The sequence below is a fragment of the Pseudorasbora parva genome, chromosome 4 (assembly GCF_024679245.1).
Source record: "Pseudorasbora parva isolate DD20220531a chromosome 4, ASM2467924v1, whole genome shotgun sequence".
In the NCBI taxonomy this organism is placed as follows: Eukaryota; Metazoa; Chordata; class Actinopteri; order Cypriniformes; family Gobionidae; genus Pseudorasbora; species Pseudorasbora parva.
In genome coordinates this window covers 33,280,843-33,352,931 of record NC_090175.1, presented here as the reverse complement: position 1 = coordinate 33,352,931, position 72,089 = coordinate 33,280,843, and the positions used below count along the sequence as shown (strand labels likewise).

The window sequence follows — 72,089 nt, the reverse complement described above, 5'->3', positions numbered from 1 at the left end:
CTCCATCTTGTTATTTGTTAAAAATCTACTTTTTCAAACTCATCCTAGACCGTTTGTCCGATTTTCACCAAAATTGATCCGTATCGTCTTCAGACCATGCTGACAAATACTTATGGATTTCGGATTGATAGACAAAACAGTTTTCATATACCACTGCAACAGAGTTGAGCCATGATGCAAAAATTACTCTTGAGGCTGTATCTCTGCAATGCTTTGACATATTGACACCAAACTTTGCATGTGTCATTGTCATCTCAATCTGACTAAACCACATCAGTTTCGTAACAGTGACACCTATTGGTCGAAAGTGATAAACCATTAAACCATTATTATTGACTGTATTTAAAATTTGACTGCTATTTTGCCTAAAATCAACTTAATAGGTCCTTAATGGCTCATTGTTGCAGTTGGCTTGAGACTTCCAGCCATGCTGGCATGTCTTGTCTTCTTCTTTGCGCTTGGCCCCGATAATGGCTGCTTGCAGCTATATTTATTATTCTGCTTCTTCTTCTTCTTCTTCTTTTTCCGCCATAGGAGTCTCTGGCAGCCCATAGAACCGTATGGTAAAAAGTTGTGAAATTTGGCACACTCATAGAGGCCAGTCTGAGCTGTCACTATAGCAAATTTGGTGCCTCTAACTCAATCTCTCTAGCGCCACCACCTGTCCAAAGTTTCACTCATATTTATGCTTATAACTTTTGACCCCTAAGGGCTAGAAACAAAATTCTTTTTTCATCGGATTCCTTGGCTCAAGCCGATTCGATTTCACCCTATGATGTCATTTTCCGGTATGCAAATTTTCCCGCCATTTTGAATTTTCTGAAAAACCTACTTTTTCGAACTCCTCCTAGGCCGTTGCTCCGATTTTCATGAAAATTGAAACAGATCATCTTCATAGCATGCTGACAAAAAGTTATGGAATTTAAGTTGATTCGTCCAATCGTTTTCAATAAACGCACAAACAAATTTTACGTAGAGGTTGCAAAAACACACTAAAGGCTATATCTCCGCAACGCTTTATCGTATTCAAACCAAACTTGGTACATGTCATCACAAGCATGACCTGAAGCAACATGCAGCGTTTCGGCGCAGCGCCACCTACTGGTCCGGAGATACGAAAAATGCATATTTTGGCTTATAACTTCTGAACCGTTTATCCAAAAATCATAAAATTGGTCTCATTAGATTCAGGGCGTCATGCCGAGTCGACTGATATCCAATTTTACCATGTCGGCCATTTTGGATGTCGGCCATTTTGAATTATGTGCAAAAATGCTGTATTTTATGAACGCATGAACGGATTGTTACGAAACTTGGTATGGGTCATCACCACGATGCCCTGAAGTAGCCTGAGAAGTTTCGAAACAGCGCCACCTAGTGGATAATTCTTTTTTTTCAAACGCTTATAACTTTGGGTGTGAGTGAAAAATTTTGATGGGAGTAGCTTTTTTGGGCTCCTGAATCCTTGCCGAGTCCAACGATACAAGACATGCCCAGTTTCGGCATATGGTTTGCGCAGCGTTGTAATTTAGCGCTTAAAAAACATTTGCTGATATCTTCAAAACCGCTAGTCCGATCGAGACGAAACCAGCCTCAGAAGTTCGGAAACATAGGTCGATAGCTATACGCTAATGCCCAAATGTCAAAATATTGATAGTAAGGGGTAGTAAAATCCAATCAAAGTCAGGTGTCAGTCATTTTTTACGTGTTTTTTCATATAAATGTCTATAACTCCAAAACAAAATGAAATATTTTCACCAAACTTGACACACATATGTATGGGCTCACTACGAGGACACATAAAAAAATTGGTGGGATTGTGCCTCTTGGTGGCGCTATAATAAAACAAAACATGAAATTCCCATTGACTTCAATGCAGTATTACGGTTTAAAATGCTAATGCTATAATTTAAGAATGCACTAGTGTATCATTACAAAACTCGGTATGTGTCTTCCGCTCTATGTCCCGAAGATATTCAAAAAGTTTCGGGGCAGCGCCACCTTGTGGTCAAAAGTTGTAATAAAATGTACAAAAATGCTAATAACTTTTGATTAAATTAGCCTATTGTAATGAGACTGGTCATAATACATTCATTGGCTCATGCCGAGAAGATAGATACCAATTTTGCCATATTTTGCAAACATATCTGTGCTCCATCTTGTTATTTGTTAAAAATCTACTTTTTCAAACTCATCCTAGACCGTTTGTCCGATTTTCACCAAAATTGATCCGTATCGTCTTCAGACCATGCTGACAAATAGTTATGGATTTCGGATTGATAGACAAAACAGTTTTCATATACCACTGCAACAGAGTTGAGCCATGATGCAAAAATTACTCTTGAGGCTGTATCTCTGCAATGCTTTGACATATTGACACCAAACTTTGCATGTGTCATTGTCATCTCAATCTGACTAAACCACATCAGTTTCGTAACAGTGACACCTATTGGTCGAAAGTGATAAACCATTAAACCATTATTATTGACTGTATTTAAAATTTGACTGCTATTTTGCCTAAAATCAACTTAATAGGTCCTTAATGGCTCATTGTTGCAGTTGGCTTGAGACTTCCAGCCATGCTGGCATGTCTTGTCTTCTTCTTTGCGCTTGGCCCCGATAATGGCTGCTTGCAGCTATATTTCTGCTTCTTCTTCTTCTTCTTCTTCTTCTTCTTCTTCTTCTTCTTCCGCCATAGGAGTCTCTGGCAGCCCATAGAACCGTATGGTAAAAAGTTGTGAAATTTGGCACACTCATAGAGGCCAGTCTGAGCTGTCACTATAGCAAATTTGGTGCCTCTAACTCAATCCCTCTAGCGCCACCACCTGTCCAAAGTTTCACTCATATTTATGCTTATAACTTTTGACCCCTAAGGGCTAGAAACAAAATTCTTTTTTCATCGGATTCCTTGGCTCAAGCCGATTCGATTTCACCCTATGATGTCATTTTCCGGTATGCAAATTTTCCCGCCATTTTGAATTTTCTGAAAAACCTACTTTTTCGAACTCCTCCTAGGCCGTTGCTCCGATTTTCACGAAAATTGAAACAGATCATCTTCAGAGCATGTTGACAAAAAGTTATGGAATTCAAGTTGATTCGTCCAATCGTTTTCAATAAACGCACAAACAAATTTTACGTGGAGGTTGCAAAAACACACTAAAGGCTATATCTCCGCAACGCTTTATCGTATTCAAACCAACCTTGGTACATGTCATCACAAGCATGACTTAAAGCAACATGCAGCGTTTCGGCGCAGCGCCACCTACCTGTCCGGAGATACGAAAAATGCCTATTTTGGCTTATAACTTCTGAACCGTTTATCCAAAAATCATAAAATTGGTCTCATTAGATTCAGGGCGTCATGCCGAGTCGACTGATATCCAATTTTACCATGTCGGCCATTTTGGATGTCGGCCATTTTGAATTATGTGCAAAAATGCTGTATTTTATGAACGCATGAACGGATTGTTATGAAACTTGGTATGGGTCATCACCACGATGCCCTGAAGTAGCCTGAGAAGTTTCGAAACAGCGCCACCTAGTGGAGAATTTTTTTTTTCAAACGCTTATAACTTTGGGTGTGGTTGACATATTTTGATGGGATTGTGTTTTTTGGTCTCCTGAATCCTTGCCGACTCCAACGATACCAGACTTGCCAGGTTTCGGCATATGGTTTGCGCAGAGTTGTAATTTAGTGCTTAAAAAACATTTGCTGATATCTTCGAAACCGCTAGTCCGATCGAGACGAAACCAGCCTCAGAAGTTCGGAAACATAGGTCGATAGCTACACGCTAATGCCCAAATCTCAAAATATTGATAGTAAGGGGTAGTAAAATCCAATCAAAGTCAGGTGTCAGTCATTTTTTACGTGTTTTTTCATATAAATGTCTATAACTCCAAAACAAAATGAAATATTTTCACCAAACTTGACACACATATGTATGGGCTCACTACGAGGACACATAAAAAAATTGGTGGGATTGTGCCTCTTGGTGGCGCTATAATAAAACAAAACATGAAATTCCCATTGACTTCAATGCAGTATTACGGTTTAAAATGCTAATGCTATAATTTAAGAATGCACTAGTGTATCGTTACAAAACTCGGTATGTGTCTTCCGCTCTATGTCCCGAAGATATTCAAAAAGTTTCGGGGCAGCGCCACCTTGTGGTCAAAAGTTGTAATAAAATGTACAAAAATGCTAATAACTTTTGATTAAATTAGCCTATTGTAATGAGACTGGTCATAATACATTCATTGGCTCATGCCGAGAAGATAGATACCAATTTTGCCATATTTTGCAAACATATCTGTGCTCCATCTTGTTATTTGTTAAAAATCTACTTTTTCAAACTCATCCTAGACCGTTTGTCCGATTTTCACCAAAATTGATCCGTATCGTCTTCAGACCATGCTGACAAATAGTTATGGATTTCGGATTGATAGACAAAACAGTTTTCATATACCACTGCAACAGAGTTGAGCCATGATGCAAAAATTACTCTTGAGGCTGTATCTCTGCAATGCTTTGACATATTGACACCAAACTTTGCATGTGTCATTGTCATCTCAATCTGACTAAACCACATCAGTTTCGTAACAGTGACACCTATTGGTCGAAAGTGATAAACCATTAAACCATTATTATTGACTGTATTTAAAATTTGACTGCTATTTTGCCTAAAATCAACTTAATAGGTCCTTAATGGCTCATTGTTGCAGTTGGCTTGAGACTTCCAGCCATGCTGGCATGTCTTGTCTTCTTCTTTGCGCTTGGCCCCGATAATGGCTGCTTGCAGCTATATTTATTATTATTATTCTTTTATTTTGATGGGTGACTGGTTGATGGTTAATTATTTATTTCCAGTTAACGTGTTTATAAGTTCACTGCTATCATTAAAAGCTTCGTAATGTGTCTTTATGGTTTCTTATGATCACTATTGCTAAGAAGGTTTAGATCTTTGAACAGTATTTTATATTTTTAGCATATGCAGAATTATTATTAATGATACAATTGTATTTATGTGTGTGTGTGTGTGTGTGTGTGTGTGTGTGTGTGTCATTATAGCCTACATGTGTGTCATTTTATTTGTCTAGTTTATATATATATATATATATATATATATATATATATATATATATATATATATATATATATATATATATATATATATATATATATGAATGAATGAATTTGCATTCATTCATTTCATACATACACGAAAATCTACGGTTGCAGAGGCACATGTAACATTTGAATGTTTACAAAGCGCGTCACAACTTTGACGGCTTTGACCGTTCGAAAATAGCGGAAGGCTAACGCATAGAAACAGTCTCTAATGAGGCTTCTACGTATACATTTCTATGGTCAGAACACCGCATCAGAGCGCTCTCTGGCGCACTGTAATTACGTCAGCTTCCAGAATTCGCTCATCTGTTGTCATTCCCTTATTCTCCTTAAAGGACAATATGTACCATTGATATACAAAGCAAAGCACAGTTAACGAGTGACTGATTACGGATGCAGCTAATGTTCAGCGGAATACAGCAAACAAATTACTCAGCGAACCCCGACAGCAGGAGATGACAGAAGACACAGAAGATGTGCATTGAAAAGGTTTGGATTAACGTTAGGTAATTTACAATGTGTAACGTTAAATTAGACTAGGCAATGACTCTGCGTGAGGTGAAATCGTTTCTCGTTTAGTTTATATTAACTGTATGATTGTTACATTAACTCGTTGCTGCTGGGTGAGGCGAGGTTTTTAAGTTATAACGTTAACGTTAGCTGTGTTATTAGCCCCGGTTCTCGTAATGAAAGCACTATCTATATGGAACATAGAATAGGCCTATATTTAAATAAATAAAATAAAAAATAAAATAGTGAATTCAGCGCTTCTGAACGGTCTAGTGTACCAATCATCCCTGGCAAATATTATGTTTAGACTACTCTCTATTAAGTTTGGCTATTAAGTTTACTGGCTATTTATACTGGCTATATAAACTCTGGTTATTAAGTTTACTGTTACTGAAGTATAGCTGTTGTTGTTACAGACATGAGCTATATGCTGCCTTCATGTGCTTTCGGAAATTTCCTACTTCCCACTTCTGAAGTCGTGATTCGCTTTCAAAATTTGATTTGAGAGGGCGTTCATGTCCAATTTTTAACTTGGAAACTCTCACTTAAGTTACGATAGTTCGTTGAATTTTTTTTAGTGTCTTTCAAAGAAATCACATTTGTTATGGGTTTAAATACTTTGCAAAAACTCTAAATAATTGCATTTAGGTGAAAACTATGGTGCACGAATCAGTCCGCAGAAGAGAGAGAAACGATTCTAAATTACACATTTTTATATTTTGCTAGAAGTAAGAGTGTTACACATGTCAGCATGCCAGCAATTTAGCATCTCAAAGGCCTTAAGACTAGACACACTAGACTTTGAGTGCACAAAATTCAGTGGCATCTTTTTTTATAAACATGAATTCAATAACAATTAGTAATGCATTCAAAGTGTAAAAATATACTGTTTACTTTCACTCCGTGATGTATGGATATTCTGCTGGTCATAAATCATCACGTAATGCAAGTTTCCAGATCAACCAACTTGAACTAGCAAAACTTTATGCATGAGGTTGCATTTGTGGTTTGACATTTGCATGCGTGTTAATGGATGTCAATGGAATTCAATTTGTAGTGTGAATGCCCCTTTTACACTCACCAAATTTGAAGATGATCCGAAATTAACTTGAGGAGGAGTTAAAGTATGATGCCTGGAAATGGCAAAAACTGCACAAAAGTCATAGAGTATCTAATAATGTAATGTCCTAATAATACCTAAAAAACTTTTGAAGTGAAGCCTCAAATGTAAAAGCCTCAAATGCAAAATTTAAAATGGCTGACTCCCTTTTGTATTTGAGGCTTCACTCCAAAAGTTTTTTTTTAGCTATTGGGACATTACATATGTGTATTGAATTCCATGCATAATGTAGTGGGAGGAGCACTTGTTGAATCGTGTAGGTGGCGTTATTAAGCCATTTTTGCCACACCTAATTCTGAAACTCATATCAGATGTAAATTAATGACAGTTCTGATGTGTGCAAAGTTTCATGATTTTTCAAGCATGTTTAGGCCCTTAAAAATGCGATTAATCTCGGAGAAGAACAATAAATATAGCTGCAAGACTGGGGGAAGTGCAACAGAAGCAAAAAAGGAAGCAGACCAACTGAAAAAATGAGTGAAGACATTTGCAGCTATCGATTCTTTTTGTAATTGATTAATCTAGCACTTAATCGATCGATTAATCGGATAATAATTACCGGTACTTTTTTCTTTATTAAAGGACAACTCCGGCAAATTTTTAAGTTTATCTTGATCGTTATATCTTTGTGAGTACAGTCTATAGAGAAAAAAAAACGAACCGGATTGATGCTTGCAACACAGATTTATTACAGTTAATGCCCAGAGCCCCCCCTCAGCTAAAACGGCAGCTTTTGGGGCATTCACGTAAAGGGTGTCTTTGGACCTCTTAACAGACACAAAATGCAATTAAAATGTCTGTCCAACATGAACAGGTCCCTTACATGACAACGAGATGCGTTTAGCCACTCAGCCATTGTTTAAATTCACCTGTTTTAGGCGGCTAGCTGTGTCTCGTGCTAAAGTCCTGTGAGAACGCAGCGGTAGCCGGAAAACCAGTCCAGTGGGGAGTAGAGGCTCTGCTCATCGGCTCGACGGTCCTCAGTATTGAACGTGTCTGAGAGAAATAGTTTTTGATTCTGTACTGCTGATCCTGAGGAGAGGACCACTGCTCGTTCAGTTACTCGCTCATGCTCAGTATCAGCGACTCGTGAGTTCATCAGATCTCTCAGCAAAACATGACTCAGTTCAGTGAACGGTTGGAGTTACAACATATAATTCAAGACATTAGTTTATTTATATTCGGAGGGACTGTCACTCATGTCAGAAAGTGAGTAAATAAAGTAACATGTGCGATCAGCGCTGATTTGAGACGCGAAATGTAGTAGGCTACGTAACCTAAATTCTATTAAAGAGTAAACAAAGAGAATTGGAATTCTGACGAGGCATGTTCAGTAAAAACTTTTGGATTTTAAATAAAAAATAATGATTAATGCTGTGTTTGTGGTATGCAACAGTGGATCAGTTGCGGACTGCAAACGCAGCATATGTGAAAGCACTAAAGGGTGTGGGGCTCCTGCAACGCACACGCAACGCAACACGCACCGCACACGCACTGCAGACGGAGTATGTGTGAAACGGGCGTCACACTCCGCCGCGGCCGAACCACAGACAGTATAACGTGTTATTGTGATCCCTTATTCACTCATTCTGTGTTATGGGTTTATTTTGTGCCGATTCACCGTCGATAGTGTGAGACTATGCATTTGTGTTTATGTAGCCTACATACTTTAACTACATGAGTATTGCAATGTTAAACTTCATCATATCGCTGATTAACCGCGGTGTAAAGTGAACACACACACACACACACACACACACACACACACACACACACACACACACACACACACACACACACACACACACACACACCACCACCGCGTGTGTCAAAGCAGATGCAGAAGTGAAGTACCGTCTCTTCACCTGCACAAAACGCCACAATGCAGCTTTTCTAACTTTTTTTTTTTTAGGAAACCTGTGGACTCAATGTCCTGACAGGCTGGACACAATACTTTTCCATGACAATGATAAATTTAAATAGAAAGACTACCGAAAATACACTGATTACTACAGAATACCAACCTATTCTGCACTGAGCCAATGCAGAGCTTGGCAGACAACTGTGACGTAATATGACGCGATGTTGAAAAAAACAGCGTTTTTTACACAGCCAACGAAACGGCCACTTTATCTGCTAAATTTGTGCTCTTATGTCTTTTAAAAAACATTTACAATCCTGCATTACCTTTTCATATGGCATTTTCATACAAGGATATATGTTTATCTCAATTTTTTTTTTAACCTGCAATATGCTTTTTAAGGGAATAACATAGTTTAAAATGAAAAAGCGGTGAAGTAACGCTTTAAGAACATGCATGTAAACGCACCCAATGATGGAAAACAAACCTGACAGAAGTGATTGTCTCATGCATAATCACTAAATTATATTTTAGGCATACAACAGCGCAGTGATTGGATTGAATGAGCTTTATGTCATGAATATATGTCGACTATCGCTCGAAATGGTTGATGTCAGCATGTTCGACCAGCCCCATACTTGGGCCGAAAGTACATGGTGACGTCAGCTTTTGTGACGTTGCTCCAACTCAGCTTTTCAAACCAGAGGACAAAAATTGCAAAAATACCTATTTTTCATATGAATAACATTAATAAGTACCTTTAGTATTTTCAATGATGTTTAGCCTATACATATCTGTTAACATCTCAAAAAAAGTTTTTTGGGGTTTCATGACGAGAAGATTTCCTGATCACTCAATGAACTTCTTCTTTCGGCTTTTCCCTTCAGGGGTCGCCACAGCGAATCATCTAGGCCTATCCTCTGTATCCTCTTCTCTCAGACCCACTACCTTCATGTCCTCCTTTACATCCATAAACCTCCTCTTTGGTCTTCCTCTCGACCTCCTGCCTTGCAGCTCTAACCTCAGCATCCTTTTACCAATATATTCACTCTTCCTCCTCTGAACATGTCCAAACCATCTCAACATGGCCTCCCTTACTTTGTCTCCAAAACATCTCACATGTGCTGACCCTCTGATGTACTCATTCCTGATCCTATCCATCCTCGTCACTCCCAAAGAGAACCTCAACATCTTCAGCTCTGCTACCTCCAGCTCTTCCTCCTGTCTTTTCCTCAGTGCAACTGTCTCCAAACCATACAGCATCGCTGGTCTCACTACTGTCCTGTACACATTTCCTTTCATTCTTGCTGGTACTCTTTTATCACACAACAGACCTGACACTTTTCTCCACCCATTCCAACCTGCCTGCACACGCTTCTTCACCTCTTTTCCACCCTCCCCTTTGCTCTGGACTGTTGACCCTATAAGTACTTAAAATCCTGCACCTTCTTTACCTCTTCTACCTGTAACCTCACTGTCACACTTGGTTCTCTCTTATTCACACACATGTATTCTGTCTTGCTGCGACTAACCTTCATTCCTCTTCTCTCCAGAGCAAACCTCCACCTCTCTAGACTTTCACTCAGTGAACTGACTGCTCATATTCAGTGTTCAATTACATAGTAAAATAGTATCCTCGTCTCGCTTATTACTGAAACAGGCAATCTCTGGCGTCTCTGCTTTATGCTTCAGAAGGGCTTATCGGAATCCTATGGTTGATGTCACGGACACTATGTCCATATTTTTTTACAGTCTATGATTGACACAATTTTCATTTTTGGGTGAACTATCCATTTAAGTGTTTATTTCAAGGAGTTCAGTAAAGTTCGCATACAGAGATTTTAACTTCCCGGATCAATAATTCATGAGCTAAACACGCATAACACATCTTTAACATAGACAATGAGCTTCAACCTAATTTTCCTCAAAGCGAGCCTTATAATATATTTTGGAACAGGTGGCTGAGAGAAAAGTCAGATGAGATTTTCGACTCAACCCGAAAAGCGTTTCTACAAAAAAAGTCATCTTCAAAATTACACTTTGTAGTATCACCTAATCCAGTTTACACATTAATAGACTCCTACTGGTCATACTATAACACATAGTTTGATAAAATGTGCTTTTGCATACTTTTTATGATTTGTTTTTTTTTTAATGAAAAATATTCAATAACTTCACTGTAATGCACTGGACTGTCACCAAATTCAGTTCACATAACATTGCTCTGCTGATAGTTATACTACAAAACTTAGTTGGGTAAGTAAAAGCACATAAAGATAATAGCTATAAAAATAAAAAACAAATAGCAAATATAGGCTTATTCTTTACACAAATGATGCTGGTATCAGCTAGCATACTACAATACTTGCAACCATAGCTTTTGGATGATAATTGCTTACTGATTTTGGTGACATTAAGCTGTATAACATTTAGTTTATTTATAGAAGTTATTAAATATTTTTTCTATTAACAGTGAATGTATTGATTTTATTTCATAATAAATAATCATACATATTATGCAAAAATAAATGCTATCAAACTAATTGTTGTAATATAACCAGCAGAAGAGCAGTGATATTTGAACTGACTGAATTTGGTGATAGTCACGTGCCTTTCAGTGAAGTTATTGAATACTTTACATATATAAAATCATAAAAATTATGCAAAAACATTGATTGTGTAATCTGGATTAGGTGACACTACAGTGTGTAATATTGAATAATGTTTTGACTATTAATGGTCATCAACTAAGCCAAAACCGACAGTTTTCGTAAGTAAAAACTTTACACCTGCTTGTCTTAATCACAGAGACAAGAACGTAACTGACAGGATCAAAAGCCAGACTTGCAAACTAAGTGTGCCAAAGGGGAGGATGAGGAGGTGAGCACGGTTGGATACATGCAGACCATCCTGGTTGACCTCTGTTGCTTCACAGAGCTGGTGAGAAGCACACAGATAGTGTGATAATATACTGTAATGTTAAATCAAAGGATGTGGGGAAAATACATGAGCTTAAAATACATTAGAATGTTTCAGGAATTGAAAAGGATAAATACTGTTAACGTTAATTATTTTAAATGCGTTCAACAGAAAATAGTAATCATAAAAAGTAACTCATTATTTTCTCAGCCCAAATATGTTTTTATTGTAGGACTTCTTTTTTTTGCCTGTCCATGTGCCAATAATGCGTCGTCATTGGTTGCTGGTTGGTGCTTGTGGCTGGGTGCTACTCATCCTTATGTTCGTCAGCAAGTTCATCAACTTCAGCTTCAGAATACCAGGTGGTATGTATTTATCACATTATGTCAGGATTTTTGTGTGGATGGATATGTCTAAAGTGCCTATCTATGTTGTATTTGTAATTTAAAAAGTCCAACAACATGTATTTTATATTCACTGGTCAGTTTTCCTGGAATACATTTTCAGACTTTGTGGGGAGGACAGACATTTTTGTTTGGACCATGCCATCTGTTACGACGAAATTACCTTCTGTCCACTGGCCAGACAAGGCAGCATCACAGCCGTATATATTGGTAAGAGTTTGTCCATGTACAGTGGGTTCACTTATTTGCTTTATTCAAAAACAAATTGTTAAGAGTTATATGATCTATTTTTGGATGTCATGTATATGCGTATTTATGTTTATTGGGTTATTGTGTTTATTGTGGCTATTAGTCCTCAGTTAGTCCCTCTGTAGTGGAGCCCATAGACTGGCAGTCAGTGAATGAGAGGCGTTTGGAGCTGTTATCAACTGTATGCAGAAATTCATCTCTTTGGAACCTCACCCACACAAATGTGCGCAAGTTTGTCTTGGACCGTATTTTTGTGTGTGACAAGCACAAGATTCTCTTCTGTCAGACACCCAAAGTTGGAAACACACAGTGGAAGAAGGTTCTAATTGTCCTCAATGGTAAGAAATGTCTTCATGTTAAATAAAATGTAGTGTTGATAAATCTAAAATGATCCAAAATAAACCAAATTAGACCTGAAAAATTCCCTAAAATGAGCATTCTATTTTAGGCATATTGGAGACGCTGTATATCTTTCTTGAACTATTTTTTTTTCTTGTGTTTCAGGAAAGTTCTCAACGGTTGAAGCTATACCAGAGAACTTGGTTCATGATCATGAAAGAAATGGCTTACCTCGCTTGTCCTCTATGACTGACACAGAAATCCATCAAAGGTTTATATACGTTTATGAAAAACTCTTGTGTTACTAAAATGTTGCTAAACAGGGCTCAAAAATCATTATTATTATTGATTGATTAGCTGTCCAGTCAGGTTAGTAGTTTAGATTATTTTATTGATAACATTAGTTATCAATAAAATATACATTATCAATAGTGCTGGGTGACCCGAATCGCCCCGAATTACATATAACCTGAAGCCTACGTGCATAATTAAAAAAAAAAGAAAAACCCGACCCAAGCACATCTGCGGTCAGAGAGCAGAAATTAGAAAATGTTAGATAATAACGCTGTCATAGAATATTTTCAAATAATATAATTTTGTTAAATGCCAGACATAATTCAAAAGAATTCGGGTCTTCTCGGGTCCACTAATACCAAACCGATCCGAAGCACTCATCAAAGATCAGAAGATCAGTCCAGAAATCAACTCAATACTTCATTTATTAGCTAATATAAACCTCATGTTTAATTCTTGCATACTGAATATCATTAGTGGTTGTATATCAAGAGCAGGGACAGTTTTTTTTACATGCTTTTTATTTAAAGATTCCACCGGAACAAATAGAATGTCTCTGCAACGGCGTTAAGCGATTAATGCACTCGTCTGTGTGTAGACTGCACATACAGCAGCACACTGATAACAGCGGCAACGAGCGCCAGCTCGCCTCTTATATAACAAATGAATAAAATTATGGTCTTCTAGTTAACCAGAGATGTTTTGTTTGTATTAATTAGGTTAATCCGTGCAAGATGTTTCAAAAAGTGGTGAGGACCTGTCCCACCCGCAAATTACGCCTATGTATATCAATAACCCGCAACAAACTGTTGTAGCTTACACTGTATATGGATACAACTTTTATCGATATTATTGGTTACTTCAGTAAAAAACGTATTGCTGCCTTGAAGAACAACCGTGCGAAGATGATGATTAAGCCGCCGCCACCGCTGCTCCATGTCTCCTGAGAGCACTGTGAGATCATTCCAATATGCGCATCAAATGTCCATCAAAAGCTCTTGATCCAATCAGAGTAGATCACTGTTAAGCCTGCCCCCACAAGAGGTTTGTGTCAAACCAGCAAACGAAAAACTGAGAAACGTAAGCAAAATCTTTGGCAATGCATTCACAATCCACGATTTCTTTTGCGAAAACCAGTCTTTCAAAAACTTTAACAAAGAATAAAGCATACTGAATATCCTGTTACATTTGTGTGACTGAGTTAATTTTTCTTCTTCTTTTGTAATAACATTTTTTGATAGTTTCTGAAAAAGTTTTGTTCAGTTTTATTGAGACAAAGGTAATTCCATACAAAAATAGATTTAACATCTGAGAAGCTAAAGCATGACAGAAAAACAGTCAAAACACTCTGGCAGAGAAGGCAGATAAGGGAGGAAGCTAAATAGTGTGAGAAATTAAATGAAAGGAGAAACAGGTGAGAAGTGTGCAAGAGCCCTAATTTATAATGCAGCACAGCTGCCTCCGGGAAACTTAAATGAGAGACAGGTGAGAGAGTGGTGTGCAGTAGTACTGATTAAGAATACAGCACAGCTGTGGTGCAGTGGAAAAATACAGGCAAACAAATGAGAGAGCAGGAAGAGCAATGATCAAACCCGAGTCCTGACACTGGGTTTGTCCATTTTCAACCCAACTTAGGTTGTTTTTAACCCAGAATTTTTTAGAGTGTATAAATTGAGAATCGTCACTTGTGCATGCTTTTTCAGCTATGTATTTCCTCAAACAAAGCGTGCGTCTTGTGACAACATGCTAAGAAGTAAGAACAAGATCTGCTGTATGTTGTGCCATTACTGTATCGCTCTCTTCTTCGCACTAGAATATCGATCACTACACCATGCCTATCATAAGCGTACGATTGGCGGTGGAAATGCAAGTACTGAATTGAGTAGCAATTTTTGCTAACTGGTAGGACCCACTTAAAATGATGGCAACTAGTGGATAATCACCTAAATTTGTAATGGTTTCAGTAAGGCAGTTTGCATATTATAGTTGTTAAATAGAGTACATAAAGTGCAACTACTTAAAATGACAAACATCTGTAAGCCTCACCTCTGTAACCTTGTTAAACACAGCAGTTGAAATATTGACTCTGATATTGCCTGAGTTTTAGAAATATTTTATAAATTACATTGACACTGCTCAGAAAAATTACATTAAATTTTAGAATTAATTTTAATGATTTAATGTCTCTCAGGACATATTTGGAATATTTATTATATAGATACATTTTTATTTCTGTTTTCATAATTTTAATACATAGTTTATTATTATTATTATTATTATTAAAAGGATACATTTTTTCTGATTAATTTAATATTTTTTATATATTGCTGTTTTCACAACTTGGCAAGTAAAATTGTTGCATGTTTTGTTAAGATACTGTTAACCTGAAGTTGTTATTTTTTGTTTCACAGATTGAATTCCTATTTCAAGTTTTTTATTGTCAGAGACCCATTTGAGCGCCTCATATCTGCTTTCAAGGACAAGTTTGTGAAGAACCCAAGATTTGAACCCTGGTACAAACATGATATTGCCCCAGCTATCATTCGCAAATATCGCAAAAGTCACCATGGTGATAGTGAAAGTGTTGGTCTTCAGTTTGAAGACTTTGTTCGTTACCTAGGTGACAAGTCAGGACGACAGCACTTGGACAGGCAGTTTGGTGACCACATTATTCACTGGCTAACATATGCTGAGCTGTGTGCTCCTTGTGATATTTCCTACAATGTTGTGGGACACCATGAGACTTTGGAGCTGGATGCTCCTTATATTCTAAAAGCTGCTGGTATTGCTGACCTGGTTTCATACCCCAATATCCCACCAGGGATAACCCACTACAATCGCACCAAGGTGGAACACTATTTTTCTGGAATCACCCAACGAGATGTTCGTCGGCTCTATGCTTATTACCAGGGAGACTTCAGCCTGTTTGATTACCAGAGACCTGCCTTCTTATTGGACTGATGTAAAGATGCCCTGATATTTTTATCCTATTTTTATGGAACTCTGGGACCTTTTTAGCTTACTGATAAAAATGTGGTTGCCTCAAAATATTTTTCAATTGCCTGCCCTACATGATGGATTATATATTGTTCTTTTTCACTGATCTGAGACATAATTAGTACTTAAGTACATAATAATATGTACATGGTGTTTGAATTTGACTTGGTCAGGGATCTGCACTAAAAGGTAACTTCAACCAGAAATTACTAGGATTCAGCAGTGCAACAGTAAAGTGTATCTTTCTGTTTTGATTTTAGTTTTTAATACTTTTCACTGGTTTTAGAGTCTAAGCTTGATGTTAATTTCTGTATTTGCCATATAATTGAGTGCCATATTATTTAGATAAACTTATGGATTTCATTAACTGATTTTCAGATAAGTATATACAATTATATTATAAAATACTATTTAAAATTAAGTTAAAGTGTTGACAATAATAAAGTGTCCTCTCTATCACCTCTCCATTATTGAGAATATTCATTAATATTAATATTCAGAATCTTCAAACCGTTTTATTCTTGAAGCATGGTAGTACTGATAGATCCTATTTTAATTAATCTTATAATTTTGGTTTAATTTGAGCCTTTAATACATTAGCCTTACATACACTATCAAATGCTCTCATCAAAGTTACAGTTGATTTACTCTTATCATCCGATCGTAGTTGTATCTCTCTATTAGTGTTACTCGATCTTAGCGCTGCATTTGATATATCGAATAAGAATTTTTGTTTGAATTTTTTCACAAAAAAAAAAAAAAAAAAAAAATCACAATTGGTACTTTGTTGTTCCTCCTCTTGCTTTTATGATAGCCTGAATCCTTTGATGCATGGACTTAACTAATGAAAAACAATATTCCTCATCAATCTGGTTACAACTTTCTCAAATAGCAGTTGACAGATCAAGCTTTGCAGGATGGAGCCTTGTCATGGACTTTAAAAAAAAAAAAAATTCCACTACAAATTTTCAACTGGATTGAGATCCGGACTGTTTGCTGGCCATGCCATTGAGTTGATATGCCTTTCCTGAAGAAATGTTTTAGCACTCTTTGCTTTGTGACAAGATGCATTGTCATCCTGAAAAATGCCTTCACCATCACCAAAGCCATTTTTTTATGGATGGAATAAGAAAAGTGTCCAAAATTTCAATGTACACATGTGCATTGACTGTTGAGGTAATGATTGCCATCTCCCCAGGTCTTTTACCTGTCATGCAACCACATCATAAATGAGTTGTGAAATTTTTGTATATTTTTTATTTGGCAGTCATCTATACAGGGAGTGCAGAATTATTAGGCAAGTTGTATTTTTGAGGATTCATTTTATTATTGAACAACAACCATGTTCTCAATGAACACAAAAAAACTCATTAATATCAAAGCTGAATATTTTTGGAAGTTTTAGTTTTTAGTTTTAGCTATTTTAGGGGGATATCTGTGTGTGCAGGTGACTATTTATGTGCATAATTATTAGGCAACTTAACAAAAAACAAATTTATACCCATTTCAATTATTTATTTTTACCAGTGAAACCAATATAACATCTCAACATTCACAAATATACATTTCTGACATTCAAAAACCAAACAAAAACAAATCAGTGACCAATATAGCCACCTTTCTTTGCAAGGACACTCAAAAGCCTGCCATCCATGGATTCTGTCAGTGTTTTGATCTGTTCACCATCAACATTGCGTGCAGCAGCAACCACAGCCTCCCAGACACTGTTCAGAGAGGTGTACTGTTTTCCCTCCTTGTAAATCGCACATTTGATGATGGACCACAGGTTCTCAATGGGGTTCAGATCAGGTGAAAACGGAGGCCATATCATTAGATTTTCTTCTTTTATACCCTTTCTTGCCAGCCACGCTGTGGAATACTTGGACGCGTGTGATGGAGCATTGTCCTGCATGAAAATCATGTTTTTCTTGAAGGATGCAGACTTCTTCCTGTACCACTGCTTAAAGAAGGTGTCTTCCAGAAACTGGCAGTAGGACTGGAGTTGAGCTTGACTCCATCCTCAACCCGAAAAGGCCCCACAAGCTCATCTTTGATGATACCAGCCCAAACCAGTACTCCACCTCCACCTTGCTGGCGTCTGAGTCGGACTGGAGCTCTCTGCTCTTTACCAATCCAGCCACGGGCCCATCCATCTGGCCCATCAAGACTCACTCTCATTTCATCAGTCCATAAAACCTTAGAAAAATCAGTCTTGAGATATTTCTTGGCCCAGTCTTGACGTTTCAGCTTGTGTGTCTTGTTCAGTGGTGGTCGACTTTCTGCCTTTCTTACCTTGGCCATGTCTCTGAGTATTGCACACCTTGTGCTTTTGGGCACTCCAGTGATGTTGCAGCTCTGAAATATGGCCAAACTGGTGGCAAGTGGCATCTTGGCAGCTGCACGCTTGACTTTTCTCAGTTCACAGGCAGTTATTTTGCTCCTTGGTTTTTCCACACGCTTCTTGCGACCCTGTTGACTATTTTGAATGAAACGCTTGATTGTTCGATGATCACGCTTCAGAAGCTTGGCTATTTTAAGACTGCTGCATCCCTCTGCAATATATCTCATTATTTTTGACTTTTCTGAGCCTGTCAAGTCCTTCTTTTGACCCATTTTGCCAAAGGAAAGGAAGTTGCCTAATAATTATGCACACCTGATATAGGGTGTTGATGTCATTAGACCACACCCCTTCTCATTACAGAGATGCACATCACCTAATATGCTTAATTGGTAGTAGGCTTTCCAGCCTATACAGCTTGGAGTAAGACAACATGCATAACGAGGATGATGTGGTCAAAATACTCATTTGCCTAATAATTCTGCACTCCCTGTATATGTTTCATTAGAATAGGGTGACCATATTTTAATTACTGAAAACCAGGACACTCTGCCTGGCAACGAGATACTCAAATGATACTTGGAAGTTTACTCAGATTCCTTATTAATTTCAATGCATTTAAAGTATGCCCCCTCTGTATTGATAGAACATTTTTATATTAGGGCTAGGATGGGACCTGAAAACAGGACGTTTGGTCACCCTAGATTAGAACAACAAATGTTTTGATGAATGCTTGTCACGTTAACTGTGAAACCATTGCAGATAATAGTTAAATGCTCAACTTTTTCCTTCTCAGCTAATTTTAATGAAAAATTACATTGTAAATGAAGTGTAACCCAACTACCCTTCTGAAAATGAACCATGGTTTATTATAGCAAAACCATGATATTTTTTTTTTTTTTTTTTTTTTTTGTATATTGATAACGATTTGTATAACCACAGAAATACCATAGTTAAACTATTGGATAATTGGTGGAATAACTTTTTTGTTAGGTTTATTTTTATATGTATTAAAACATACAATTTATACATGTATTGTGCAAACGTATTTTAGGACTAGGAATATGTTGCTTGTTAATAACTGAATTTTTTTTTATCTCATTAAAGATGGGAAAAAATCTTTCAGGTAGCCTAATATTGATGCTGAAGAGGCATATGTGGACTCTACAGTGATCACACAGAAAGACTTAAGAGCTTGGATAGAACTGTGAGGTTGAAGGAAATGTAAGAAACACAAGCATAAACATGATTCTTTAAATTTTCATTTAAAGTGTCCACTCCCCTCATCAGATGTTGAATTCCTGCTTTTGTGTTCTGCAGCAGATTGCACTCACAGGTTTAACCAAGTCTTAAGGGCAGAAATAAGTAATAATAATAATAATAGTAATAAACATTTTGATCAAATACTGAAATTAACATTTTTCATTTTGTTTTCAGAATGTGAACATCTATCCAGTGGACAGCCATGTCATCGTGACATGGTTGCCTTCTTTTTGTGCAACATGGACGGCTTACCTGTATGTATGGCTTAAATTTAAGCAAGTCTGGAATTTCATGTGGCATACATTAAATCAGTTATTCTGTTATTCTGTTAGCTATTCTTATATATATCTTTATTATACATGTAGCCTTACATTAGGGACACTGATGCTGTTGTCTTTCCATCTTTTGTGCCAGGACACTGGATGCTCTGTGTGAGTCTGCTTAGATGTAACATAACTCTAACATACCGGTTGTCGAACAAATTTAAATCAACTACTTTTTGCATGTTATTTCTTGATATTTGCATTTTCTAACAATTTAAAATATGGCGGCATTTTTCAGATCATGAAGCCAAAATTGAGAGAATTGTATTTTCGCAATTCTCAGAGAAGCCCAGGTTTTGGTGATGGCACTTACAATGCCATATACAGGTTTTGCTTACATCTGTCTGCCCATATTTGGTGTTTACCATCCACAGAAGAAGGGCCAGATACGTGTTGTTTTTGATTCCAGTGCTAAACATGAAGGTATCTCCCTCAACAATGTGTTACTGAGTGGACCAGACTTAAACAACACACTGTTAGGTGTCCTCATTCGCTTTCGCAGGGAACCTGTGGCAGTCACAGCGGATATACAGCACTTGTTCTATTGCTTCATTGTCCGTGAAGACCATAGAGACTTCCTCAGATTTCTTTGGTTTAAAGATAATAATCCAGACAAACATATAGTGGAGTACTGCATGAAAGTGCATGTTTTTGGTAATAGTCCATCACCTACTTTGGCCATATATGGGTTGCGAAGCAATTTGTGATGCGGAATTTCTATGTGGATGATGAACTTGCCTCATTTCCATCCAGTGAAGAAGCTATCACAGTGCAGAAACAGACAAAAGAAATACTAGCAGAATCAAACATCAGACTGCACAAGATTGCCTCGAACAGTAGAAAGGTTATGGAAGCATTCTGTCACAAGGACTTGGCCAAAGATTTGCAATACATTGCAATCACCATCAGATCCCTTACCTATGCAACAAAGCTTGGGACTCATGTGGACTCATGTGGAATCTCCAAACTGACACTGACATTATGTGTCAAAGGCAGAGAAGCCATTTACCAGAAGAGGCATCCTCTCTGTGGTTAACAGTCTTTATGACCCTCTGGGTTTCTTGGCCCCTGTAACAGTACAGGGTAAAGCTTTGGTCAGAGAACTAGCCAATGATCAATGTGACTGGGATTCTCTCATACCAGCTGAAAGAGAAGATCAGTGGAGAGCATGGCTTGATTCACTTTTGAAGCTTGAGCAGATACAGATTAAAAGACCATACCTTCCTGTTTCTCTAGGCTTTACACAACACAGGGAACTATGATAGTTATAATCTGAATGTAACATCTGAATTATGATGCAAAGACACATTATTTGACATTTTCTTTATTTGTAAGTTCAGTTTTACAGTGCTTCCTTCAAGTAAATAACACGCAATCAAAGTCTGGCATCTGAGTCTTTCTTGGAGGAACCTGTTAGCTATCTGCCAAGCTAGTCAGGCTCAAGCACTTCAGCATTCACCCTAGTAGGGGCAGAAGATATATATATATATATATATATATATATATATATATATATATATATATATATATATATATATATATATATATATATATATATATATATATATATATATATAATACATTTTATTTATAATGCACTTTATATTAAACAAAATCTCAAAGTGCTACAGAATTAAAAAAACAATCAACAACAATAAATAAATAAGTAAATTAATAAAATAAAATAAATAAAACTGAAAAATAAAATAAAATAAAGAAGTAGCAAGTCAATGAAAAGCTCTGCTAAAAATGTGGGTTTTAAGACCACGCTTAAAAGTATCTATAGTCTGTGGAGTCCGCAGGTGGTCAGGGAGAGCATTCCACAGACTGGGGGCTGCAGAGCAGAAGGCCCGATCTCCCATAGTACGGAGATTGGCTGTGGGAGTTTTGAGGCGATACAGCGAAACAGAGCAGAGGTTACGAGTGGCAGTTTGTGTGGTGAGGAGTTCCTTAAGATAGGAGGGAGCATCACCATGGATGCACTGGTGGGTAAGGAGAGAGATCTTGTACTCGATCCTGAACGACACAGGAAGCCAGTGGAGTGATTTTAGAATGGGGGTGATATGGTCGTATTTGCGCACCCTCATGAGGATCCTAGCAGCGCTGTTCTGAATACACTGCAGCCTCTGGAGATTTTTGCTAGGGATGCCAATAAGGAGCGCATTGCAGTAGTCCAGCCTGGAGGAGATAAAGGCATGGACAAGCTTCTCCGCATCAGCCAGTGATAGAATGGGACGAAGTTTGGCAATGTTTCTGAGGTGGAAGAAGGAGGTCTTACACAGGTGTTTGATGTGCGCTTCAAAAGTAAGCTGTGATTCCATTCTGACCCCCAGATTGGTGACTGAAGTGGAAAGAGGAATGACCTGATCAGAGAAAGCAATATTTATATTTATATTTTTATATATATATATATATATATATATATATATATATATATATATATATATATATATATATATATATATATATATATACACACACATTAAAATCAAAAGGTAATAAAATGTTTAAATGTATAATAATTCATGTATAGCATTTGCAAACATGAAAATCTAAAAGTTATTCAAATATTATGTATAATGATGAATGTATAGCATGTCCACTCCGGTTGCACCGGCTGTGCATAAATGTAACCTAGTTTTGACGTAAATGGGCACTAAGTTACTTATGCACTACTAAATATTTTAACATTGCACCATTAAACTGAGCTGAGGCGTAAATCTACCTATAAACTAAATATTTATGTAAGCCTCCGATCACGATTAACGATTAGAACCCTTTAAGTAGTATCATGCTTTCTTTTTCAGATTTCATATATATATGAAATGTATACTGTATACTGTATAATCAGTATACTGATTGTGATAAACTATTAAATAAAATAAATTGGTAACACTTTACAATAACAGGACTTGAATAATCATGTATTAATACATTAATTAATAGTTAATGCAACATGAACCTATAATTAGTTAGGATATGAACGATCATGAACAAATGAGGAGCTATCCTGAATAAATGACATGAGTCTAAGAATTCATGCATGAATAACATCAGCATTAATACGTCCTACATGTTTGATAATGCATTAATTCTGTAATGCAGAAGCATTACAGAATTTTTTTACAGAAGCTTCATCATAAATATTACTGAAAAATATTTATGATTAGTTTTTCATTACTTTCACTGATCTAAATTTTATCTCAAAAGGTCTCAGTCTGATATTCTCTTTCCCTTCAAACTAAACCTACTGTGACTTATAACAGTTTCTGAAGAATCAGTTCCCAAAAAAATAACCAAACAGGAAACATGCAGTAAAGTCAGGAAATGAGGGAACGTCTGCTGGCATCCGTACAGTTCTCTCTCCACCCAGACACAGGCCGTGATGATACTGTACCTCCGTTTACTTAACTGGGCTGAATACTGGTTACATGTGTATTTTAGGGGTGTCCCCAACTAAGGATTTACACATTCGAATCAGAATTGTCAAATCTTTCTATAGTCAAATCATCTGTGTGTGTTAATGGGTTGGGAGGGGCACAACACTAGTCAGCAGGAGGGTAAACCTATTTTTATTTTCCTTTACACACTGCACACAGCAACAACTTTTAATAAAGCGATCAAAACTGCCGTCCAACTGACAGACGACCTGACAATGGCTTTCTTATTTAGGTTTAAATGTAATGTAAAGGTAATGTGGTGAATAAACATTCGTAAAACGTTTTCTCATGACATTTTAAAGCTGTTATTAAAATACAGAATGTAACAAAAATATATATAAAATAACATTTTGATAAATAAACCTAAAAAAAAAATTCTGAGAGGAAAAGAACACACAAAAGTGCGTTTACATGCATGTTCTTAAGCTGATTAAAGGGGGTCTCACCCCCTTTAAGGGGATCTCAGGTATTTCACACCGGACGTGCATATTATATAGGCTACGCACTTATACAGAAGAGCTGCACGATGGGTGTATTTCGTAGCACAGGGTGAAATCAGTATGTACATTGATGATTTGAGGGAAATATAATATAAATTTAATATAAAACCTTGAAATGGCGCTCTGTGGTGCGGCAGGATTATAAACAAATTCCTGAGTCGCCACGCCGAATGTCGCCGCCAGTGTGTGTACACTCATTGAAAACAATGTGTTCGAATTTTAAAGGTGGTTTGGTGCTGAGCCACGTCTTTAAAATATTGAGCACCCCAATATTGCCAATATGATCCTCGTTTCATAACACCCGCGAAGATTCGACTGTGAGATCGGTGGTTGAATTGATGCATCAAATCTTCGACTATTTGGGGTCACCCCTAGTGTATTTGATAGATAAATCATGAGCTAAATTTGGTAAGTAGTCAACAGTGAATTAATTATGAAGTCATGACACATTAACAAGCCACAAGTTGATGTTAGTGTATGGTTAGTTAATAATTAATTAATCATAATGTGCCCCCTCAAGTAAAGTCATGACATAGTCATACATTAACAAGCCATGACTTGATTATAGTGTATGGTTAGTCAACCATAAGTTTAGTAATGACTTGCCCCCTGAAGTAAAGTCATGACACGATGCACTAACAATTAATTAATTACAAAATTAATTAACATATACATGAAGAATCATTATTCCTTTACAACCCTGGTGCTAATCGAAACATATACATTTAAACAATAAAAAAATACAGTTAATTACTGTACACACAACCTCTAGAAATATCCCAATATAACAATCATACAAACATGTCTTTTTTACCAAAGCAGTCAACATTTATTATTTAATAAAAATGCCAGCACTACCGAAGGAACACAACTAGCTAGGATCAAGCTAGGAGCATCGAGAGTATGAAGGTAAATTAATTCCTTAAAGAATTGCAAGCGCAGGGTAAGATTTGTGAAAGTGTACATAAGATTTCAAGTGTAAATTACGTTTCTTTCACCCAAAATACGGCCAAAAGCATTGCACGCCTATGAACATCGATTTGCAAGCGAAAACAAAAGAGTCAGGAACTGCGAAATAGATTGATCGTGTAAAAACAACCTTTGTGTAAAAAAAATTTAACTGTTGCAATTGTCTAAATTACTTGTTGTGTACGTATAGGGCAAAAAAGGCTCCCAAAATAAACTGACCACGCTATTATATAGTTAGTATAAATAATGAAATGCTTTCTCTTTGTCCAGATTTGACTGTAGGATAATACAAAACTGATACTTCAAATCAATATAAAACTCAACTTTGACATAGAGTAGGCTTTTATAATGTTTAAATATACATATCCAAATCAAATGCAAACTAACTAATTATGTTTGAATCAAAACCCAGCAAACAAGGAATACACAGCCATGTTGATATGTTTATACAGTATATACAGTATTGTTCAAAATAATAGCAGTACAATGTGACTAACCAGAATAATCAAGGTTTTTCGTATATTTTTTTATTGCTACGTGGCAAACAAGTTACCAGTAGGTTCAGTAGATTCTCAGAAAACAAATGAGACCCAGCATTCATGATATGGATGCTCTTAAGGCTGTGCAATTGGGCAATTAGTTGAATTAGTTGAAATGGGTGTGTTCAAAAAAATAGCAGTGTGGCATTCAATCACTGAGGTCATCAATTTTGTGAAGAAACAGGTGTGAATCAGGTGGCCCCTATTTAAGGATGAAGCCAACACTTGTTGAACATGCATTTGAAAGCTGAGGAAAATGGGTCGTTCAAGACATTGTTCAGAAGAACAGCGTACTTTGATTAAAAAGTTGATTAGAGAGGGGAAAACCTATAAAGAGGTGCAAAAAATGATAGGCTGTTCAGCTAAAACGATCTCCAATGCCTTAAAATGGAGAGCAAAACCAGAGAGACGTGGAAGAAAACGGAAGACAACCATCAAAATGGATAGAAGAATAACCAGAATGGCAAAGGCTCAGCCAATGATCACCTCCAGGATGATCAAAGACAGTCTGGAGTTACCTGTAAGTACTGTGACAGTTAGAAGACGTCTGTGTGAAGCTAATCTATTTTCAAGAATCCCTCCCCCGCAAAGTCCCTCTGTTAAAAAAAAGGCATGTGCAGAAGAGGTTACAATTTGCCAAAGAACACATCAACTGGCCTAAAGAGAAATGGAGGAACATTTTGTGGACTGATGAGAGTAAAATTGTTCTTTTTGGGTCCAAGGGCCACAGGCAGTTTGTGAGACGACCCCCAAACTCAGAATTCAAGCCACAGTACACAGTGAAGACAGTGAAGCATGGAGGTGCAAGCATCATGATATGGGCATGTTTCTCCTACTATGGTGTTGGGCCTATTTATCGCATACCAGGGATCATGGATCAGTTGGCATATGTTAAAATACTTGAAGAGGTCATGTTGCCCTATGCTGAAGAGGACATGCCCTTGAAATGGTTGTTTCAACAAGACAATGACCCAAAACACACTAGTAAACGGGCAAAGTCTTGGTTCCAAACCAACAAAATTAATGTTATGGAGTGGCCAGCCCAATCTCCAGACCTTAATCCAATTGAGAACTTGTGGGGTGATATCAAAAATGCTGTTTCTGAAGCAAAACCAAGAAATGTGAATGAATTGTGGAATGTTGTTAAAGAATCATGGAGTGGAATAACAGCTGAGAGGTGCCACACGTTGGTTGACTCCATGCCACACAGATGTCAAGCAGTTTTAAAAAACTGTGGTCATACAACTAAATATTAGTTTAGTGATTCACAGGATTGCTAAATCCCAGAAAAAAAAAAAAAAATGTTTGTACAAAATAGTTTTGAGTTTGTACAGTCAAAGGTAGACACTGCTATTTTTTTGAACACACCCCTTTCAACTAATTGCCCAATTGCACAGCCTTAAGAGCGTGCATATCATGAATGCTGGGTCTTGTTTGTTTTCTGACAATCTACTGAACCTACTGGTAACTTGTTTGCCACGTAGCAATAAAAAATATACGAAAAACCTTGATTATTCTGGTTAGTCACATTGTACTGCTATTATTTTGAACAATACTGTATAGGGATATACAGCCATCTAGATGTTAAACGATGGCATTACAGATGATAAAGGGTGCATAATCTAGAATTGCCCTTAAAATACATGTTAAAGGAAAACATATTATTGTTATTATGAACTAATTTTAGCAAAATACTACTACTACTGCTACTGCTACTACTACTACTACTACTACTAATAATAATAATCATCATCATCATTTTGGAATCGCCCCTGATCAGTAGTCAAGTGAAATGATGCATGCAGTAGTGCAAATTCTAGGTCTACTTTTAGCAGCATCAAGATTACAAACTTATATCTAGCAGGATGATGATAATGATGATGATACATGCACTGAATTCACATAAATTGTCTTTCTTAACACACCAGCTTGGAATTCAGGATGGAAACATATAAACTGCAGCTTCATGCTGCAGTTTATTTATCACCAGGGCTCTCTCTGTTTAGCTGTAGATCATTAAACTGCTACACTGCCTTAGAAGTCTGTCTGAAATCAGTTTCGTGAGGTGCCTTCATGCACAAAACGCTGCCTGCAGAGTCTGTCTGATGAGGCAGCGAGGCAACGAGTCAGGTGCCTAGGTTTTTGGATGCAGGCATTAGCTGTGTCTCAGTTCGTTAAATTTCGAAGGCTGCGTCCTCCGGAGGACACGTCCTGTGTAGGATGCAGTATACGGAGTGTCCTCAATCAGAATTAAACGAGACGTCCTTCGTAGGACACACAGGCAGGAAGTATCACGTTGCTATGCCAACAAGTTCAGCCACGTTGCGCTCTCACGCCAGTTATATGAATGAAAATTATTTATAACTTGAAAATGACTATGAAATGTTTCTTGTCTTGACAGCAATGTACTGTTCTAAACGTTTAAAATGCACTACAGTTGTAATCCTGTTTACCACAACTATCTGTTTGAGGTAATAGAGCTATGTCCTCACTTGCTTGGAATTCAATAAGATGAAAAGGCATCATCCTCATCAAAAAAGGAATAATGTGGACTAAAGCATGCACAACTGTACAGTGTATACAAATAAGCAAATAAGAAGAGCTAAAAGTTAACCTGAATAGTGGACTATGTACAGTCCATGGTATTGATAAAGGTGGGACATGTATCAATGCATGTTATATTCAGCATAAAATATTCCCCTGGCATTTTGAGGAATAATATGTCATCTCATATTTTGAAAACATTAAATTATGGGTGTAGTGTATGGAATACCAACTTTTGTGAAATACTTACATCAAATTTTCATCCAGAGTAATAGAAGTCATAGTCAGAAGTCAGTAGTCAACAATTTTATTAGAATTTTTTAACTTGAACTGTAGCTTAAACTGATTCATTGAACTGATTTTTTTCTCCATTTAGTGGAGGAGGGGTATGGCCACGAAACCATCCCTGTACGGCAAGGCTACACATTTCTGTCGCAGCGCTGACACCTCAACCGACTTCAACTCGTCAGATGAATCATTTACAACAAATATGTTCATTCTGTCAGAGTTGAAGGGGTAGGTATAGAATGGAGACTGCTGGGAAAATTCAGTGTAAATAGCGTACAGACCATTATCATTTTGGATAATGTTTTTGATAAGGCAAACTTTATCTCCCACCAGAAACATGTTGTCCCCTGTAGTTAACTTGACGGTCCACCTTTCACATCGCATTTCCCCATATTGTGCATTAACTCCCATGCCAACAACAATTGGGCCCACAAAATGCTCCCTTTTCAGTGTAATATCTGCATCAGCAACCAATTTGGTAGCTGTAACCTCAAAAAGGCGCCGAATGAGCTGAGCTAAAGGGAACTCAGGTTTTCTAATGAGTTTTTTTATTTTTCAAAGGTGGTTCTCATATGGAAATGCTGAAAAAGAGTCCAGACAGCCATGCCTCTTCACTCGTCTGCCAGGTGGACCAGACAGTGGACATTGTACACAATCTGGTCTGTCCCATACAGCTCACCAAAATGGTTTACAAAAGATTTTAGCATTTGTCCAGCATAGTCAGCAAGGTTGAGATGTTCAGGGCTTACCAACATGGATATAGCAGTTGACAGGAGCATGAAATTGTGGTACATGTTACGGTCCAGGAATCCAGCCAGCACCACAGGGCCAGTGTACAGTAAGAACTGTCGGAATTCAGTCGCCTTCCAACGGTCCAACTCCCTAAGCGACCGTGGTCTCCGGGCAAACTCAATTGGCACGTAAGGCCTCATTGACTGGAGTTTGCCTGACATCCTGTCTACTATTAATGCCGGCAGTCTTACTGTTAACGGACCCCGTAGCCAGGTCTGGAGCAGTTTCCTTACGACGCCTAAACACACTAGATGCATATAATCCAAGGGAAACTGCGATACCAATGCAACCTTGAGGTTTTTAAATGGATGTGGCCCCTCGTGGTGGTGTAGTTCATCAACCATCAGGTTGAATGAGATTACAGTTCTCTGGGGGCGCTCTGGACCAGGAAATGTCATACGTCGGTTCTGGTATTGCCCTGGGTGTAGGCACTTATCGCACCCATGGTAAGCATTATGGGCCTTTGTTTTTTTCACAAAGGCACGTGCAGGGGCATCACAGACTACCGTGTGAAGCTCAATTTTAAGGTTCTTATCTCCAAAGCAAAACCCAGCCTCTAGCTCCTGTAGTTCATTGACAAAATCAGATAGGAACTCTGTGGCCGAACTAGGTTTTTTTGGTCCACAGTACGCCCCAATGACCACAGGTTCCTTCATGGGGATGGTAACCAGTAAACCAAGGATGGGCCACATCTGTACAGTGGAACTTTTAAATAAAGGTAGACCATCTATATTAATCTGCAGCCCCAATGTCATGCCCTCTACCAGTGTTTTGACATGTTTGCTTATAGTGGCCTTCAAAGAGGAAAGGATGCCAAAGTGATGGTAGTTCCCCCCAGCCTTTTCCTGAATAGCATAATGCGTTTTCGTCTTGAGAAGTGTCCTACCATCCTTTGGCAGATTGGGATGGGTTACATGGAGTATACTCAAAAGTGCAGTCAGGGCAACAATGGAAATGCCAAAACTCACTGCCCAGTTGGCAATGTTATCAGAAAGTGATGTTAGGTCAGCATCATTTTCAGAATCTGAACCTGATGCCCCATCCCCATCACACCAATCACAATACACATCATCAAAATCTGCCTCTAACTCCATGTCCTCTTCAGCAACGACTTGCACCTCTGGCATTACATGTGCAGCTGAAGAGGGTGGGACAGTGTTCTCAGAAAGAACTCTGTCATCTGCCCCTATTCCTGTCATGTCCCTATCAGTCATGTCTGTCCTAATTTGATGAAGCCTTTTTTGAACATCTACACGTGTCCTTCGTCTTAAGGATGATAAAGAGACCGGCACAGTTTTTCTATTCATCTTTGTTCTAAAAGAGACATTTCAGGAAGACAGATTGCAAACAGGTGTGTAAAATTGATAATTGTTTCTAATGTTGTATTTAAACAAATACATTGTTGAATGGTGGTGTTGTCTATTTCAGTGCTACAAACTAGACAAGAACAGAGAAATAGAACAACACTGAAAATTTGGGATCCACTTCTTTATTCTGTCTAGATTTACATTGTCTGTGATGTTTGTTTACTGTAATATTTACCAGTAAAGAGTAGTTATAGCTACTTAATTAATTGAATTTATAAAAGCAACTATATTAATATTTTTTTCATTTTAATTCAATTTCTATGAAAATATTTGTGTTTCTGATAACCAAATGAATTTATTTTTATTTTATTTTACCTTTATTTAACCAGGTTAATCGGTTGAGAACAGGTTCTCATTTGCAACCACGACCTGGCGGAGAGTACAAGGCGACATGGAATTACACATAACATACCAAAATTCAAATACACAATCATAAATATAGAGGACGTTCAAATTTCAAATAAAAAGTTCTAGGCATTGAGCAAATATAAAAATATGCAAATAGATGCAATAACAGCCATTTCATTTAGTATGTGCAAAAATACATACTACTGTTTTTTGCAACGAGCATCAACATGTACAGTGGTCTGTCAATAAATTAAATATTAAACCTTTAAAAGTAGTGATTGAAACAATGGATTCTAATTTAAGAGACTTTTGTAAAATGTTCCAATCATTAGCAGCAGAAAATTTAAAAGAAGAGCGGCCAAAAGAGGTGCGAGATTTGAGAGATATATTTACTCGAGCGCAGGTTAAATACAGGCACTGATATGGTTACTAAAGTACTTAGGTAAGATGGTGTTTTACCTAATATGGACTTGTAAATTAACTGATACCAGTGATTTAGGCGCCGGGTGTGTAATGAAGGCCATCCAACAAGTGAGTAAAGAGTACAGTGATGGGTGTTGTGTGGGGCTTTAGTAATAAAGCGAATAGCACTGTGGTACACAACGTCCAATTTCTTGAGTAAACAATTAGACGCAGTTCTTTAGACAACATCACTAAAATCAAGCATTGGGATGATGGACATTTTCACAAGGGCCAGTTTTGCAGGAATAGTAAATGAAGCTTTATTTCGAAACAGAAACCCAATCCTGGACTTGATCTTTGACTGGAGATGGTTTATGTGGGTTTAAAAAGAAAGACAGGTTTCTAGCCAGACCTCTAGATATTTGTATTTCTCCACATATTCAAGATATGAAGACATGAATGAAGACATATAATATTAATTTATACTTAATGAAGCTTTTGAAACTGAGCTTTAGTTAAAATTTAAACACGGAAGAAAAAAATGTATATATTACTTTAAAAACTAGGTTGATAATTATTACATTAGTGTTAGTATTATTATTACACTAAGACGTCAACTCTACTGTACAAGTGATGTATTTCTTTAGTAAAAAATAACTTTTATTTTGACGGGTTGCCATGATACCTTTGAGTTTCTTGTGTTAATGACATGGCGGTAGTTTTTCTCAAATGAAAGGGTAAAATGCTCATAAAGTGACTCTCAGAGCGGCTCTGGAGATTACGGACATGCGGTTATGTCCTCATATGAGATGGAAATGCGCGATTATCACACACAATTCTATGTATGTGTTTGAGGTAAACTGCGGGTCAGCGCGCCAGGCCCTGCTGCAGGACACTCAGGATTCGTAGCTTAAGTTTGCTGTTTAATATTCACTAAACTAGTTTAACGTTATATCACCAGATGTGTTGGTCTAGCAACCCAATTATTGCAAGCCACTTCACAGACACAGTTGCGTGTTCTTAGTTAACACATACAGAACGTAAAATACGGGATATTTTCGGAAAAAACGGGAGGGTTGACAGCAATACGATCTGCACATTTTCTACTGAACTCGAACGAAACTGTCATCCGCTCTCTGTCCCCGGGTGAAAATAGCATTGTTGACGCATTGAATTTGACAAAGTTCCTGTTTATCAGACCCCAGACAAGACAAGAAGCTAAGCGAAACGTCTATTTGCTGTATGGTTTCATGGTATAATTCGTTAATAGTTGGTAGCTAAAATTAGCATATAAATTAAGCCCGAACTTTTTGACGTTCAAAGGTGCCAATTCTCATTAGCTGTCTGAACCGACTTGGCGACTCAAACGGTGATTTAAATGCCGAAGCTTAATTTTCATCATAAAAAGGATTGGAGATAATAATAGATTTTATTTATAACCTACTTTATAGACACTATGAGACAAAAAATTACCAAAATGCTGCACAGCTAGCTAGAATCTAGCGCTAAACCATTATCCACCAGTGAACATGCGTTGTCCTAATATCAAACAACATCATTACAGTCATTAATATACATGATGATATCAATAAACTTACTTTCAAGAGGGTTTAGCGCAGCCGTGTCCCAGAAAAGAAAGATCCACTCTCGTCTTGGCAGTTGTGTACGTAGGTGGTTCAAGCAGTAAAGGCGCGTACGCGTCCGTGCATCCCATATGGGTCCGCACAGGATCCGCTGATTGATAAGTAGAATTCACGGCGCCGCCCACAGACATTGCTCATCCTCGGGGCGGTACCAAAACGAATGTGACAGTCACGCGGGTTTGGCGATTCGAATGCGGATCCGCCTAAGAGTCGCTTGCTGTGTGGGTTTTCTCTGAGAAAAGAACAAGGAGCGGCACTGAAGTCATTCTTAAAAAGGGAAGATGTGTTCGTAGTTTAGTTGACCGGATACGGCGAATGTTTAATCAGTCAGCGAGCTCTGCTTCACCTTCGTTGCTCTGGTTGGTGTAGCGCTATCCTATCGCGTGCAGAGGGAGTTTGAAAGACAACCGTTTATCCCGCCCCTCGGATTGAGCCCTGTCTATGGTGAGTTTCCAGACCAAACATCTTGATGTGGGTCTGGCTTGTCAGGCTAAATGGACAAGACATTGAAAGAAAAATGTTTCATTGAAGGAAACCCTAATTAATCGATTTTGAATGGTTTACTAAAAACATGACCTGAAAAGTTATTTTGAGAAATAATTGGGTATTGAGTATGATTAAGCACAATGTCACAAGATAAAGATGTGAACAAGCTGATTAAATGTAATACAAATTGATAATTATGTCATTTTGATGAGGTTTCAACATCAAAAATTTTATGGTTACGTTCATTTAGGTTAAATATTTATCATGAGTGAAAACTGGATTTGATGAAAAAAGCAAGTGTGACAAAAAGGTTTGAGTATGTGGAAATCTATGTGGAAAAGAAAATGGAGTTATGAAAATGGGTTTAACAAGAAGGTTCTTGAGTAAAATCAGGGAAAAGCAATTGAAAGGGATGTTATGAAAAATTTTGGGAAAGAAATGAATGGGATGTGTAATTAAGATGGTACATGTATTTAGACTGTAAACTGAAGGATGTTTTATGCAGAGACTGAATGTAATTGGATGGATTATGATGCCTAATTATTTTGTTTATTTTTTTATTTCAGACCACTATTGTTTTGAAGATGAAAAAGGTCTGTGTTTTGAAAGAAGTGTATTTGAAATCCCTATTTTAGATGAGATATCTTGGTGTTTAACATGGGGTGCTAATGTAGTATGTCCTCTTGAGGATGAATATGTGCTTGTTGTAATCAATCAAGCCAATTGATAAAACCAAATTAGATAAGATGAATAATGGTTGAAGTTAAATCCCTGAGGGGAAAAGATATTTTCTGTTTTTCAAAGATTATAAACTAACTAGGGGGGTGTGGAACATTATGAAGCGGCCTAAATTGGTAGACCAACTTTAGGGGGTCACTGGGACCCCAAAATTGGCCTTAGGAGGGATTGAAGGGGGATTCTGAAATCCACTGCCGCTTCAATATACCTGTATATATTTATATCCTAATTAACTTCATAATCAAAACCTTAATCAATATTTACCTTCCTATATTATTAAAATGATTCTATCCAGTTATGATTTTGGTTTTAGTTTCTTGTTTTCTAAAGTGTATATTTGGTCTCTAAGAAGTGGATGAGGGTCTGGCCTAGAGATGTGTGATGTGTCACTAAACACTGGCAACAAGGTTGTGTGTTTGGATTTTGGAGGTATCACACACCCCTAACATGTCAGGAGTGCAGTAACAGGGTTTGCTCACTTAGCCCAGCTTCCAGAGATGAAATATGGATTTGTTTTTCCTTTAATTTATTATGTTTTATTCCTTTTATATTTCCTTTTACTGAAACACTAAAGACTCAAGATGAATATTGCCTGTACTATTGTGTGAAATTTACCATGACTGTGCATTGTCTCTGAGCCAATCAGAACCATCCACATTGCAGTAATGACGTGGATAAGACCTTGAAAACGGTATAACTGTTGGGACAATTGTATGTACGATAGGGCAAGGCAACGAGATGGTGAGAGGGAGCGCGGCCTACGAACTCCTTGTGAGACTTGAAGCTGGCTTCTGCTTTTGAAACTGCAAACTATTCTTAAGTAGATTTTTCTTTTAATTAATTGCAATCCTGACTCTGTCTTAATTTCTTCACTACTGGTCCTGGGTCATACCCCTAACAGTATGTTACCCTATTTTTAACAGTAATATTCTGAATTGAAGAAAGAGAGCAATTTTGAATTGGTAGCAATTCATATTTATTCAGATTTAGATTTAATCCAGATGCTTTAGAAAAGGACTGAAGAATATCCAAAGCCAATGGAATTTGTGTCGAATCATTCAAGAATAAAGCTGTATCGTCCGCTAATTAAGTTATTTTTATTTTAGTGTTGCCAATTGTGACACCCTTTAAGGGACTACTATTGATATGAGCGCTAAGGAACTGTGTTGCAATTGGAAATAGGTAAGGGGAAACTGGGCGTCCTTGTCTTACTCCTTGTTTTAAAAAGAATCTAGGTGAAGTACCATTACTTAATTTAACTGAGCTGTTTCCGTTTATGTAAAGCGTTTGGATCATTCTGCAAAAGGAGTCATTTATGAAATAAAAATTTGTGTTCCAAAGTGTCAAAGGCTTTGTAGTAATCTAAAAAGAAAATGAAGCTAGCGCTGTCAATTAATTCTGAATAGTCTAACATATCTAGTACTAATCGTATATTATTAGAAATGTGTCTTTTCTGCATAAACCCCAACTGCGTTTCATCACTTATAGAGTTCAAAAAATATTTTAGTCTTTTTGCTAGGACTAAAGCTAATATTTTATAATCATTATTTAATAGTGTGATGGGGCACCAATTGTCTATTAAGAGGGGATCTTTATTTAATTTGGGGATAAGAGTTATTAATCCTTGACATAATGTGGCTGGAAGTAATGTTTTTTCTATACTTTCCTCATAAACCTTTAACAAGAATGGAGCTATACTATGACTAAATAACTTATAAAATTCTGAGCTGACTCCGTCAGTTCCGGTTTCGATTTGTTGGCTTTTAAACTATTAATAGCCTCCTTTATCTCCTTCAATGTGATATAGGCATCACAAAAATTACTATCTATATTACTTAATTGGTTTACATTAGGTACTGATTTAAAAAAATCATCCATATGTTCTTTGGAAAATTCAGAAGTATACAGATCACTGTAAAATTTGGCACAGAACTTTGCGATACTAATTTTTGAATTTTGTTATTTTTAGCTTGTTGTCTTTCCAATCTGAAAAAAATATGCAGAATTCTGTTCACCTTCTTCAATCCATTTTCTGCGTGATCTAATAAACGCCCATTCCGCTTTATGTTTATGTAGCAGGGTGAGCCGTGGTGATTTGTGCTGTGAGTAATTGTACAGCTATGCTTTTCCGTGACAATCACTCGGTACGTATGGTTAACCTTTTTGACTAACGTTTCAATTTAGTGAGCTAACCAATTGTTGTTTTAGCAGGAGAATCAGTTCCTTCACGGACGATCGGCATAGATGATGCTGGGGTGACGATCTCCTGCATGAAACGCAAATTTGTCTTTAATTTAATTTAGGGATATTTTCAATTGTTAATGTTTCATTTTGTATTGTTGTTTTTGGTTTCTGTTCAGATTCTTTCTTTGTGTTTTTGTTTTGTTACAGGAGCTAAAAGATTTTTTGGAGGGTGACGTCCTGCTGCCATAGTGTGGTGTTCACACTTAGTGCTGTGTGTTTTCTTGTATCCAATCTTCACGTGTGGTATGGGCGTGTATTGTATCACGGGAACGTTCTAAATTGGACAGTGGGCCCAACCCTCCAGATACCTCCGCTTCTGGTCATTTTTTATTATTTGTATTGTGTGTGTGTGTGTCGGATGCAGATTGGCGACTCCTGCTCTGAAGTTGTCTTTTATTCAATATTGATACAATAAAGTGGTATTTTTTCATACATGCGACTTGCGTCTCTTCACCCATATAGATAACGAACCTGTGGTGTCTTAACAAAAGTGAATTTACTTGGTATCGTCCCTGGCGAATTTCCAGGGTGGCGTAGTCGCGGAATTAAATCTATAACCCCTCCCGTCGGAATGCCACATTTATATATGTTATCCAGTTTGCACTGTAATTCAACCAACTCTACTTTTTCACAATCAAGTAAATCCTTCACATTTTTAGATAACAAATTGGTGATTTTGCATATAATGGAATTTTCATCAGCCTTTTTCTTTTTTGCCAAATACTAAATTTCCTAAGATATTTTCTCATTTCATATTTAGTAAATTCCCAATTGCTGCTATAACTATTCTCCTCTTTTGCTTTACTCCAATTTTTGTGAATTATCTTAATTTCATTTTCTACTTCACTGTAAGAGAGAATGGAGTTGTTAAGTTTCCAGTAAGAGGAGAATCCGCGCACATTATCAGAGGCAAGAAAATGGGTAGTTATAAAGATACTCTTGTAGTCAGAAAATGGTGATTGCAAAATATCAGTAGAGGTATTTCATAATTCTTTAGAGATGAGTCACATGTCAATTCGGGGAAAGGAAATTATTGCACCATGTGAACATCTTTTGAGAGGGATGCAATACTCTCCAACTATCAATCAAAGAAAATCTTTGCATAAACATTTTCAAGTATAAACTAGAATTGTCAGGGAGTTTTGGAGGCCATCTGTCTATACTGCCATCTAAAGCCACATTAAAATCTCCACCAAATATAAGCATGGAATTTGGGTATTTAGTCAATAATTTTAAAACACATTCCTCTATGCGACTAAACAAGGCTTAATTTCCTTTCTGCTGGTTAAAGCCATAAACGCAGACAAGAATACATGTTTCACGAGTTCACACTTACATATAATTATATAGAGTAATATAAATGCGTTTTTGGCGTGCTGTCCGCGGGAGGGATTCGAGCTCGAACTTGGCCCAAACCCAGAGTACCCCCCAAAATGCTAAGAGTATAGGACAGCCGCCTGGCTAATTAGCCCCTAAAAAGCTGAGCTTGGCGGGCTGGCATTCGAAAAGGGGCCTGGTTGCTTGACAGGGAGGCCCCTGAAGTTGGTTTGGTGTGCGTAGCTGGTAGATTGTCTAAAAGAAGGAAAAAACGGGAAAGAGAAATATGAGAGAAACAACAACAATAAAACATTTCCTTACTGTGTGGAAACTTTCCACTCTTTCACGCTGCGTAGAAACTTTCCACTCTTTCACACTGCATGGAAACATTCCACTCTTTCACACTGCGTGGAAACATTCCACTCTTTCACGCTGCGTGGAAACATTCCACTCTTTCACGCTGCGTGGAAACATTCCACTCTTTCACGCTGCGTGGAAACATTCCACTCTTTCACGCTGCGTGGAAACTTTCCACTCTTTCACGCTACGTGGAAACATTCCACTCTTTCGCGCTGCTTGGAAACATTCCACTCTTTCACGCTGCGTGGAAGCATTCCACTCTTTCGTGCTGTGTGGAAACATTCCACTCTTTCGTGCTGCGTGGAAATATTGCGTGGAGACATTCAAGTCTTTCGCGCTGCGTGGAGACATTCCACTCTTTCGCGCTGCGTGGAAACATTCCACTCTTTCGCGCTTCGTGGAGACATTCCACTCTTCCGCGCTGCGTGGAGACATTCAACTCTTTCACGCTGCGTGGAAACTTTCCACTCTTTCACGCTGCGTGGAAACATTCCACTCTTTCACGCTTCGTCGAAACTTTCCACTCTTTCCTGCTGCGTGGAAACATTCCACTCTTTTGTGTTGCGTGGAAACATTCCACTCTTTCGTGCTGCGTGGAGACATTCAACTCTTTTGCGCTGCGTGGAGACATTTCACTCTTTCGCGCTGCATGGAAACATTCCACTCTTTCGCGCTGCGTGGAAACATTCCACTCTTTCGCGCTGCGTGGAAACATTCCACTCTTTCACGCTGCGTGGAAACTTTCCACTCTTTCACGCTGCGTGGAAACATTCCACTCTTTCACGCTTCGTGGAAACTTTCCACTCTTTCATGCTGCGTGGAAACATTCCACTCTTTTGTGTTGCGTGGAAACATTCCACTCTTTCGTGCTTCGTGGAGACATTCCACTCTTTCGTGCTGCGTGGAAACATTCAACTCTTTCGCGCTGCGTGGAGACATTTCACTCTTTCGCGCTGTGTGGAAACATTCCACTCTTTCGCGCTGCGTGGAAACTTTCCACTCTTTCACGCTTCGTGGAAACATTCCACTCTTTCACGCTTCGTGGAAACATTTCACTCTTTTGAGCTGCGTGGAAACATTCCAATCTTTCGTGCTGTGTGAAAACATTCCACTCTCTTTTGTGCTGCGTGGGAACTTCCCGGTGACTCGCTGAAAAACATGAAAGAACAGCATGAGTGTTTGACTGGGGGATTAATTGCTTCGGCCACTTGGGAATTTCTCCATTGGAGATTGTTTCTCCATCTAGTACTGATAAGTCTGAGATGGTGGGATGGCTTTTAGGGTCGAATTTTGAAGTGATAGCGAGTTCTGAGCATCTGAGAAACCCGAAAAAAGGCTAGGATAAACATGGCATCGAGTGTTGGATACATTTGTTGAGGATGTCTAGTGTTGTCTGGTGTCTGGACGGGTGGGCTGAGATTTTTGAATCTCTTGATCAGGAGGGTGGTTTGAGAGTTATTTATCTCCTGAAAAGGAGCGCCATACATCAGTTTGTGGAAAACTGAATGCCGCTCAGGTAACCTTTAATGGACCCGACTTGGAGGCCTTTTATTGGAGGCCTAGTATTGAGGTGGGAAATAAACGAGGTGATTAAAAGGAGAGTAAAATCGGGGAACGGCATGTTGTAGGAGATGTGGAATGCCTAGGATTGGAGGGTCCTAGGAGACACCGCTTGGAGGATGGCATCGAGCGATGCATTGAGGAGGGGTTTTAGCGGGTGGGTTACGGGAATATTAGTTGCGAATAGTGAGGTACTGGAGTTGGGGGTCAGCAACATGGTTGTTACATATGTTACTAAATATATTATAAATGTTCACGATATAATAATGTTATAATATTGATCACAAACGAGGCACCTTAAAAATGGCATCATAGCAAATGCATGGGAATGGCTTTAATTTATGCAATGCACCATTGTGTCATTGTTGCAATGCCCTAAAAATGCTTTTAGTGGCCCATTATTTCTCCCACGGGAAAGCTGGTACTATGAGCTGTTAAAGCTTGAATAGTGCTAAGGACTGTGACATGTCCTGAGCTCCGGTGACCATGGAGAAGCGAACCAACTACCTTGATAAAATCCCCCGAACCGATTGAGGGGGTAGTGTCTGTGAACGAAACGAGGGCACGAAACAAGATAGCTATAGAAAAATAGAGAAGCCGTTCTATTGAATTAGAAATATTAACCATAACCTGAGTTCGCCATGACATGCTTGAGTTATGGAGATGGGATCTTCTAGCGAGTGGACGGAGGATGCGAGCGAGAGGAGATGCGATATGAAGGGGCGACCCTGCGGAACGATGTGCATTGCAAAGTTTAAATGGCATAGCAGGGCTAGAAATTCACGTTTTGAACTGTTGGATTTTATGTTGTGTCTTGAGACACGAGTTAGCCAGAGAAAACTGGGCTCCTACGGGAGCAGAGGGAACAGCACTGCTGGTGCAGTGGAGAAAATTAGTTAGAGAAACTGAGCTCCTGCGGGAGCAGAGGGAACAGCACTTCTGGTGCAGTGGAGAAAATTATTCAGAGAAACTGAGCTCCTGCGGGAGCAGAGGGAACAGCACTGCTGGTGCAGTGGAGAAAATTATTCAGAGAAACTGAGCTCCTGCGGGAGCAGAGGAAACAGCACTGCTGCTGCAATGGAGAAAATTAGTTAGAGAAACGTAATTCCTCTGGGAGCAGAGGAACAGCACTGCTGGTGGAGAAAATTAGCCAGAAAAACTGATCTCCTGTGGGAGAAAAATGAGAGAAAAAATTAGATGGACAAATGGGAAAACACGTTGTGTAACCAGATCAATCAATCGATCAATCAACTTTATTTATTTAGCACTTTTACAATGACGATTGTTTCAAAGCAGCTTCACGGTGTTAAACAGGACAATACTGCATCGGAATTTGATTTGGCTAAAAGATGAGACTCTTATTTTGAAATGTAGGCCTATATGCCTTATATTGCAAGATACTCATTAAAATTCATATGAGGGACATGGAATACAGCCTTACAACTGTATACAACATATGATGATATAAATCATGTTAATAAAATATTGTAATTGTTCATAAGAAGATTTGCATAAATATCCAAAGTGCTCTGAAGCATTCTGAAAAAAAGAGTTTTGCAAGCTAGTAGAACACACAACAGTGCCCCGTTCAGTTTTTTTTTTTTTTTTTGAAACGTGAACGCTCAATTGCCCCTAATTACACTGTATGGATCACACACATCTATTCATAGTCACAAACGAGAGTATGGTCACGCTGTGACCGAGCTTGTGAGCGTCAAGCTGAGAAGTATTGAATCAAAGCAATGATTATCAGCTGATTCCAACTAGTGGCTGATTGTTTGGCAAAATAAGCGCTGTTTACATTGCCGTTATTTTAATGATTTAGCTTTGCGATACGTTTTGCTTTACCAGCAAATTTGTTGTTCATCACCACGGGCAAACTGCATGCGCGTCCATGGTGTTTACACTTCTCGTGTGTGAAAATGACCGTCTGTGCTGTAGTAACTTATAAAGAGGCGGCGAGATCGCAAGAAAAGCTTGATGCTGTACACATCATTTAAAGACAGGAACTGTTGTTCTCCCTGTTGAAAGCCTGTGCGACGTGCACTCTTCTCTCAGCAGGAGCTGTAACTGTAATAGCATGGTATTCAAATTAGTTGTTATTACAGAGAGAGGTGTGGGTTGAGTATTTCCAGTTGTTTGTGATAAGAAAACCTGTGCCTCCACCTCTGCCAGTGTGGCGAGGGGTGTGAGAAAGAGAAATTGAAACTGACTGACGCCCTTCTCCTAATGACCGGCTAACCTGCTCGGCTTTAAATATACAGTCCGCCCTTATAATTATCCCAAAGATTAATCAACGCAACAGGCTGCCAATGACTCAAATCGAAACCAAACTATCACTCACTACCTGTGCTAAAAGCCAACAATTATTATTTGATAACGGCTGACATTTGCGTACAGCGCGCTTCAAACTGCCCTGGTTAAAGTGCAATTGTAAATAGCTCCCGGAATAAAGTTATGAATAGAAGAAATAAGTGCAAAATCGAAATGTATCTTCATTCTGGTAATTAATACACCAAGCAATACAGCAAATACAGAGTATTTTGGAAAGACTTACTTGCGATTCGAGCTGGAGCTGATCTGCTTTGATCTGCTTCACGATCTTGTAGGGACCAATGAACCTGGGACTGAGCTTCTTGCATGGCAGGCGTAAGCGAATGTCCCGAGTAGACAGCCATACCTTCTGTCCCGGCTGGAAGGTGGGAGTGGTGGCTCGGCGAAGGTCGGCTGCCATCTTACGCCTGCGGAGAGCTCGCTGAAGGTGCTGATGTGCGGAATCTCAGACCCTCTCTCTCTCCCGGAACCAGTAGTCGACCGCTGGGGCGTCCGATGGTTCCCCCGACCATGGGAACAAGGGGGGCTGGTATCCTAGCAGGCACTGGAAGGGTGTGAGTCCGGTGGTGGGTTGACGCAGGGAGTTTTGGGCGTACTCTGCCCATCCTAGAAACTGGTTCCAGGAGTTCTGGTGGCTGTGACAGAAGGTACGGAGGAATCTTCCAATCTCCTGGATCTTCCTTTCCGTCTGCCCGTTCGTCTGCGGATGGTATCCAGACGAGAGACTTACGGTCACACCTAGGAGTGACAGGAAGGCCTTCCATACCCGGGAAATGAATTGTGGTCCTCGGTCTGACATGATATCTTCTGGGATTCCATAGTACCTGAAGATGACGTTGAACATGATTTCCACTGTTTCGAGTGCAGTGAGCAGACCTTTCAAGGGAATGAGTCGACAGGATTTGGAGAATCTATCCACTACCGCCAGGATGCAAGTCAAGCCATCAGACGAAGGCAGATCCGTGATGGAGTTTGCCGGCAGGGAGATGCCGGGGACTCTTACTGATGGCACACTCCCGGCACCCTCTCACGTACCTTCTGACGTCGGCTGCCATGTTGGGCAACCCGAAGCGGTCTCATAGCAGCAAGAGGGTTTCATTGATCCCTGGGTGGCCAGTGCCCAGTGATGAATGAGCGGAGTGAATTAAGGGTGTGCGCTGTGCCTGTGGAATGTACTGATGGTGTGTGGGACAACCCGGCGGAGCGGCGGCGGAGGCACTGGAGGAGGGAAGGGTCTCTTCAGACCAGGAGATGGGGCTCATGAAGACTTTCTCTGGAAGGACTGGTTCGGGTTTCTCAGGGGGTTCTTCAGCGGCATTTAGGCGCGAGAGGGCGTCGGCCTTTACATTCTTGGACCCAGGGCGGTAGGAATATCTGGAAGTTGAACCTCGTGAAAAAGAGTGCCCATCTGGCCTTGCGAGGGTTGAGTCTCTTGGCATCCCTTAGATACTCAAGGTTTTTATGGTCAGTTAGGACTAGAAATGGGTGTTTTACTCCCTCCAACCAATGCCTCCACTCTTCTAGGGCAAGTTTGATGGCGAGGAGTTCCCGGTTGCCGATGTCATAGTTGACCTCCGCAGATTGAACTTCCAGGAGAAGAAGGCGCATGGATGGAGGCTGCTGGGCGTCCCCTGCTGCTGGGACAGGACCGCTCCCACTCCGGTGGTGGAGGCATCCACTTCCACGACGAAAGGGAGGTCGGGATCCGGATGTACCAGGAGGGGAGCGGTGCAGAAGGCTTCTTTTAGATCTTCTAAGGCTTGTGTGGCCGCTGCAGTCCAGGACAGAGACTTGGGCTTGCTTCGCAGGAGATGGGTGAGTGGACCGGAGATGATACTGTAATTCTTAGTGAAGCGGCGGTAGAAATGTGCAAAACCCAGGAAATGTTGGAGTTCTTTGATGGTACAAGGGAGTGACCAGGACCTGATGGCATCCACCTTCCCCTCGTCCATCCGGATGCCACTGCGGTCGATGTTGTAGCCAAGGAACTGCACTGCGGGCTGGTGGAAGGAACACTTCTCGGCTTTTAGGAAGAGCTGGATTTCCCACAGGCGTTTCAGGACCTCCGCAATGTGGTGGCGATGTTCGGCCAGGCTCTGGGAGTAGATGAGGATGTCATCAATATACACCAAGACCGACTTGTGGAGGAACTCCCGGAGCACCTCGTGAATGAAGTCCTGGAATACGGAGGGGGCGTTGGCGAGTCCATAGGGCATGACAAGGTACTCATAGTGGCCAGTAGGGGTCACGAATGCTGTCTTCCACTCATCCCCCTCACGTATCCGGATGAGGTTATATGCGCTGCGGAGGTCCAACTTGGTGAACACAGTGGCACCACGGAGATGTTCCAGCGCTGTTGGGACGAGAGAAAGGGGATAACTGAACTTGACAGTGATTTTATTTAGTGTTTTGTAGTCGATGCAGGGCCGCAAGCCTCCGTCCTTCTTGGCCACAAAGAAGAAACTTGATGCAGCAGGGGACGTCGATGGCCAGATGTAGCCCTGGTCGAGTGCCTCCCGGATGTAATCCTCCATGGCCTTCTCCTCCGGAAGAGATAGGGGATAGATTTTCCCCTTGGGCACTGGCTCACCCAAAAGCAGATCGATGGCACAGTCCCATGGCCGATGAGGAGGCAGCTTGGAAGCCGGTGAGGGCAGAACACGTCGCTAAAGGGGGCGTAACAGGAGGGAATCTTGACCGAACGTTGATCGATGGGGCTCTCGATGGAAGTAGCACAGACAGGAATCTTCCTAGAAGATAACAGAGGAGGGACAGGCAGTGCAGACAGACAGCTGGAGAAGCATTGATGGCCCCACTTTAGGACCTCACCGGACTTCCAGGAGATGGGGTTATGCTGCTCCAGCCAGGGGCGCCCTAGGATCACGTCAGCGGTGGAATCCTCCAGAACCAGTAGATGGATTTCCTCCGTGTGGAGTATGCCGGTCTGGAGCTGTAAGGGCCCGGCGAGGAGATTGACCTTCCACCGACTGAGGGGTTTGCCCGTTATCGATTCGACTTGGTAGGTGGAAGGAGTGCGAGTCGACGGGAGACAGAGCTGACGGCAGAGGGCGCCGGATATGAAGTTCCCAGCAGAACCGGAGTCGAGGAGGACATAGACTGATAGGGAAACATCGGCAGTAATGAGGTTCACAGTGGTGGTTAACAGTTGACTCTTCTAAGAGGAAGGGTAGATCACACTCACCAAAGGACGAGGTGGACGCGTGGGACATTTGGCGATGAAGTGATCGGAAGCCGCACAATACAGACATAGATCCTGTCCATTCCGTCTCCTCCGTTCCGCTGGGGTCAATCACGCATTCTCCAGTTGCATGGGCTCAGTGACTGGTTCTGGAGGGCTGACGGATACTGGTAGGCAGAGGGACGGCAGGTTTGGGAACTGGTCCTGGTGTTCTTCCAGACACGCCTGCATATGAGTGGCGAAGCGGATGGAAAGTTGGATGAAGCAGTCAAGCCCGATGGTATCCTCGTATGCAGCGAGATGCAACCGCACACGTGGATCCAGACCTTGGTGATAGGTGGTGAGAAGCGCCTGTTCATTCCACCCGGTGGCGGCGGCCAGGGTTCTGAACTGTAAAGCATACTCATTTACTGACATGAGATGATATAACTTCTCACCCACGGAAGCGTCCCACGCAGGCTTTCCGAATACATCTTTGAAATGGGAGAGGAAACTTGACAATGATTGTACAATGGGATTATCTTGAGAGGACAATGTTTCCGCACAGCGCAGGGCCTTACCGCTCAGTTGCCAGATGATGAACACCACGCGGGCGCGATCCGAGGGATAAAGGTGCGGTTGCATCTCCAGGACCAGTGAGCATTGCAGGAGGAATCCGTTGCAGTCCTCTGCCGATTCAGAGAAGGACGCCGGCTTGGCCATGGGACTGGCGAAAACAGGGGATGAAGAAGTGGTGCTGGTGGATGCGGAAGTGCCTGCCGGTGCCGGTGATGGTGAAGTGGCAGTGAGTTCTCGGCGTACGGCATCCACCAGCTCTTGTATGGGATCCGGGTGGCTCATACTGGTGCCCGCTATCTTGGTCCGGTCTTCTGTTACAGTACAGACTGAAGGAGACAAGAGATGGTTAACAGAGTTTAGCAAGGGCACCAGTAGAGTATAACGAACTGGGGTTGGCTCAGGAGGGAACGATGGAGAACACGGAACACACACACGCTGGACACTGGAGATCGCTGGAGACTTGGAATCAGACTTGGGGATAGGGAACACACTTCGAGGGAGTCCTTAAGGTAAACAGAGCAGGTTAGTACCTTGTGCAAACGAGACCGGACACTTGTGTGTGTGTGTGTGTGTGTGTGTGTGTGTGTGTGTGTGTGTGTGTGTGTGTGTGTGTGTGTGTGTGTGTGTGTGTGTGTGTGTGTGTGAGCGTGGCTTTTGTGCTGTGGGTGATGAGGTGATGATGGTGTGCAGGTGTGTGTGATTAGTACTCAGGGGAGCGTGAACGTGGGGTGTCTGTGACGTGGGAGCCTGGCGTGTCTGTGACACATAGCTCCTCCACAGATATTTAAAATGCAAAGTATATTAACATTCTTAAATGTGACTGTATGACTTAAATCTGAATTGACTTGTTCTTCAGTAATATCATGTTTTCTTTTTCAGATTTCGGAGAACCTAAAGGAAATATGGCAGTCGTCTGATATGAGCCAGATTTTTAAAACCTGAACTGCGGGAGCACCTGTAGTTATAATGACAACAGACTTCTGAAATTAATTTTATTTTTAAAGGTTATAATGCTTTTGTCCTATTGTGTCCCCCCCCCCCCCTTTTTTTTTTTTTAAAGAAGAATCTTTCATATATTTTATACTGATTGTGGTAAACTGTTAAATAAAATAAATTGACTCAACTGCTGAGGTGGTCATTTATATTTTTGTCAAATCCATTTTTATTTTACCATTGATTCAACATTTAATGCAGGTGCAAATGCATGATATTGAACTAACATCAGTTCATAATGTTTATTCAATATTTCAATAGATTTTTTTTGTTGAAATATTAACATTGTTTCAACAGAAACTGAGGGTGCAAAAGTGATGTTGAAAAAATATTCTGTAATGTTGAATCAATGATATTCTCGTTGATTTGAGGTTGAAATCCCAACATTGTTTCAACATTATCTGAGGGTGCAAGAGTGATTGTTAAAAAAAAAAAATCACTTGATTTTGTTGAATCAATGCTATTATCGTTGATTTATGGTTGAAACATCAACATTATTTCAATATTAACTAAGGGTGCAAAAGCGATGTTGAAAAAATATCACTTTGTAATGTTTAATCAATATTATTAACATTGATGTGTGGTTAAAATATCATTATTGTTTCAACATTAACTGAGGGTGCAAGAGTGATGCTAAAGCAACATCACTTTGTAATGTTAATTCAATATAATTAGCGTCGACGCATCAACACATAGACATTCACTCAAAAAAAATTAACTTATGATGCTGTTCACTATATTTAAGCAATTCATCTTGATTTAACACCATTATATCAGGTTTCTGGTAAAATGTAAATGTTTTTATTTTGAAATAACATGTTTCAATCAAGTAACCCAACAAACAGGACTTTCACTTCCCATCATGCTTTGCAAATGGGGCTGAATTTGGAGAGTAAATGTTTAAATAAAGTGCTATTTTATGCATTTCTAACGAGATGAGAAAATGGAGAGATTTTTAATGTTGTATGTTGGTATTTAAAAATGTTATGTTAGTGTTTTTGGATGTTACCATTGTGGTGAAGTGTAGAGCACGCGCTTGGGGTAGTTTGGGCATACCATGGATGAAAAAACCATCTAACCAATACAATCTTGTAATGTAAAAGGTTTTGTAAATGTTGTAAAAAAATACCATCTCACTAAAAAAAATCAATTAAACTGGATTACTTTTTTTTCTTTTCTTTTTTTAAACTACAGTTTCAGCAAAAATCATGTTCGAGTACTTGACTGGTTCACATTAACCCCAAATAATGTAATCTAGTAGATTGCACATTTAAGAGAATTACATTAATTGAAAGCAAATAAATCATGTTTAGAAGAGAAACACAGTTTTGTTGCGTAGATTGCAAATATTAAGATTACGTAAATTGGACAATGTGTGTTTTCCTTTTTTTCAGTGCAGTTTAAATTATGACAGTATTAAATCACATGTTTAATTCAAAGTTAGAGTACTTATTATTTATTCTTAGGGAGCCTGTTTGATTTAGTTTACCCATACATGTTAATTAATGCAGTAATAATCAAACATGTACTAACATGTATTAATGGTGCTATTATTTATGCATGGATCCTAATGACTCATGTCTTAGTTCAGGATAGCTCCTCATTTGTTCATGATTAGTTCATATCTTAAAGGGGTGGTTGCATGCGATGCTCTTTTTTAACTTTAGTTAGTGTGTAATGTTGCTGCTTGAGCATAAACAGTATCTGCAAAGTTACAGCACAGAAAGTTCAATGCAAACGGAGATATTGTCTTTTAAAGTTGTGGCAGTTTATTGCCTACAAAAATGGCTTGTTTGGACCACAACAAGCTTCTTCTGGGTTGGTGACATCATAAACCCTTGCTAGTCACCGCAGATATGACTTCTGCCCGAAATGGTAAGTGACGTGGTGTTTACGGACAACCTGTGCTTGGCACTTCACCCAATAAAAATACATGAAACTACATTTTGGCCATCTAACCAATCTAAGACCATTGTGCTTTTGGGAGGGATGGACTTCATAGAAGCAGGGAGCAAACGAGCCGTTCAAAGGACAATTGAGACAACGGTGTGGAATAAAGATAAAATATAAGAAAAATACAGCGTTTAAAAAAAGAAGAAGTATTAAGACATGTTATACTGCGCCTCATAAACACAACCAAGCCTAGAAAAAAAAAAAAAAACACGGAATCCCCCCTTTAAATAATCATGAGTTCATGTTGAATTAACTATTAATTAATGTATTAATACATGATTATTTATGTCTGAGAAGGTGTCATTTATATTTTAAAAGGTTTTCTCCAAATTTGAAATGGTCCATTGAAGTGTTGAAATATTGTTTCAACATTAACTTGGTATATCAGATGGCAACATTGTTTTATGTTGTAATTACATTTCAGTTGTATTTTCCGTTTCAACAAAGGTTATCTAGGATCAACTTCACATTGTAACATTGATCAAACAATACCAATGATTATGTTTTATAATTTCAGTGTTAATTCAACATCAGTGATGTAGAATCATAGCCTGACAAGCCAGACCCACATCAAGATGTTTGGTCTAGAAACTCTTCATAGACAGGGCTCAATCCGAGGGGCGGGATAAACGGTTGTCTATCAAACTCCCTCTGCACGCGATAGGATAGCGCTACACCAACCAGAGCAACGAAGGTGAAACAGAGATTGTTGATAGATTAATCGCAGTCAAAGCTGATTCGAAAGACCGCCGCCGTTCGCCAGTTTCCGTGTTTACTAGAAGCACGCAAACGCAACTCGGCCGTCGTCGTTATGGACCCGCCTGCCGACTCTATACACGATGTGATTGGCCCATCCAGATTGAGAGGAATACAGCTCAGAAGGGTATTGAGAGTTCCTAGACGACACTCGCGGGCAGGTTAAATTTGCTGCCGCTAGGGTGCGTCTAGATTTCTAGGATAGTAGAATCAACATCTTAATGTAACATTGATTCAGCAATGTTACCATTTTTGTGCATTTCAATATTGATTCAACATCAGTGATGTAGAATCAATTATACTGTAATGTTGATTCTATAGCATTACCTTTACATTACCATTTGTATTTCACCATTTATTCAACATTACATTTGGATGCAAACACATTATATTAAACTAACATCAGTTCATAATGTTGATTTAATGATATTACAATAGATTTTTGTTAAAATATCAACATTGTTTCAACAGTAACTGAGAAAAATGTTACAGAATATTTTTATCAACAATATTCTGTAATGAATATTCTGTAATATTGAATCAATGATATTATCATTGATTTGTGGTTGAAAACACAACATTGCTTCAACATTATCTGAAGGTGCAAGAGTGATGTTAAAATATCACTTTGTAATGTTGAATCAATGCTATTACTGTTGATTTATGGTCGAAATCTCAACATTATTTCAATATTAACTGAAGGTGCAAAAGTAAAAAAAAAATCACTTTGTAATTTTGAATCAATATTATTATCATTGATTTGTGGTTAAAATATCAGTATTGCTTGCTTCAGCATTAACTGACAGTTTAAGAGTGATGCTAAAGCAACATCACTTTGTAACGTTAATTCAATGTAATTGACGTTGACACATCAATACTGAATCAACATTGTTTTAATATTTACAGTGGCATGAAAAAGTATCTAAAGTCTTTGGAATTTGTCACATTTCTGCATAAAATCAAAATCAAATGTGATCAGATTTTTTTCAAAATGGCACAAATGAACAAACGGTGTCTGCTTTAAAGCTACACCGTTTAACTTTTTTTGTTTATTCTTAGCTAAAATCACTTAGTTCTTTCAAAAATATATGTGCTCATTAATGTATATTTACTTCTTTCAAGTAATAATGTATTCTCGTAATTTTATAATATACCATCGAAAATACATACGGGAGAGGGTTCGGATGGCGGTCGCCATGTTGCTCCTCCATCTTGAAAGTACATTTGCCAAAGAGGGACATACCCGTAAATTCAAGCTTCGCTTTTCGCGTTTTTAAACTCGATGGCACTGTGTCGAATGTGAAGAGGAGGATTGGTTGAGGCTGCTATATGATGATGGAGGATCACTCTTAAGCCCCTTTCACACTGCACGTCGGACCCGCAATATTCCCGGAACATTGCCGGGTCGCCTTCTGTGTGAAAGCAACCACGTCCCAGAATTGATTACCGAATTCGGGGACCTAGTAACATTGCGGGATATGTATCAGAGTCGCCAAGGAAGCGGAAAAGAGAATTAAGACGGCAACGCAACGGGCAAATCAACAAGACAAAAGTAAATATTGGAGTGGCCTTTCCAAGATGGAAAGAGCTCATGAGGAGCAACGATTTTAAAAAGAACGCCGACGTTGCCTGCTTTCTTCTCACAGGTAATATTAATTCAGCCTATTTGTGTATATTGGAAGTTTTATTGTTGCTTGGCTAATTATATCATGGTGTGCTGTGAATAACACTAGAACGACGTCTAGGACAGTTTTCCTCGCGTCAATGATGAAAAAGTATTGTTTACCTTATAACATAAATCCGTGTTCTATGACGGATAACATGAGATTAATATTTTAATTGCATTATAATTTGTTTGCTACGCTAGTGATGTCGTACAATATACAGAATAACGATAGCACTGATAAAAGTTGCTTTACTAAGATTAGCTTGCATTCATCTGGGAACCTTATAGCTGATGTTAGCAATGAAATGGTAAAAAATAATGAAAACGTAAAACTATTATTAATTTTACATAGATACATTTGATCATAGATCATTTGGCAAATTAAATAACTGCAAATTATAATAGTTTTCAAAAGTAACCTCATCACTTGAAGCAACACTCACCGATGAGGTCGAACTGGAAGCCATGACTAAATCGGCCACCGTAGGAGTTGAAACGAAATCGAAATTGAGAGGAACAGAAACTATTATTCGCTGGATGGTCATATACCTTTTCACCACTAGAAAATATCACACAGTGTAGCTTTAACTAAAACCACCCAAACATTTATAGGTTTTCATATTTATAATGAGAATAACATGCAAACAATGACAGAAGGGGGAGGAATAAGTAACTGAACCTTCTGCCTAAGGAGACTTTGAGAGAAATTAATACCAATTTTTACCAAAAAATTTAAGTCAGGGGTGTGTCCAATCACTGAGGAGTGGCTTAAACCTGCCCTGCTCACTATAAACACACACCTGGTAAGAATTGTGTCTTGATGAGAAGCATTATCTGATGTGCACCATGGCTCGCTCAAAAGAGCTCTCTGAAGACCTGCGATCAAGAATTGTTGATTTGTATAAAGCTGGGAAAGGTTACAAAACCATCTCTAAAAGTCTGGGTGTTTGTTAGAGAAATTGTCTACAAATGGAGAACGTTTGGTACTGTTGCTTCTCTCCCAAGGAGTGGCCGTCCACCAAGAATGACAACAAGAGCTGATAATAATTAAATACTCAAAATACTCAGAGAGGTAAAAAAAGAACCCTAGAGTGTCTGCTGAAGACTTACAGAAATCACTGGCACAGTCCAATATCTCTGTGCATACATTGACTATATGTAAAACACTGCAAGAATGATGTTCATGGGAGGCCTCCACGGAGGAAGCCATTGCTGTCTAAAAAAAACATTGATGCACGCTTAATGTTCGCAAATAAGCACTTGACAGTACACAGAACTTCTGGCAAAATATTTTGTGGACTGATGAAACGAAAGTTGAACTGTTTGGGAGGAACACAACGTCATGTGTGGAGGAAAAATGGAACAGCTCACCAACATCAACACATCCCCACCGTGAAGCATGGTGGAGGGGGCATCATGGTTTGGGGCTGTTTTACTGCCTCAGGGCCTGGATTATTAGAATGTGATACATTGTCACAGGCATATCAGACACCATGTTCAGTGATCTGGAAATTCGCCATGCACATTACCGATGCCTTACATTACAGACTAATACAAATATTATTACAAATAAGCAGTACACGTCTTTGGAATATAAGTAAAAGACATTCAGCTAATGCACATTTTAAACATTTTTTCTAGCCTTAAAATTGAATTCCCTACTGTAAATTCAAGACAAATTAATAAATAAAATGAGACATTTAATGCAGATCAAACATGTTTTACAGTTTATTTTATTTACAGTACAGGCATAATATACAAATATATATATATATATATATATATATATATATATATATATATATATATATATATATATATACACATATATATAAACAGATACATTTTGAATTCAGATAAATGATTACTTCATTAACAATAGACATTTTGAATTATGAAAAACAAATCTACACTGTAAAAAAAATATTTCAAAAATAAGCTACCTGGTTGCCTTAAAATTTAAAGTTCATTGAAATAAATTTTGTGTAGATAATACAATGAACATTTTTCAGAATCGACAACCTTTATTCAAATATTATTAAAAGATTTTGTAAACATATTGGGTAACTGTTTTATTTGTGAAGACGCAGTGAAACATGCCAAAATTTAGCTATTTTCATGACCTTCAATGTATCAACTACATTTTTTTATTTCAATTAAATGAAACTTTTAAGGCAACCAGGTTACTTACTTTTTTAAGCTAACCAATAATATATTTTTTACAGTGCTTTTAAAATCAAGTAGCCAATATAATTTTAGCCATCTTTTGTTTATTTGTCGGTGGCATTATAAAAAATATACTCAACTTTTTCAAAAGGACTCAACAAAATATTATCTAAGGTCAGCTGACTGTGTAAAAAAAATTTATACAAGAGCAACACACTTTTCACTGCCCACACAATGAACGAATTGCCTGTATACAGCTGTCAGTTATACAGGTTTTGTTAACTTTACACTTCAAGTGTGGAACAGTGTGTTTCTGTTGGTGAATACACTGGGATTGTAATATTGTTCAATGTTGTTTCATGTACTCCGACTTGTTGAGGTGAATTAACTATAGTCATATAATCGTATTCTCTGTGCATTACTTTCTCACAGACATTCTGCAATCCCACTGTTTTTGGAATATGGGCATGGTAGTAGTTTTCCCTCCTGAAAGTGTCTTGTTGGAGTGTATCCATCTTAACAAAGGAATGAGCTAAACTGCTGTTTGTCATGCCAGCAGTTGGACACCAGCAGTCATCTGAATGGCCCAAAATCTTGCACTCGCTTGTGCATGCCCACAGACCTTGATAAACAAAGGAAGATCATTATCAGTAAGTACAAGCAATGTCTATAAAAACAAACATAATGAGAATGTAGAGGTATTAAAAATGCCACTCATACATGTCAGCTGATATTAAAATGAGAAGTACCTCTCATGTTATTTAATATGTCTTTAAGACTTGTTAATTGTTTGAAAAGACGCTTTTTGCCCTTCAAAAAATAACTACATTTGTATATAGTGGCAAAATCAACCTGCAAAAGAGTCACAACATGTGTATCCAAAAAGGAATGCTTAAATAAGTGAGGATATCAGACAGTAAAACATGCAGCGCTGAATCGTCTAACATACGAAAGGAAACTTTCAGGCAGGATGCTACCAAATAAATACTGTGTTCATTTAAGCTTGTGAATTGTCACACAAATTACATTTTGGGAGGCAAAAGCTATTCAATATAAGAATATGAGAATTGGTTATATTACTACTTTTCTAATTGTTCATTTGATTTACACTATTTTTAACCATATCTAAATTTCAAATATTTGGCATTTAATCTCAGAGATGTGCTCTTTTACATAATCCCCAGAACGTTTTCTGTTATATTAAAGGTCAAAAATATCTGAGCAAATATAAAACTGGCTTACTATTGCTCGTAGTGCCCAAAAAAGCATGGAACAATGGTCATTGACCTCTAGCACACCTGCACACTGTACATATATATGAACAATAGGTTATAGGGTTAATTTAAATGAATGAGTTTAGTCTTTTGCCTAGTTTCATAAAATGCATGGAAAACTATGGCTACAAATTATGTGGGGGTTTGGAGTTGGGGGCATCTGACCTCCTAAGGAAGGCTTGATCTCCTAATTTTGGCTACCCACGTGCATTTATTGCATGGAAGAATGTGTTTAAAAAGCTACTGTTGATTTTTAACATTTGCCCTTTTAATGCTGAATTTAAGAATCAAACTGATTGCTAAAAATATCCACAACAACGCTGAGCTTAAGTTGCATTATAATAGTATGCCATGTGCACCTGAACAATGTATAATAAAAAAAAAAATAATAATAATAATAATAAAAAAAAAAAAAAAAAATATATATATATATATATATATATATATATATATATATATATATATATATATATATATATATATATATATATGTGTGTGTGTGTTTGTGTGTGTGTGTGTGTGTGTGTGTGTGTGTGTGTGTGTGTGTGTGTGTGTGTGTGTGTGTGTGTGTGTGTGTGTGTGTGTGTTTTCAATTGAAAATTTTCTATTGACTGATCACATCTACATGGCCAAAATTAATTCACAGAAATTAAATTTGGCCAACTAAAAAATTTAGATGTGATTAGTCTCTAGACAATTTTCAATTAGACCAGACTTTTTTTAAATTCTTTATTTTTAAACAGTGAAGGCCACTGCACAACCTATTCACTGCTTTACAATACATGGACACACACACACATATGGGCGCCACTGATGCTTAGGGTTACCATTTTGAACGTTGTTTTGATGCTCATCTTTTGCCAGTCGATCGCCGCTTATATCTGAATCGCTGTCTTTGAAGTCGCTGTCTCCATTCCCGCTGTCCTTTCCACTGAATTGAGGGTCTCGTGCGGATATACTTGGGATGCCTTTCCAACTTTTAATTAGTTTCATAGCATCTTCACCATAACCAGGTATAGTGAAATAATCCTATTAAAAAAACAATACTTTAGAATATGAACCAGATAATTATCAAACACAGAATTAAAGTGCAAGCCATTGCTTGTAGGTTAACTTACTTCTGATTTGACACCGCGGCTTTTGTCCTCTAGATCAAAGACACACATGCCATCTTCAGAGCTGCGGGAAATGTCACTATCTGTCTGGATAAATCTAGAAAAAGTTGGCTTGTTTGAATAAGGTTGATGGTCAAACATGATGCCATTGTGAATTGGAATCAGTGGGTCGCTGTGATTTCCGTCCGCTTTAACTCTGTCCTCGTTTCTAGAATGGCTGTCACCTTGATCATCCTCCTTTCGTTTATTACAAGAAGTTACAATGAGTATAATAGCTAAAAATAGTAGTGTGCAGCTCCCCGCCAGTACCACAATTATAACGAGTGAATGATCCACTTTCCGAATCTCTTCGCCAGTTCCGTGTCTGGATATATTATGGTCACTGGGAAAAGATCCTGCAACGATCTTGAAATCGATAGTGACTACTGTAGTTAGTGAAGGTCTTCCGTTGTCACTGACACTTACTGTTATTCTCAAGTTATCGTAAACTTTGTAGTTAAGTTCATGATTCAGATACATTTCTCCGGTGGCTCTATTAATGGAAAACACAGGGGACCCATCTGAAATTCTGAACGACAATTCTGCGTTGACACCTTCGTCAGCATCCCTAGCATGTATCTGAGTTATAACATAACCTGAAGGCGTGTTTTGGGGTAGCAGAACCTCGGCAGAACTATTATGTAGGGCAGGCTTTGTGATAGAGGGAGCATTATCATTCTGATCAACTATTTTTAGATTGATGATTGAGTTGCCTTGGAGTTGTGGTGAGCCTCCGTCACTCGCTTCAATATGTAGCTGTAGCTGTTTGAGGATCTCATAGTTGAAACTTTTGAGCGCATAGAGCTCGCCCGTAGAGGGATCTAGAGAGACAAAAGTTGACATTGGAGAGCCTATGACGTAGGTTTCCAGGAGCTTGTAGCTGATTTTGCCGTTTTGCCCTAAGTCGAGGTCTCTGGCGACTACAGTTGTGATATATGCGCCCGGTGCATTGTTCTCCACCAAGGACACTTCATAGACAGGTTGACTAAACACAGGGTTGTTGTCATTTTCATCACTCAACCTTATAGTATATTGCTTAACTGTTCTTAAGGGAGGTGATCCCAGATCTTCGGCAACAACCGTTAAGTTATATTCCGCAATTTTTTCTCTATCAAGTGGAGATGTCGTTACAATCATAAAACTGTCCTCATAGGCTTGCTGGAGTTTGAAGTCATTGTGTCCATAGAGGGCACAGTGAATCTGTCCGTTTGCGCCTGAGTCCCTGTCCGCGGTGCTGATCAGAGCCACAAAGCTTTCTTTAGCAGCAGCCTCTGTGATGTACACTATTTCCTCGGTGACTGAGATCGTAGTGATGTAATGTAGTGGTGTAATGGTGATTTCTGGTGCGTTGTCATTTACATCCTGCACATGAACAACAACTTTACAGATGGATGGGCTCGGATTAGGACCCAAGTCAGATGCCTGTATATCAAACTCATATGTTTTCTTGCTTTCAAAATCAATCGGCCTCTCGAGCGTTAACTGTCCGGATTTTCGGTCAACGTTGAAACGTTGCCGGATCTCCAAAGGCACCTGATTTCCGAACCCATACACAACTTCTCCATTCAAACCCTCGTCTGGATCAACCGCGTTTAAGTCCAAAAGCAAAAAACCCACCGGCGAGTCCTCCAGTATATCAACAGAAAAGTTGTTCCGGTCAAACACGGGGCTATTGTCATTAAAATCTTTTACTTTGACAATGATCTTTGTGGTGCTGGACCTTGATGGATTTCCTCCGTCTGTTGCGGCGAGCTCCAAAACATAGGACGCATGTGTCTCCCTGTCCAGTTCTTTCACCAACACCAACTCCGCATATTTAACCCCATCAGCTCTGCTCAACACGTCAATAGTAAAGTGACTGTTTACAGATATTTGGTAGCTTTGAATGTAGTTCAAACCCACATCCTCGTCCATAGCAACATCTAAAGAAATTCTCGTGCCGAGTGCGGTGTTTTCTGAAATTTCCAAAACGGATTCCTTTCTAGGGAACTGGGGAGCGTGGTCGTTGATGTCCTTTACTTCCACTTCAATATGAATTAATTTAAATTGCTCATTCGAGAGACTGACAACATCGAATGCGATGAGACACTGAACTGCATTCTTACATATTTTTTCTCTGTCTATTCGTTCTCCTACTGATAGCTGTCCGTCTTTTTCTCGGAGTCTAATAAAAGATGCATTGAACTGCTTCATCATTTTGAAATTGGTCTTAGAGTCATCTGAGGGATTTAAGAACATGTCCTTTGCCAAGTTTCCGATGACAGTGGATAAAGCATCCTCTTCATAAGTCTGATATTTCATGGTCGTGCCCACTGCTAAAGTACACAGAAAAGGCAGTGACACAAAGGCGACAGCCACTGTCCACCAATGGCTCAAAACTTGACTGCTAGGAATCCCTCCCATCATGGTTTGTCAAGAAGAATTGCTGTATGTAACTTCAATTGAAGAAAATATTTTAAAGAAAACGGTTGTCAAATAAACATGTTGTTGTCTCTGAAGCCAAGTATAGAAAAGCTGTGTGACAAGCTTTACGCAATGCTCGAGGAAACTGCAGTGGATGAGTGGTTTATAGACCTCTTCATGCAAATGAGATCAAGTGTGACTAATCCCTGCTTTGAAAAAGAGGTCTTTTAAAAGCTCGTTAAGAAATGCAATAAAGCAGAAAAAAATCCACATTTTAGGCAACATGAATTAAAAAATCATTTTACAAAACATTGAAAATCGATTGAATAAAAACTAAACAAATACAATTTATTAAAAAACGAATACCATTTTATCAATCATATACAAGACATATAACCTCAATAATACACCATATGTCCCAAAAAGCTGGAACATTATTTGTAAGAAAAGGCTAATCCAATTCTCTTCTCAATATGCTTGATCCGTTGCGGCACCCTTATTCTTTCTTGTTTTCCATATGGCCAGTTTTGTTGTCCCCATTAAAGATAATTCAATAAACACAGCTACTCGCCTTCTTAAAAAAAGTTAATTAAAAAAATCTATAGGCTACTTCAGTCTATATGATTAGCCTATATGATTATTTTGATTATTTATCTGAAATTATGCCGTAAACCCCTGAAACCAAGTTTCAAAAAGACCAAGACTTGACGAGATGTTTCAACAGCAACAGTTGTGTCGTGCCCTTTTCCCTTCTGGAATCTAGCATGCTGTAGGCAATCAGGTGAAAAAAAAAAGAAAAAAGGAGGGGGATGTATAAATAGAATGTATTTTCGATTAGGATTTATTTAAAGCATCAGGATATTTAAAGGGCTATGATTATATCAAATGCTTATGAACCCCATAGATTAGCGGGATATCCCAAATGCGATGTCAATGTCTGTTTTATTCTGCAATGGCAGCCGGAGGGAGATGCGAAGTCTCGGGAGCTCTCCTGTCTGCATTTGGATTGAACACAATAAGGGCAGCGCCATATGCGTGTCGCCTCCACAGGACAGAATTACGGTCGTAACTCTTTTGAGTAAATTAAGCTAGCCATTGAATTGCCCCTGACGAATTGATGCCCCTATTAAAACGCGTTTAGGGAGCCACCGAGATCGCCACGGCTATTTAAGAGATTTTCTGTTGTTTCCCATTCACTGGACAACACTTAACGGAGCCACAATGAAACAGTTGGAATCCATCTGTCACCATTGCGCTCGAGACAATATGCAGAAAAAAAATTGTGGCAATATTTTTTTCTTTTCCACGTTCTCTTATAAGATACCAATAAGGTCTAATGAGAAAGTTACATACCAATTATATTAATTTGATACTGATCATATCGAGATTGATAAAGTTTACTTTACAGGCTAACTGATATAAAGCCTATCCTAAGTAGGCCTATAGCCTACTTTCAAGTCAAGTCACCTTTATTTTTATAGCGTCAAATAGAGCCTACGATAGAAATTGTTTATTAAAAGAAGCTTCACAATAATAAACAGGAAAGTAATAGAAACAACCCATTGCCAACTTCAGACTTGAGACAAGTTCAAATTCTGCTGTAAAGCAGCAGCGAGTCTTCAGCTCAGTTCCAGGCCTATCCCATGTCGGCGCCTATATCCAAGATAGGATCAGATTGGTCTTAATTTAAATAAATGCAAAAAAAAAAAAAAAAAAAAAAAAAAAAAAAAAATAGAGATACAAATAAAATTAAATAAGAAATGTACTTTTGCTATGGTTAAATCAATGTTCACTAATATCTTCCAAAGATTTTTACATTTTGGCGGAAATTTTTCTTTAAATAATGTTGATATGGCAACTAGTAAATACACAAAGTTTCGTCACCCTGGAAAGTGTGCTAAACCATGCGTGTTACAACTAACCCCGCGTTAGGTTGTGCCCCCGCCACCCTACTTCCAAACTTGCCATTTCAACACCCCATAGAGAAAAATTGTCCTATTAATGTATTAAAATGTAGGCTACTTGAAATTCTAATCGTATGTTTATAATTGTGTTCCTAACATGCTTATTAAGTGCATTACATTGTATATTGTAGGCCTATTGCATTTTAATATAGGGCATATACTCTAAAAAGTATATTAAGTAGCCTAAGTAGACTACTTTACTAATAAATATATGCTTAGTAGGCTATACTTTTAAGAAACATGCTAAATACACTTTATAAATTTCTTTCTTTTTTTTTTTTTTTTTTTTTTACTCCTAAGCAAAGTTATGTTTAGGCTAATTTGTGTAAGAACATAGCAAAAGGATTCGGATTTTAGTGGGTTTAAAGTATATACCTTATTTAAGCACAATATTTTAAATATTTATGTTATGAACATGTGCTTCAGACTGCTTTTTCAAAAGTAAGATTTTTCTGAAAAACATTTTTAGCATTTTAATATAACGTACATTAACACTGTATGCAAGTTAATTCTTACAATGTACCAACTTACGGTTATAATGTATTATTAAAAAAATTGTCAACAATGGTTAAGCATTGTAATAAGCATTCTTAAAATCAATATGTTATTCAGTTTGACTTGTTTGGTGCAAGAAAATACACAGTCCTCTTACACTTCTATAATGTCCTTAAAGTGTTCTATTTTCACAAATTTGTTACTTAATATACTAAAAAAAATGTATCTTTAGTACTTCTTAAGAAAATTCTAAATACACTTTTAGACATACTCATCAGACATAGAAAATATAGTTATGAATTATTTATATGTATTCTCACATATTTCAAATGCAACTATGTAACTATGTTAGGCTAATATTCCCTATATGATGTTGTTATATGTTAATGGTGTTTTTATGTAATTAATATATTTATAATGTGTTTTCATGAAAATCCATTAAAATAGAACTTAGTGATAGTATATATCACAGGGTATTTACATACAAGGCAGATGAATAAAGTTCCAAATGACAAAAGGTTTAATAATCCAGACAGGGAGCAAACACAATGAACATAACTGTGACCTGACAAATACAAGAGTGAACAGGAGGGACTTAAGTATACAATGCTGCTACAGCTGTGATGATTAGTGTCCATGGTAACGGAGGAGAGGCAGGAATCTAAACAAAGGAACACATGTTATGAAAACAAACTAGAAGTCCATGAAAGCTTAGACAAACCAAAGTGACTGTGACAGCACATATAAAAATCCACTAAAATTTTATGTGAAATGTTTATAGCACACATTTAAGTAATACATTATAAATCACTTCTGTATATTTGGATTACTTTAGCTGATCAAAAACATTACTGCATTTATATTAAGTGTATTGAAGTAGCCTACCACTGTTGGAAAAATTTACTTATCACATTAGTAATATATTTTTAATAAAATAGTTTATTACCAAATTGTTATAAACCTTTACCATCTTATATTATGCATAATTTGATGCTTTTAATTAAACACCTTCAAAAACTATACAAGTTTTAGGGCATTTTATACAACAACAAAAAAATCACAAAAACACTAAATTTTGTTGAAGTAAAAGAATGGAAAGTCAGGGGGAAATAACATTATGAAATGAATGTGTTTCTTCAAAAAATGTTGGCCACAACTATTGGCACCTCTAGAATGTTTAAGGAGTAAAATATCTCTGGAGTATTACCATTATTATTTACATTTTTTAGCACACCAGGGTGACTAGGGATATGAAACTGTCTAGTTATGACGGAAACTGTCTTTTTTCACAAAGGCCAAATTCCCTCAAGCATTCATTACCATGAGTAAAACTACAGAATATAGTTCTGATGTGCAGCAAAAGATTGTTGAGCTTCACAAAATAGATAGTGGCAATAGGAAAATAGCCAAAGCATTTAAAATTCCCATTTCCACCATCAGGGCAATAATTAAGAAGTTCCAAATCAACTAAAGATGTTATGAATCTGCCTGAAAGAGGATGTGTCTATATTTTCTTAATGCATTTGAGGAGGAAAGTTTGAGTGGCCAAAGACTTTCCATGGATCACAGATGGAGAATCACAGAGATTTGTTAATTATTGGGGTCAGAAAGCCTTAAAAAACCCCAAAATGAAATAACTACTACATCACCACATGTTGTTTGGGAGGGTTTCAAGAAAAATCCTTCTTGTTCATCCAGAAAAAAACTTCAGCATATTCAGTTGTCAGACACAACTGGAAATTCAAAAGGGACCTGGTTGTGGTCAGATGAAACTATAAAAAGAGATTTTAAACAAACCCACAATATTTTTTTGGTTGTTGTTGCTGGAGGTACTATAGCAAATGTGTGGAGTGAACTGAAGAGAAGAACCGCCAACATAGATCTGGGAATCTGAAGGATCTGGAGAGATTTTGTAAAAAGGAATGGTCCCTGATCTCTTGTCAGGTGTTCTCTAAACCCATCAGGCATTATAGGAGAAGACTCAGAGCTGTTATCTTGACAAAAGGAGGTTGCAAAATGTATTTAATAAAAGGGTGCCAATAATCGTGGCCAACATGTTTTGGAGAAAAGCATTTATTTAATTTCTTTTGTTTCAATTTTAACATGAAAGATCAAGAATGCAGAGCTATTTTTCCATCCATCTTTGATCATATTTACCAGGGGTACCAATAATTCTGACCACAAATGTATAGGCCTATATTAGGAAGATGTTCACAATGTTATGTCTGCATATATAACATTCAGAAACATTCAGCTGCCTATTTGAAAATAAATAAATATCAATTAATAAACGCACACACACACACACACACACACACACACACACACACACACACACACACACACACACACACACACACACACACACACACACACACACACACACACACACACACACACACACACACACACACACACGTCGTGTTTCCATGTTTTATGGGGACTTTCCATAGGCGTAATGGATTTCATACTGTACAAACTGTGCATTCTATCCCCTTACACTGCCCTTGCCCCTAAACCTACCCATCACAGGAAACATTCTGCAGTTTTACTTTCTCAAAAAAACTCCTTCTGTGTGATTTATAAGATGTTTTCCTCATGGGGACCTAAAAATGTCCCCACAAGGACAAGGATTTCGGATATTGCCATCTTTGTGGGGACATTTTGTCCCCGTAACGTAGGGATTACCAGGTCGCACGCACGCACACACACACACACACACACACACACAAAACATTAGAAATTACATTTGTTGATTATAATATGCTGATTATATATGTTTTCTCTCTTAAAATATAAGCAAATGTCAATGTCAGCATTATCATATACACGTATTGAAGCATGTCATGTAAAACACAAAACAGTTGATGCAGTTCAGTACTATTTTTTTTTCCAATTGTTAAGGCTGATTGGATTTGGATGCTTCTGTAAATATTTAGTTTATACATAGAATAACACTTCAACTAAGTTTAATTAGTAGTCCATAAGTTGTAACTTAGTGCTCATTTACAGGTGCTGGTCATATAATTAGAATATCATCAAAAGTTTATATCAACTTTATTTATTTCACTAATTACATTCAAAAAGTGAAACTGGTATTATTCATTTATTACACACATACTGATTTATTTCAATAGTTTATTTATTTTAATTTTGATGATTGTAACTGACAACAAATGGAAATCCCAAATGTTTTATATTACTTAAGACCAATACAAAGAAAGGATTTTTAGAAATCTTGGCCAACTGAAAAGTATGAACATTAGAACTATGAGCATAAACAGCACTCAATACTTAGTTGGGGCTCATTTTGCCTGAATTACTGCAGCAATGCGGTGTTGCGGCCCAGGTTGCTCTGATGGCCTTCAGCTCTTCTGCATTGTTGGGTCTGGCATATCTCATCTTACTCTTCAAAAACGCAATAGTTCATAAACCCCATTTTCTATGGGGATAAGGTCAGGCGAGTTTGCTGGCCAATTAAGAACAGGGATACCATGGTCCTTAAACCAGGTACTGGTTACTTTGGCACTGTGTGCAGATGCCAAGTCCTTGTTGGAAAATAAAATTTGCTTTTTCATAAAGTTGATCAGCAGCAGGAGGCATGAAGTGCTTTAAAACTTCCTGTTATATGGCTGTGTTGTAGCCTGACGTGGTCATGCTCAATTCTAGTCAGAATATGAGTCGGAAATTGGGCTGTGATTATGGGGCGTGTTTCAACGAATCAGGAAAGACATAAATTGGATAGACCTACAACCAATCAGAGAACAACGAAGTGACGCATTACGTCAGTTGTCAAATGTCAACAGAGCTCACCTGCACTGTGTTGCCAAGTCCACGTTTTTTCCGCGGGTTGTTTTCCATGTACGCTTGTTGAAGCGACTATTATGTGATATATAGACCCATGAATGGGAATTTTAGCACGCAACCTTGCCAAAATAGCACATTTTACCTCCCAAACATTTTCTGGAGAACCCCCCTGAGAAGTTATTGTTTAATTTTGTAAAATTTGGCAACCCTGTCTGCAGGCACGCTGGAATAAACGATATTTGCCGGTGTTGTAAAAAAAAAAAAATTTAAGGATACACAGATTACTTACCAACATGATCATTATTTCAGAGTGAAATAGTGCAGGTGAATGCATATATGAACACGCTCTCCATTTAGGATTTGAACAAATATAATCCAAGCGCCTTTGATGACGTGCATGATTACGTCACTGTTGATCATCTGTCCATCATCGTCTAAAGCCCGCCCTGATGATTTCCTTGGTCCGAACAGTTTCTGTTCGGGCATAATCACTCCTCTATGGATGGAGTCCAGACCGAACCGCCCAAGCTCAAATGTTGTGGGCGGGGCTGAGTTTGGCTGGCATCCAGGCTAGCTGTGTTGAACGTGGACCTCAGAAAACACAGTCCCCAGTACCAACACCAGCAGATGACATGGCACCACAAACCATCACTGACTGTGGAAACTTTACACTGGACTTCAAGCAACATGGATTGTGTGCCTTTCCTCTCTTCCTCCAGACTCCAGGACCCTGATTTCCAAAGGAAATGCTAAATTTACTTACATCAGAGGACAACTCACCAGTCCTTTTTTTGTCTTTAGCCCAGGCAAGATGCTTCTGACACTGTCTGTTGTTCAAGAGTGATTTGACACAAGGAATGCGACAGCTGAAACCTATGTCTTGCATATGTCTATGCCTAGTGTTTCTTGAAGCATTGATTCCAGCTGCAGTTCACTCTTTGTGAATCTCCCTCACATTTTTCAATGGGTTTTGTTTCACAATCCCCTCCAGTGTGCGGTGTAACGGATTCACAGAGGCAGGATTCAAAAGCAAGTAATTCAGTTTATTTGACGGATAGTGTCACAGAAGTCAAAACTCAGAACAGTGAAGAAGTCCGGATAAGACAGAGCAGTGAGAGAGGCTCTGTTGGCGACACGGGCAGGCTGTGAGCAGCTGTGACTCGGGAGGTCGGTACAGGTAATCCGGGAAGGGATCCAGCGTTTCACGGAAGGGGGAAACGACAACCAACACGGAGACACAAGGGGAAACATCCAACAACGCTCTGACAAAGACAAGAGAGAAACAGAGAGACTAAATAGGGTGAAGGTGATGAGTTGCAGCTGGTGCAGGTGATCAGCCACAGGTGCGTGATGAGCCAATCCCAGGCTCCGCCCTCACCTACATTCAACACGCACCCAAGAGTGAGACAGGGAATCCATGAACCGTGACAGTACCCCTCCCCCTAGGAGCGTCCCCTGACGCTCCCAGCCGACCTTACCTGTTGATTGTAATCATCAATAAGGGAGTGATCCAGAATGTCCCTAGCAGGAACCCAACTTCTCTCCTCCGGACCGTAACCTTCCCAGTCCACCAAGTACTGGAAACCGCGTCCCCTCCGTCTAGAATCCAGAATGCGATTAACCGAATAAGTTGGTTCCCCATCTACGAGTCGCGGCGGTGGGGGAACCGGGACTGGCGGATTAAGGTGGGAGTGAAAAACAGGTTTGATTTTGGATACATGGAAGGCGGGATGAATCCTCCTGTACGCCGGAGGGAGTTTGAGGCGGACTGTCACCGGACTAATGATCTTGGTGACAGTGAACGGGCCGATAAATTTGGGAGCAAGTTTATTAGATACGGAGCGGAGAGGAATGTTCTTGGTAGAAAGCCACACTTTTTGACCGACGACGTAAACGGGAGGCTTAGACCGGTGGCGATCGGCTTTAGCCTTGGTGCGCGCTCCCACCTGGAGCAGAGTCTCACGGGCTCTGGTCCATGTGCGATGACACCTCTGGATAAAGGCGTGAACAGAGGGGACCGCGACCTCGGAATCCAGACTAGGAAAAATGGGTGGCTGGTAACCTACACTACACTCAAATGGTGAAAGGCCCGTAGATGACACTGGCAACGAGTTATGAGCGTACTCAACCATAGAGAGTTGCTGGCTCCAGGATGAAGGATTCTTGGATACCAAACATCGCAACACTCTTTCCAGATCCTGATTGGCTCTCTCGGTCTGACCGTTGCTTTGGGGGTGATAACCCGAAGACAGACTAACTGTGGCTCCTAGTAATTTACAAAACTCCTGCCAAAATTTGGACACAAATTGGGAACCTCTGTCGGAGACCACGTCCATCGGGAGGCCATGTAACCGAAAGACGTGGTCTACTACAGATACCGCTGTCTCCTTGGCTGAGGGTAATTTGGGCAAGGGAATGAAATGTGCTGCCTTCGAGAATCGGTCCACGACGGTCAAAACGACCGTCTTGCCCTGGGAGGGCGGGAGGGCGGTAACAAAATCTAGAGCGATGTGGGACCAGGGTCTCGAAGGAACAGACAACGGCTGAAGTAACCCATGGGGAGGTTGGTTAGATGTCTTACCAACCGCACAGACCGAGCAAGCCAAAACAAAACTGCGAATGTCGCGAGCCATAAGTGGCCACCAAAATCGTTGCTTTATTAAACTGCAAGTGCGGTTTACCCCTGGATGACAAGCAATGTTGGAGCAGTGACCCCATTTTAGGACCTCGGATCTTAACCCCTCCGGAACGAACAAACAACTCGGTGGGCCGCCGGGCGGGGGCGTTACCCCTTCTAAGGCCACTTTGACCTTCGATTCGATCTCCCATGTGAGTGTAGAGATAACTATCTTCTCTGGCAAAATACACTCGGGAGTAACCGGGCGTTCGGAAGCATCAAAAATACGAGATAAAGAGTCGGGTTTGATGTTTTTAGACCCGGGGCGGTACGAGAGAACAAAGTCAAAACGTCCGAAAAAAAGTGCCCACCGAGCCTGCCTGGAGTTGAGTCTTTTAGCAGATCTAATATATTCAAGGTTCTTATGATCCGTCCATACAATAAAAGGTACCCCCGACCCTTCAAGCCAATGACGCCACTCCTCCAACGCTAACTTGACGGCCAACAACTCTCTGTTACCAATGTCATAATTGCGTTCGGCAGGAGAAAGACGATGGGAGAAAAACGCGCACGGGTGCATCTTGTCATCTGAGGGAGAGCGCTGTGAAAGAACCGCTCCTACCCCCACCTCTGACGCGTCGACCTCTACCACGAACTGACGTGTGGAATCAGGGGCGACTAAGATGGGAGCCGAAACAAAGCGGCCTTTGAGTTTGGCGAATACAGCCTCGGCTGTATCGGACCACCTGAACGTCGTTCGGGGAGAGGTCAAGGCAGTCAGAGGTGCGGCTAGTTGGCTGAAATTGCGAATAAAACGCCGATAGAAATTGGCGAACCCCAGAAACCTCTGTAGGGCCTTACGGGAATCTGGACTTGGCCAATCCATCACAGCCTTAACCTTGTCGGGATCCATGCGCATTCCCTCCGATGACACGATGTACCCTAAAAAAGGAACAGACTGTGCATGAAAAGCGCATTTCTCCGCCTTGACAAAAAGCCCATTCTCTAGCAACCTCTGAAGCACTCGTCTGACGTGTCGAACATGTTCCTGGAGAGACGAAGAAAAAATCAAAATGTCATCCAGGTAGACATATATGAATTGGTCGACCATGTCTCTCAACACATCATTGACGAGTGCCTGGAAAACCGCTGGGGAGTTGGAAAGGCCGAAAGGCATGACCAAATATTCAAAATGCCCCCTGGGGGTGTTAAATGCGGTTTTCCATTCATCCCCCTCCCTGATGCGAACCAAATGATAAGCGTTACGTAAGTCCAACTTCGTGAAGACGGATGCTCCCTGTAACCTCTCGAAAGCTGAAGACATCAACGGCAAAGGATAGGTATTCTTTACCGTGATGTTATTCAGCCCTCGGTAATCAATGCAAGGTCGCAGAGAACCATCCTTCTTCCCCACGAAGAAGAACCCCGCCCCCGCTGGAGAAGAGGAAGGGCGGATGAATTTGGAGGCTAGAGAATCAGAAATATATTTCTCCATGGCCTCCCTCTCTGGAATAGAAAGAGAGTATAGTTTGCCCTTAGGCGGAGACTTACCTGGGAGTAAATCTATAGCACAGTCATAGGGACGATGCGGAGGAAGAGAAGCAGCTCGGGACTTACTGAACACTTCCTTCAGGTCGAGGTACTCCGGAGGCACGTTAGACAGATTCACCGTCTCACTCTGAAAAACAGAACGAGACACAGACGAACAAGCAGACACCAAACAAGACTCATAACACTTATCACTCCACGCAGACACAGAGTTTTGTCCCCAGTCAACCCTTGGGTTATGTAACTCCAGCCAAGGGTGACCGAGGACAATGGGAGCCAAAGGGGAGTCCAGGATAAAAAATGAAATGAGTTCAGTGTGGTTGCCAGATGTGATCAGTGTAAGTGGTTCAGTGGTGAATGAAATGTCAGGGAGAACTTGTCCGTTGAGTGCGTTGACAGAGATGGTGTTCTTAAGTGCAATGGTGGGTATTTTGAGTTTGTGTGCAAGGGCAGAGTCAAGAAAGTTACCCTCCGCTCCCGAGTCGAGGAGTGCTGGGCTGGAAAATTCCTGGGCTGCCCACAGCAATCTCACCGGAAGGAGAGTGGAGGATGAGGTCTTTTCCACGGAGATCCCGCCCGATAGTAGCCTTCTCCTTATCGCCGGGCGTGGTCCTCTTACCGGGCAGGAGTCTAGCAGGTGTCCGGTCCCGCTGCAGTAGAGGCAAAGACCACGGGATCTCCGTCTCGCTCTCTCCTCCCGGGAGAGCCGAGCTTGACCCACCTGCATGGGCTCCGGGTCGAAGGTGTAGCTGACCGCATCCGCAGCGTTGGCCTGAGGGCATTCGACACTCTTGTGCTGAAACTCCATCCTGGATCTCAGCCGACTCAGACGAGCGTCCACCCTCAACGCAAGTTCGATCAGTCCGTCAATCTTCTCCGGAAGGTCGATCATGAAAATCTCTTTCTGGATGCGGTCAGCCAGCCCATGCAGGAACATGTCCCACTGTGCCTCCTCGTTCCACTTGCACTCGGCGGCCAGGGTGCGGAACTCGATAGAATAATCCGAGACCGAGCGGTTACCTTGACGGAGCTCTGCGAGTTGACGTGCCGCTTCTCTTCCGGTTACCGCTCGGTCAAACACCCTTCTCATCTCCGCCGCCAGCGTCTGGAACGAGGAGCTGCAAGGATGTTGATTTTCCCACACCGCCGTTCCCCAAAGTGCGGCTCGTCCGGAGAGCAGGGTGAGGACGAATGCCACCTTAGATCTCTCCGTGTTGAAAGTCTGCGGTTGAAGAGCGAAAAACAAGGAACACTTGGTAAGGAAGGCTCTGCAATAATTGCTCTCACCGGCATAACTCTCAGGGGTAGGCAGACGTGGTTCCGGTTGCCGCGATGCGGATGGTGTGTGGGGGATCGGCGGTGGGTCGGGCACAGTGGGACCGACGAGTTGTTGCATCTGTTGGGTCAGCTCGGCCACCCGTGCCACCAAGGTGTGTACTGCCTGTCCTGTGGCAGTTAAGTTCGCCTCCTGCTGGTCCAGTCTCTCGTTGCTGCTGGTCAGTAGGGCGTTGATACTCGCTGAATCCATAGTGGGTCAGAGCGTTCTGTAACGGATTCACAGAGGCAGGATTCAAAAGCAAGTAATTCAGTTTATTTGACGGATAGTGTCACAGAAGTCAAAACTCAGAACAGTGAAGAAGTCCGGATAAGACAGAGCAGTGAGAGAGGCTCTGTTGGCGACACGGGCAGGCTGTGAGCAGCTGTGACTCGGGAGGTCGGTACAGGTAATCCGGGAAGGGATCCAGCGTTTCACGGAAGGGGGAAACGACAACCAACACGGAGACACAAGGGGAAACATCCAACAACGCTCTGACAAAGACAAGAGAGAAACAGAGAGACTAAATAGGGTGAAGGTGATGAGTTGCAGCTGGTGCAGGTGATCAGCCACAGGTGCGTGATGAGCCAATCCCAGGCTCCGCCCTCACCTACATTCAACACGCACCCAAGAGTGAGACAGGGAATCCATGAACCGTGACATGCGGTTATTGCTTGTACTTTTTTCTACCACATATTTTCCTTCCCCTCCCCTCACCTCTCTATTAATGTGCTTAGACACAGAGCTCTGTGAAAAGCCAGCCTCTTTTGCAATGACCTTTTGTTTCTTGCCCTCCTTGTGCGAGGTATCATATTTTGACAACTTTCAAATCAGCAGTCTTCCTCATGATTGTGTAGCCTACAGAACTAGAACTAGTTTTGAGTAAATGAGTTGATTAGTGTGGCACCAGGTGTCTTCAATATTGAAACTTCACAATATTCCAATTTTCTGAGATAATTTGGGATTTTCCTTAGTTGTCAGTTATAACTATCAAAATTAAAATAAATAAACATTTGAAATATGTCAGTCTGTGTGTCATGAATTAACTGACTTTTTGAACAGAATTAATTAAATAAATCAACTTTTTGTTGATATTCTAATTATATGACCAGCACCTGTAGAAGACAAACTAAAGATTGAGTGCAAGCAAAGCAGAACAAAGAGTAGAAAGGGGTTTTAATCTCATATCACCTTTATTGTAGAGATTTTTTAATCAGATCTAATGATGGGTGATCCGGTCAGTCAGTCACTATTCCCTTAGCTAAGATGAGTTGATAAATACCTCTCTCATCTCAGTGTGTGCACTTAATCGCTCTGACGCGCAGTGATATACTGATAGCATTTAGCTTAGCCCACTAAGCCCAGTTCATTCACTATGGTATCAAACAGAGATCAAGTTAGAAGCGACCAAACACCTCCACTTTTCCCTATTTAAATATAGTTACACAAATAATTGAATGATCGAGTAGGGTGACATAAAATAAATGTGGCACTTTTCAAAGTGGATTAAAAAGGAGAACTATAATGTATGGCTGAATAGCACTTCTGAGAGTACTTCGACTTGGCGCAGTAAAAAGTCATGAGAGAAATGAGAGAGGGAGGGGGAGATGTGAGGGAGGATGTTTCAGGGTCTTTTTACTGTGCCGAGTCAAAGTACTCTCAGAAGTGCTATTCCGCCATACATTATAGTTCTCCTTTTTAATAAACATATACTTTTATTTGCTAAAAGTGGGCCAAAATGTCCAAAGCATTATAAATGTAATAACATATTATAAATAGTAAACTTACAATAATACAACTAGTACAAATACTAGTTGCAAAGTATACTTAAAAATATACTTGAACTTTACTTAAATATATTTCATAAAATCTAACTTCTTTATACTTCTCTGTATACAAAATTTTAAATATATAGTACAATCAATTTAAATGAATTATCCTTACAAATTATTCATACTATGACTATAAAACATTTCGTATAAGTATTGGAACAAGGGAATGAACCATTTAATTTTGTGATTCATATTCATAAAAATAAATAAATAAATAAATAAATAAAATATGTATACATTTATGAATATAAATCACATAAAAACTAAATATTCCAATGTGGAACCGTAATAGCTGTCTGAAAGACCAATAGTGACTTTTGACTGTATGGAGAATGACAAAGATTTAGAACTATACTAAAATATGTAGGTAATTTACCCAAATGCTGGGTTGTTTTAACACATGTTTAGGTCAAATATAGACAAAACCAAACAGCTTTAAACAGCTTTGATTGTACTGTCAGTGTACTTTTTTAAATATATACTCTCAAAGGTTATGCAAACCTTGCCTCCCAAACCGTTTTGAGCCATGTGAATAAGCTGGGGCAAATGTATTTCTAATCTTTTTGCTAACACCTTGCAAAGGATCTTTAACTTGTTAAGGAGGGGAAAAAAATCTATGAACCACAGTTAGTTGACAGCTTGCCAGGTTTTAACATTGTGGTCATTGCAGTGATCACTGCATTCTTATTAATATTTATATATATTTAAATGTCATTAGCATTAAATCCTAAATCAATTGTTCTATTTAAAATGGTGTTTTGAAAGTTCAGTTG

General features: G+C 39.3%; 2 protein-coding genes across 6 annotated transcripts; one reads left to right on the top strand and one right to left on the bottom strand.

Moving 5' to 3' along the window:
* The first annotated feature begins 5,385 nt into the window (after positions 1-5,385).
* Positions 5,386-19,445, top strand: chst10 (carbohydrate sulfotransferase 10). 5 transcript variants are annotated; one of them, XR_010904761.1, is made up of 8 exons: positions 5,387-5,617; positions 11,428-11,559; positions 11,771-11,903; positions 12,046-12,152; positions 12,295-12,529; positions 12,696-12,801; positions 15,236-16,997; positions 19,267-19,445. XR_010904761.1 is itself a non-coding variant. In XM_067441584.1 (7 exons), exons 2-7 carry the CDS (start codon positions 11,518-11,520, stop codon positions 15,783-15,785), a joined length of 1,173 nt encoding a protein of 390 aa, XP_067297685.1. In that variant the 5' UTR covers positions 5,387-5,617; positions 11,428-11,517; the 3' UTR covers positions 15,786-17,396. The 5 variants fall into 5 exon arrangements, 4 of the variants coding, with proteins under 4 accessions (XP_067297689.1, XP_067297686.1, XP_067297685.1 ...); XM_067441584.1 differs by lacking the exon at positions 19,267-19,445 and having other exon boundaries at positions 15,236-17,396; XM_067441588.1 differs by lacking the exons at positions 11,428-11,559; positions 19,267-19,445 and having other exon boundaries at positions 5,386-5,617; positions 11,869-11,903; positions 15,236-17,396.
* A 33,300-nt stretch (positions 19,446-52,745) lies between these two features.
* On the bottom strand, positions 52,746-57,853 carry LOC137074030 (protocadherin-8-like). The gene is made up of 3 exons (XM_067442729.1): positions 55,300-57,853; positions 55,009-55,210; positions 52,746-53,529 (listed from the first exon to the last, which is right to left on the bottom strand). Exons 1-3 carry the CDS (start codon positions 57,739-57,741, stop codon positions 53,192-53,194), a joined length of 2,982 nt encoding a protein of 993 aa, XP_067298830.1. The 5' UTR covers positions 57,742-57,853; the 3' UTR covers positions 52,746-53,191.
* Between the last annotated feature and the right edge of the window lie 14,236 nt (positions 57,854-72,089).

What these genes read in the sequence shown, in the direction of transcription:
- chst10 (XM_067441584.1), top strand. Translation starts at nt 11,518, where the DNA reads ATGCAGACCATCCTGGTTGACCTCTGTTGCTTCACAGAGCTG. An exon ending in CAGCTTCAGAATACCAGGTG is followed by an intron (nt 11,904 to 12,045) that starts GTATGTATTTAT and finishes ATACATTTTCAG; the next exon opens with ACTTTGTGGGGAGGACAGAC. An exon ending in CATCACAGCCGTATATATTG is followed by an intron (nt 12,153 to 12,294) that starts GTAAGAGTTTGT and finishes TGTGGCTATTAG; the next exon opens with TCCTCAGTTAGTCCCTCTGT.
- LOC137074030 (XM_067442729.1), bottom strand. Translation starts at nt 57,741, where the DNA reads ATGATGGGAGGGATTCCTAGCAGTCAAGTTTTGAGCCATTGGTGGACA. An exon ending in GCCGCGGTGTCAAATCAGAA is followed by an intron (nt 55,211 to 55,299) that starts GTAAGTTAACCT and finishes TTTTTTTAATAG; the next exon opens with GATTATTTCACTATACCTGG. An exon ending in TCAAAACAACGTTCAAAATG is followed by an intron (nt 53,530 to 55,008) that starts GTAACCCTAAGC and finishes TTGTTTATCAAG; the next exon opens with GTCTGTGGGCATGCACAAGC.